The sequence below is a fragment of the Polypterus senegalus genome, chromosome 3 (assembly GCF_016835505.1).
Source record: "Polypterus senegalus isolate Bchr_013 chromosome 3, ASM1683550v1, whole genome shotgun sequence".
NCBI lineage: Eukaryota > Metazoa > Chordata > Cladistia > Polypteriformes > Polypteridae > Polypterus > Polypterus senegalus.
This window is the reverse complement of record NC_053156.1, coordinates 243,462,783-243,534,871: the sequence shown is the minus strand read 5'-3', so window position 1 is coordinate 243,534,871 and position 72,089 is coordinate 243,462,783.

The following is a 72,089-nucleotide window of genomic DNA, read 5'->3' as shown; positions in this document are numbered from 1 at the left end:
AGAAGGCCGCCTCACCACTTCTTTTAAGTTTAGTTCTTGGAATTCTAAGGAGACACTCATTTAAGGATCTAAGGTTACAATTTGAAATATAAGGTGTCAGACATTCCGATATATAAGATGGGACGAGATTATTTAAGGCTTTATAAACCATAAGCAGAATTTTAAAGTCAATCCTGAATGACACAGGTAACCAGTGTAGTGACATCAAAACTGGAGAAATGTGCTTGGATTTTCTTTTTCTAGTTAGGATTCTAGCAGCTGCATTCTCCACTTGTTGCAAATGATTTATGTCTTTTTTGGGTAGTCCTGAGAGGAGTGCGTTACAGTAATCTAGTCGACTGAAAACAAACGCATTAACTAATTTCTCAGCATCTTTCCGTGATATAAGAGGTCTAACTTTAGCTATGTTTCTTAAGTGAAAAAATGCTGTCCTAGTGATCTGATTAATATGTGATTTAAAATTCAGATTACCGTCAACAATTACCCCTAAGCTTTTTACCTCCGTCTTGACTTTTAATTCTAATGTATCCAGTTTATTTCTAATAGCCTCATTGTATCCATTATTGCCAATCACTAAGATTTCAGTTTTCTCTTAATTTAACTTGAAAAAGTTACTATTCATTCATTCTGAGATACAAGTCAGACATTGTGCTAGTGAATCAAGAGAATCGGGGTCATCAGGTGCTATTGATAAGTACAGCTGTGTGTCATCAGCATAGCTGTGGTAGCTCACGTTGTGCCCTGAGATAATCTGACCTAATGGAAGCATGTAGATTGAGAATAACAGCGGACCCAGGATAGAGCCTTGTGGAACACCATATTGGATATCATGTGTCTTCGAGTTGTAATTACCACAACTAACAAAGAATTTTCTCCCTGTCAGGTAGGATTCAAACCAATTTAAGACACTGCCAGAGAGGCCCACCCATTGACTAAGGTGATTTCTAAGAATATTATGATCAATGGTGTCAAATGCAGCACTCAGATCTAAGAGGATGAGAACAGATAAATGGCCTCTGTCTGCATTCACCCGCAAGTCATTTACTACTTTAACGAGTGCAGTTTCTGTGCTGTGATTTGTTCTAAAACCTGACTGAAATTTATCAAGAATAGCATGTTTATTTAGGTGGTCATTTAACTGCATAATGACTGCCTTCTCCAGAACTTTACTTAAGAAAGGCAGGGTAGAGATGGGTCTAAAATTTTCAAGAGCCGAGGGGTCCAGATTATGTTTCTTAAGAAGGGGTTTACAGTCTGGGAAGACCCCTGTATCTAATGACGAATTTACTATGCCAAGAACATTATCAATTAGCACGCCCGATACTTCTTTGAAATAATTTGTTGGTATTGGGTCAAGGACGCAGGTGGAGGGTTTTAATTGAGATATTATTTTTTGTAAATCAGGTAAATCTATCCTAGTGAAAGAGTTTAATATGTTTATAAAGGAATGCTGGGGTTTAGGAGAATCCTTAGTGTTGGGGAGATATACTATATTTGTAATATCATTAATTTTTTGATTGAAAAATACAGCGATAGCCTCACAGGTTTTACTGCATTCCTTTGAGTTACCTGGGATTAGCAGACGATCTATCGTAGAGAATACATTATTCACACATTATACACTTCACATCATTATTAATATAACATGGAAAACGTTTCTGCTTTAGGTATGTGTTCAGCATTTCTTGCCTCACATTTCCTTTCACCCGACACTTACACAGATCGTTGTTGACATGGAACACACATGAAGTGAATTTCAAATAATGATATATTATTTACCCTATACAACTCCAGGCACCTCACACCACTATAAAGAGATTTGAGCCCCGAGAAGTTTTCAACTGACTTCAGCTCCGTCATGGGGGGGTTGGGTATATTTGGATAGTAGGCTGCTTGCTGCTTGTGCTAATCAACACATTTGCAAAACAAAAGACGCTTATAAGGAGAGGTGCAAAGGAATTTAATGTGGCTTGGGATTGTGAGTATTTTCGTAGGCTTCTAGTGTTAAATGTGGATGCATACCAGTTTGCCTAAAGAACAAGATCAGAAGCCTGCAGCTCTGTGATACTCTTCAACATCTAGAATCACCAAGCATGCATGTTATGATCCTTTCTAATGATATCAGTTAAACACAATTATCTTTTTCCATTTTTTTACAAATGTACAGACTTAGGCATCTATCAGTTCATATAGCGCTGGATCATGGATTTTGTGAAAGGAAGAAGGTGATGACAATGAAGAACAATTTTATAGTCCTAACTTTGAATAAGAGTACCTTATAGAATCGTGTCTTATCACCATCCCTTTATTCATTGTATATGAATAGCTGCATTTCACATGTGGATCCTGCAGGTTTCATGTCAGGTTTTAAAATGGCAAATAGTCATGAGGGTCTCATATAAAAATACTTACTATGAGGGAAAGGAGCATTTAAAGAGAGTGGTATACACTGTTTGGCAGTGAAATACATGCACTTAACATTTTGACCTTAACAAACTTCAACAATATATAATAATTTAGTGGATATCTCTAAGTTTGTTTAAGTTAAATTGGTTAATTGAGAGCTACTATGCTTTGATATGACAATAAGGTAAAGCAAACATTTAAAAATGTTTTATTAATCTAATAGGAGGTGGCATTGGACTTGGCTTTGGGCTGAGATGGATGTACAGGACTATAAAATGAGTGGATCAGAGGAGACCCAAGTGGCAGTGCTCCTGGACTGGCACACCAATGAGTAAACCCACAGGGTGCGATGTAAACTGTAGTCCCATTGGGCAGTCATGCTGGGTGCCATTGGTGCTGTGAGGGGGGGTTGTAGGGGAAAACTATCCCTGCACTGAATGGCTTCCACCTGACCCGGAAGAGATTCTGCCATGCAATACTGTGGCACTGGAAGAGCCCCCATGTCTATCATAAAAAGGGCCACTTTGTCTCTGTCCGGGAGTTGGTGTTAAGAGGAGATGGTCCAGGTTTGCCTGGGAGGTGTGTAAGAAGAGGAAAGGATTATTTCATGGTGTACAGTAATTGACTGTTTTAATGAAGCCTATATAGATATTTTTGCAAATAAAATCCCTTTATTTGAGCCTGTGATCAAAGTGCTGTAGTAGTGTCTGGGGTTTAGTGTTAATATACACCACCAAGTGGTCCCAATGTGGTAAAACTATTATTTTTGTAGTCAAAATTTCTACTATTTTATGAACTATGAAATAACAAATCTATTTACCTAGTAAGAAAAAAAACTTGAAACTTTTAGAAAAAATTCATAAGTTAATCTTTTAACTAGTAGGCAAGATCCAGTATATTGGTTTCATTAGACTTATAAAATAATATCAAGCATTTACCGAATAACTAGAGTTAATGAAGTGGTTAAAGCAGGTAAGAGCAAAACAGTCTTACAGTGACATCCAAATTCTTACAAAAAGTAGGTGACAGGAACCTTTTTGTAGACAAACAGAAAATGCTCTTATGCCATGTAAAAGTGGATATATCTGCCCTTTAGGAAAGTACATGGGGATATTAAGGATTGCTTCAACTTTTTTTTATTGATATATAGCAGAGGTCACCAACCTTTTTGAAACTGAAAGCTACTTCAAGGGTACTGAGTAATATGGAGGGCTACTTGTTCAAACTTCCTGAATAACATAAAGTTGCATGGTTCACCTTTAATGATATTAATAATAATAATAATAATATGTTTGTAACATCTGTGAACAAATCATGAACCCTGACCCATGTTTGTAGAAATTATCTGCTATGTAAGGTTTAAAAAAAAAAAAAACAACTCTTTCACATTTTGAAATTAATCCTATCACATTTGTACTAATCACCAAATCTGTAACACTTTTTGAACAAATGATTTTTCACATTTCTGCACAATATTTGAGTTTAACGTTGCAATGGTGTTTCACTGAAAATGTAAATGCACAGATATAATGTTCATTTTAGCTTTAAATGCGTTTTCAGCGTTTATCATGTCTGTGACAGTTGTCAACTGCACCCGAGCACAGACAGGCAGACATCTTGTTTTTCGCAACCACCACACGTTTATTTACACTATTTACAGTTCTTTGGTCACAAAGACCCCCAAATAATGGTCACAAAGACCCCCAAATAATGGTCACAAAGACCCAGTTCAGTGCACAAACCCCAAATAACACAAAGTCCTGGCCACAATGCCTTTCTTCGGGCCGCCTCCACTCTCCACTGCTTCGTCCTCCTTCCACCCGACTCCAGCCCTGAATGAAGGGAGACGGCCCCTTTTATAGCTGACCCGGATGAGCACCTGGTGTTCCCGGCATTCCTTCGTTGGCCACGCCCCAGCGTGGCGGAAGTGCCGGCTGTCCTCCCGGCTGCTCTCCGGGCGGCGTTATAAATCTTCCCCCCAGCACTTCCTGGTGTGGCAGGAGTGCTGGGGAAACAAGTCCCCAAAGCATTGGGGCGCCTCCTGGCGGTGACCACGGGCCCCTACAGGGAAGTGCTTCCATGCCCTCGACCCGTGGCCCCAAAGCAACCCGGAAGGCAAACCCCACGTGATCCAGGCAGGGCTCTGACCCTCTTCCGGTCCCTCCTGGCGTCCCGGCCGGGTCATGGCCCCTGGCATCCCTGACACAGTCTTACCTTTGCCTTGCAGCTCACAGTTCAAATGGTTCAGCTTCCCAGTGATGTCCATTAAAAATGCAAGGTCAAGTATCCACTCAGCGTCCTTGAGCAGTGAGGTGTCTTCCCCTTTGGATTGCATGAACTCTTTGATTTCACCCAAAAGTGACAAACAACGCTGCAAAACTCGTCCCTTGCTAAGCCATCGGATTTCTGTGTGTAGTAACAGGTCCCCAAATTCAGCTGACAGCTCCTCCAATAGTACCTTGAATATCCTGTGATGTTTGGCTTGGAGTGGATACCATTTATGATCTTCACAACAAGAGTTGTCACATGATCAAAGCCGGTCACTTCTGCACATATCACCTGCTGGTGTATGATGTAGTGGTAATGGATGAATAGTAATTTTCTCAAGTTAAATAAAGAGAAAACTGAAATTTTAGTGATCAGCAATAATGGATACAATGAGGCTATTAGAAATAAACTGGATACATTAGGATTAAAAGTCAAGACGGAGGTAAAAAGCTTAGGGGTGATTGTTGACTGTAATCTGAATTTTAAATCACATATTAATCAGATCATTAGGACAGCATTTTTTCACTTAAGAAACATAAGTAAAGTTAGACCTCTTTTATCACTGAAAGATGCTGAGAAATTAGTTCACGCGTTTGTTTTCAGTCGACTAGATTACTGTAACGCACTCCTCTCAGGACTACCCAAAAAGATATAAATCGTTTGCAACTAGTGCAGAATGCAGCTGCTAGAATCCTAACTAGGAAAAGAAAATCAGAACACATTACTCCAGTTTTGATGTCACTACACTGGTTACCTGTGTCATTCAGAATTGACTTTAAAATTCTGCTTATGGTTTATAAAGCCTTAAATAATCTCGCCCCATCTTATATATCGGAATGTCTGACACCTTATATTCCAAATCGTAACCTCAGATCCTCAAATGAGTGTCTCCTTAGAATTCCAAGAACAAAACTTAAAAGAAGTGGTGAGGCGGCCTTCTGCTGTTATGCACCTAAAATCTGGAATAGCCTGCCAATAGGAATTCGCCAGGCTGATACAGTAGAGCATTTAAAAACACTGCTGAAAACACATTACTTTAACATGGCCTTTTTATAACTTCATTTTAATCGTAATTTAACTTAATCCTGATACTCTGTATGTTCAATTCATCATAACAACTATTCATGGTGGCTCTAAAATCGGTACTGACCCCTACTCTCTTTTCTGTTTCTTTTTCCGGTTTCTTTGTGGTGGTGGCCTGCGCCACCTCCACCTACTCAAAGCTTCATGATGCTCCAACAATGATGGACGGATTAAAAGGAAGAAGTCTACGTGACCATCATCATCATCAAGCCCTTCCGTGAGAACCCTAAATCCAAAGAGGACTGTTTCATTTATATTAGGTAGAATGCCCAGAGGGGACTGGGCGGTATCATGGTCTGGAATCCCTACAGATTTTATTTTTTCTCCAGCCGTCTGGAGTTTTTTTGTTTTTTCTGTCCCCCCTGGCCATTGAACCTTACTCTTATTCGATGTTAATGTTGATTTATTTTTTATAATTATGTCTTTCATTTTTCTATTCTTTAATATGTAAAGCACTTTGAGCTACTGTTTATATGAAAATGTGCTATATAAATAAATGTTGTTGTAATTACGGGATTCAGACTGTTATAAGAAGGGGATATTTCCACTTATTTGTTGTTAGTGAAAAGCTGTTGAAATGGCAGAGATTATGTAGAAAAATGAGTGTAGCAAAAACAGTACAACTGGTAATCCTATTAGTGTGTAAAAAGTAAATTCTAGCAATAAAAGTGCTGCAAACTATTTTGGCAACCATTATATTTAGAAGTTCACAGACTTTTTAGCTATGTTCCTTAAGTCTAGCGCCCATGCATCTTACTTAATCAAATTTTTCTTAAATGAGGACTTAAATTCTAATCTCTTCGATTACAAAGGAAGCAATTTTTACATAATCAAAATACTTACATTTTCATTCTGCTTGCTTTATTTACATAAATATATCAATATTCTCACTATTCTGTTTGACATCAAATCCGTTTAATGATCTTTGACTCAGTTAATAGATTTCTTTACATAACCTGTTGTGTAAGAATGTCTTGGTTGAATTTCAAATACTTGTTTTATCTATGTAAGTACCTTACATTTCTGGATATATTCTGGTTACATTTGACACTGAATTACATTATACCAAAAAGTAACACATGGAAGCAGCATTTTACTTGGATTTCACTTTGTTATAGACCCGTAGTAAAACATGTTTAAATGTTTTTTTCTGGTTTAAATAATTTCTTTTTTTCACCAATAATGAAAGGTTAAAATAAGCAGAGCTGTTAGCCCCTGGAACGCTAATCATTAACTTGCATAATTTGAAGAGATAGATATTTCAGTTGGATTAAGGTGGTTTTACTGTAGAATCAACTCTCCCAGCAGGGTGGCCATGCAGTGCATTCATATGATTGCCGTTTTTATCCCCACCACCTTCGCCATCACTTCCCCTACCTCTTCATATGAAAAATTAAGAACAACATACTAAATAATTGCAACACAAACACTGAATTAATCTGTTTTAACACGAAAGGATACCGACAAAAGAAGAGAAGAAGTGATCCACTAGAGGGAGAAAAGAAGAGCTGTTCAGGAACCAGCAAGCGCATCAACCTCTGAGCAAACGAATGCTAAATGTACAGAGAAAGAGTGTGAAAACTATGAAAGCTCAAGTCAAGTGTATTCACTGCACGTTATTATATAAATTTCCCCTTGGGATTAATAAAGTATCTATCTATCTATCTATCTATCTATCTATCTATCTATCTATCTATCTATCTATCTATCTATCTATCTATCTATCTATCATGTAGTGTGCCGATACTGGTTATTACATAGTTTAAAAAAGGTATGAATAACAGCTTTTTACACATTCTGATATACACAAATTACAGTGGTATATTATCATACATACTAGTTCATTAACTATCAAAATAATGAACATCACTTTCAAAGATTCATTATGTCATAAGTGGCATATATATAAAACCATTGTGAAGTATCCTGATTGTCCTGCATATGCAATTATTCAGAAACACCATACCCCCAGTACTGCATGACTATCGGCCTTTTACTGTACTATGTATAAACTAAAAGCAATCAATTGCGGAATCACATCAATCACAACAATAGAGTTCTGAATTAAAAGCTGCCACTTTTGCCAATCATAGCATATTTAAATACTAAGGGCAAATGATTATTCTTTTCTGGGCAGTTGGGTTTGGAAAAACATTTAGTGAAGGATTTCTGGTTTAACAATAATGCAAATGTTATATTGTGGGGTATTGATTTGTGAACTCTGCAGTAGGTCAAGTTGAACAGGGTCAGATCACAGATTACAATATAGTATTGAAAGGAGATTATGGGATAAGAGAAGATTATACAGAGCAGTACTAAGCCTTTAAAGTCAATAACTAATTACAATAAATTATAATTTTAATTAGTTTTAGAGCTTTTGCTTTATATTTTTATGATGGTTTCATAATATATCTGAAAGCAAAAATATATTTGCTTATAAGCAACACCTGTTTGTCAAGATATAGAAATAAGATATAAACGAGATATGGTGAATTTATGTACATTGAGTCTAGATAGTAATTTAAATGAAAGGATGTGAATCAGATATTTGTTCTTTGTTAAACAGAACAGTTGTCAGAGTTGAAGAGTTTTCAAGTACTCTAAAGAGTCTCTTTGCAATTTATCATGCATTGAATAACCTTATACTGTATTTGACTTTGTCTCCCTGAAATCTTTTCTGCTTTACCTTTGAAAACGTGCCCAGTGAAGAATACTATATAAAGTAAGACTGATGATACCTTTACTAGGTGACTTAAGAAACAAATTGAATTATAAAATGCCTATCTACATAGTTACATACTATATAGTTATAATTTATATTACTTTATATATGGATAGCACAAAGATTAGCACTGCTACTGAACTGGCTCATCTTTCTGTATTTCATCCAATGACTGGATGTTTTCTGTGTCAGGTGTTCACATTTTCCAGGTGTCTACATTATACTTTGATAATTTGTGTCCCTGGATACCATTTTTTTTGTTTTCAAATAACTCGTAGGCTAAATTAGCCCCATGTTGGTGTGTGCATAAATGGAACCTGCAATGAAAAGGCATTCCATCAAAGACTGGGCCCTCCTTTGTACCTAATATGTTCAGGCTCCTGTGCAACCCTGAATTGGATTAACTTGGATTGAGAATGCTATGTCATTTTCAAGATATTCTCATTCATTATATGAACACTCCTTACTAAGAAAACATGCATAAGAAATAATATATTTTCACTGTGAAATTATCAATAAATTACTAAAATACATAATAAAAAAGTAAGTTGAGCCACACCCAGTGAATGTTATCGTTTATATTTTTAATTAACACAACATATTCTTAAGCTAATATATAAAAAAAGAGAGACTAAAAAAATTAGACATTCTGTAACTAGATTTGAAGAGACACATAGAATGCAGTCAATACTTACTATCCACGGGGGTTATTTTCCTGAAAAACACCATGGATGTGGAAAATACTGACACTGATGCATTGATTCGATGGGAATAATGGAATTAGGCTATAGTGGGAGGACCAGCAGGGGGAGACAGGGTCGGGCAGATGAACCCACTCTTTGCTATAATCCCTTGAGGCTTGGTGATTATCATTCTACAGGTTCACCTATGGAAATCTTTTTATAACTTATATATCCTCTATAGTCAAGTTTGATTGCCTTCTAGGTGCTCTGCCAGAGGCCGTGAGCAACTACAGCAAGGCTGATCTAAGAACCTCGCTAAACCATCCAATTGACAGTGGTGATGGGCAGAGTTTACAAAGGGAAGGGACTTAATCAGTGTGAGCTTATGACCGGAACTTAAAGGGAATTCTTCATTCATTGGGAACAATTTCAAGTCACAGTTCCCATCACAAATGGGGCTCAATGACTTACTTTTGACTGCAGTGCCAGCCAGACACATGTTAATTGATTCATTGTAGTGCATGTGAAACCCAGGACTTCTAAAGGTATTGCAAACTTGGTATTACGCAATCTGACGTGCCACTCAGGCATGATAGGCCTCTCCAGATTTCTTTTTCTGCTAAATATGTCTATGAATACAACCCCCTTATGTCCATCACCTGCCAGATACTTTATCTGCAAATAGGTGTGATTAAACTACAGGTGTCACCAAATCAGATATATAATAAGCAAATACACATGAACAGAATCAGTAAATAATGAGGATTTACTGTATCCTACACAAAAACAAATATTAGTCAATAGGTTAACAAATGTCAGTCAAACAAAAACATTTGTCTGATGGGGCTGCAGCATTTTTGTATCCCTCATTTGGCTATACCTACGGATGCATTGTACAGTGTAAAAATGTAACATTTTTAATTTCACTAGCTTTTGCCTTGGGTAAGCTGAAGGAGAAACAGTTCAAGGGCTTAGCTTACACGGATGTGCATAAATTTGAAAATACTGTTTTCATTTCAAAAGCTTTATGTCCACATCATCATTTTCAGATTGTCACTAAACTGGTAGAAATGTATAATCTTTCCTATTATGCAAGCAGCCAAGAGCAGTGTTTGTTTATGAAACAAATATCAAGTGAATCAAAATGTGAAAGCACAAGGAGAGCATCTGGAGAAAACACTAAACCAGGATTCTTTATCTGGACAGGCAGGTTACAGAGGAATATAAGGTAGTCAAAGCCATAGAACATATTTTTCTTCATGTATTTGTCACCTCATGCTTTTGTGCTTTAGTTTTGCAATTACTATCTTTTCTATTTTAATTTTGTCTTGGAGAGGATGTGTCCTTATGTAGAACAATCCTGTTTTCAAATATTTTCTATTCAAATTAAACTGTCATCATTTGTCTATCAAATTATCCTATTCGTAATAATTTAATTGATTGAAACAAGATTGAATTTTGATTTAATACCACCATAACTATATGTGTATTTTTGAATATGTATGAATTGCGTGATTTTTTTAAATTAGTTTTAAAATTATGTCTTGTAGGGCGGCACGGTGGCGCAGTGGTAGTGCTGCTGCCTTGCAGTTAGGAGACCTGGGTTCGCCTCCTCGTGTCTGCGTGGGTTTCCTCTGGGTGCTCCGGTTTCCTCTCACAGTCCAAAGAAATGCAAGTTAGGTGGATTGGCAATTCTAAATTGGCCCGGGTGTGTTTGTGTGTCCTGTGGTGGGTTGGCACCCTGCCCAGGATTGGTTCCTCTGTTGGCTGGGATTGGCTCCAGAAGACCCCATGACCCTGTGTTTGGATTCAGTGGGTTGGAAAACGGATGGATGGATTATGTCCTGTGACGATCCGGCTTGGCAGTATGTTACCTTGTCTCTTCCTGGAACTTCTTCAACCCAAAACTATCAATATTCATAGACAGAGATGAACCAGGCGAAAGAGGACACACAAACTCAGCAAAGGGTTGGCGCAATAAGTGTCAGTGATTTTATTAAAATCAAACCAAAGACAAAGTGTCCAATAGTACAGTGCATCCAATCTTCCCAATAAATGAATAATCAATAAAAACCAAAAATAAACATCTGGATGTTAAAATATCCAATAAACAATTCCATTAAATGAGGTTACGTCACAAGGGTGGGGTGAACATTTTCTCTTTAAAAACCACAAGCCTTGATTCTTCCTTCTAAATTCCAACGTATCCCTGGCTTACCCTTTTCAGATTCCTCAGCACGAGGAGACGTCAACTAACAGCCGCAAACAACCCTTAATCCAACTCGGGCCCCTGTTGCAAGTTCATCGGCATTTACAGGGCACCACACCAACCTTTGCACCTTGATCCCTATTTTGCCACAGTCTGTTGGTTTTCCATGGGAGCTTTAGCGTTGCCCACATGCTCCTTACCCGGGGCTCACTTTCCTGTCCGCCTGCTTCCACTCAAGTTGCACCGTCTCTTGTCATGTTCCTGCCCTTTTCTCCATCCTTCTTTTCTTTAGCCTTCATTTATTCCTTATCTTTCTGTTCTTTATTTATCCTCACTTCTGCTGTGAAAGCTCCTTTTTATATGGCTTGATTGGGTATAGGTGTGATACACTGCTACCTCTGGGTTGTGAATGAGGCACCAGACTGATCTGGTCACATTTGCATGTGTATGCACCATCAGCCAAGCACCCCAATACACCCCGGAGCACACATACACACCCGTAATTGATTGGAGCCGGCACATCTCAGCGCACAATTATTTATTTAAATAAGTCACTCTTAACCTCTTATAACATGTCTGTGTTTATGTTGCATTTCTTTTTCTCATTTCTGTTAATAAGCAGAAGTGACCTTAATAAGAGTAAACTGAATTCAGATTGAATTGAATTCATAAGACAACTGCTTTATCTACACTTCATATTAGAGCCAGATGTGAACCTGAGATACCAGCTCATTTGTTCACTCTATCAGACAATTAATCACTTTTTTCCTGGCAGTCTTATTTTGTTCCAAAGATCCTTGAATGGGACTATAGTCACATGGTCTGTGTGTGCTGTTGTGGGGTTTGGTCATTATATAAAGCAGGGTCAGAGTATGGTAAGCTTGTCGATTTCTTTTTATCTTTCTAAAAAAGCCAGATTATGCCTTTTGAGGCCTTATTCTTCTACTATTGTAGGCTCTGGCATCTTTTCTTTTGCTTTTTGAATACTGTATTTTTTGGCATGTTTATTTTCTTGGATATATTATTTTGACACAGCGATATGGTAGTTTTTACCTATCTGGAATAATACATTGTCAGTTTTTCTGAAACTGAGTTACTTGAGTGAAATAAGACCCTGCAGACTCATCATAGAAATATCAAGCACCATATATCATATTAGTGCCGACGTATGTGTAATGTTTCCCAGTAACTAATTAAATCCATAGTCATTCTATGTGTTATTATGAACACACAACGTTTTCAAAATTGTTTTTCAGTGGCCAAAAATTGTGACTGGCAAATGAGGGCGGCAAAAGAAACAAGCAAATATGTAGTTTCTGAAAAGGCTAGGCTAAATAATTTTGCCAGGACCACCTGCTAACACCACAGACTTGAACCAATGTGGCGCCTTGGTGATATTACATTCATAACATTCAAAACTGTCAAAAACTACCGTAGATACTCATGTATAAGTCAAAAAATTTATGCCTTAAAATTCATTCAAAAAATACAGAGTCGACTTATCCATGGGGCAATACTAATTTCATTAAATAATTCTTTAAACTGTGAAATATCGTACTTGAATTTGAGCATTAGCTTTTGCAGGTTTTGGATAACAAACATCCGATTAGCTGCCAGTAGATGGCGGTAACCGGAAACATACAGTATTTCGGACCATAAGGTGCACCGGATTTTAAAGCGCAATATCAATGAATGAGTCTACTTTCATACATAAGGCACATCAGATTATAAAGTGCATTCAGTGAAACAATACAGAGAAGTCAAACTTTATTCAACTCATTCACAATAACTGTCAACATTGCTCAGTTGTAACATAAAATACAAAACAATACACTCACTTTTTCAGTTCATTCCTCTTCCACAAATCTATCAAATTCTTCATCCTCAGTGTCTGAGGTAAACAGTTGGGCGATTTCAGCATCAAGCATGCCCGGATCTCTCTCGTCATTATCCGAGTCAGTCTCATTGCTGTTACTTAGCTGTTTAATGATGATTCCGCCCTCCGTGAAAGCTCAACGATACTTGAGACTGATACCTTAGCCCAGGCATCAACGATCCATTGGCAGATAGTGGCGTAACTCGCCTGGCGTTGCCTTCCTGTCTTGGTGAATGTGTGTTCGCCTTCCGTCATCCAATGCTCCCACGCAGCTCGCAATTTAACTTTGAACGACCTGTTGACACCGATATCTAACGGTTGGAGTTCTTTGGTTAATCCACCCAGAATGATGGCAAGCTCCGAATTAGTTTGCTTCACTTGGATTTTGACAGTATCGTTGAGATGGGCACACATGAAGTCGCAGATAAATAGACACAGAGATTTGTGGAAAAAGCCATCCGGTCTCCTGACGTAAACTTCCTGGCTACAGTAGCTGTAATGCTCTAACAATCCATCAAGCGGTGCAGCTTCGTAGCTTACCAAAGTCATTCTAAAACATTTTGACAGATTTTTGAGCACCGTGTTCCACATAAAATCGGTTCAAGGTCAGTAAGCACAACCAGAATTAGGCGCACCGGATTACAAGGCGAACTGTCGATTTTTGATAAAATTAAAGGATTTTAAGTGCGCTTTATTGTCCGAAAAATAATCAACAAAATCCTCCCACAGTCCAAAGCCATGCAGGTTAGGTGGACTGGCGATTCTAAATTGGCCCTAGTGTGTGCTTGGTGTGTGGGTGTGTTTGTGTGTGTCTTGCGGTGGGTTGGCTCCCTGCTCGGGATTGGTTCCTGCCTTGTGCCCTGTGTTGGCTGGGATTGGCTCCAGCAGACCCCCATGACCCTGGGTTCGGATTCAGCGGGTTGGGAAATGAATGGATGGATGGATGGATGGATGGATGGATGGATGGATGGATGGATTTATTACAATCTACTCAACATTCATTTGGTGCAACGTTTTGCAGCTCTTTATTAAATTTGCATTGAATTGTTTCTGGAAGAAGCTTGAAGACCCCACATGCTCTGCATTATTAGCCTACGTATATTTAATTGTAGTTTATTAGTAAAATAGATCAATATATTAAGTTAAACTTCTTACCGGTACGATCTTGAATTCTGAAAAGAAGACAAGAGCATCATATCCCGCATCTTTCAAACTGAAAGTTATTCAGCGTGCTGAGGAAACCAATAATTGTGTGGCTGGTAGAGAGTTTTGCGTTAGCGATAAACTTGTAAGAGATTAGAGAAAAAATAAGTCTTCTCTACAAGCAATGCCAAAGTCTAAGAAAGCATTGGGTTTTAGACTTTCGCCTTTCAGTGGACTGAAAAAGGACTTGAATGACTGGATTGTGGAATGCAGGCAAAATGGATACGTTGTGACTCGTTTGAGAATTCAGTTACGGGCACTTCAATTGGCAAAAGAAGGAAAGTATTTAACGATCAATGGTAAGCCTTTGTTGAAATTTCAAGCATCGGCTGGCTGGTGTACGTGGTTTCTGAACAGATATGGGCTGTGCCTTCGTCAGCGAACAAAAATCACGCAGAAGCTGCTCTAGATCTAGAAGAAAAGGTCAGTTCCTTTCATAAATGTATTATCAAGCAAAGAAAAAGGCATGACTTTGATCTCAGTAACATTGGTAACATGGATGAAACGGCAATGACATTTGATATGCTGGGGAATGAAACTGTAGCAGGTATTTGCGAGAAGACCGTACTTATTAAGTCAACGGGCCATGAAAAAACCCATTTCACCATTGTCCTCTCTTGCTTGGCAGATAGTACAAAGCTACGCCCAACGATAATATTCAAGAGGAAGTCGTTCCCAAAGAACATAAAATTTCCTGCAGGCATTACTGTTCATGTACACCCCAAAGGCTGGATGGATGAGGCTGGAACGAAATTGTGGCTTCAAGATGTGTCGGCTAGGTGATCAGGAGTAGGGCAAAGTAAACGCCCGTCACTTTTGGTGTGGGACATGTTCCGTGCTCATACATCAGAGGATGTGAAGAATGAAGCCAGGAAAATGGCTACTACGTTAGCTGTTATTTCCGGCGGATTGACATCGATGCTCCAGCCATTAGATGTTTGTTTGAACAAGCCATTCAAGGACAGAGTACGCAGCATGTGGCAGCAGTGGATGTGTTCTGGAGAAGTAAAATTAACAAAAGGAGGGAATTTAAAGAAACCAGACATTGATTTAGTAGCTAAATGGGTAAAGGAAGCTTGGGACTCAATTCCACCAGAAATGATCAAAAAGTCGTTCTTGAAATGCGGCATCAGTAATGCTATGGATGGATCAGAAGATGATGCCATCTATGAAGACAAAGAATCAGCAGCAGATGATTCAACAGTCGGCGACAGCAAAGAGGATGATGTTTATGCTGATGACGTCATGGAAGAAAACTTTCAAGTTTTATTCGGACATTCTGATGACGATGAGTCAGACTTTGAAGGATTTGAACAAGACACTTAGGGCCACTTTATTATATGCGAGGGACTTGAATACGAATTTAATTGAAATATTCTAACTGTAAATAAATTAATAAAAATGTTTTTGGAGTTTTAATTTTGGCTTACTAAAATTCTTTTCAGATTAAAATGTTGAAAGTCTGGGCCCAGGTACATTGAGTATAATTATGAAATTCAAAGAATTTGATAGGCTGTCAAGTTTTACCCTCAACTTATACGTGGGTCATAACAAATTTCATCATTTTCGGCTTAAACAATACACTCAACTTATCTGGGAGGTCGACTAATAGGCGAGTATCTACGGTAAGTTTCATCATAATGCTGAGCATGACAAAACAGCCGACCAGCATGTCTGCACAGTACATGGTAAGAACCTTGTATTCCATTTTGTGTCCTTAAGTAAACAGTGTTTCTTTTTTTGTTAATAATTCACATTATAATTGTATTATCAAGTTTGTGAAGGCATTGTGGTTGCATTGTGAATTTACTGTACAATCTTTCCGAGGGTTCATCTGTTGCCATTCACATGATTGATGGCAACTCTGCATGTGATATTGTAATTGGAGATATTAGAATGTTGCTACAACTTTCTGGATAAGTAAAAAAAAACAATTAATGAGCCACCAATATTTATTGAGGGTAAGCATTTTCTGACAGCAAAAATCTCTGGCTTTCTTTTCCTGACCAATGAGTTTGTTTGATGTTTTTATGTTTAGGTGAAACTAGTTTTGATCTTGACCACTTTACATAACTATTATGTTTTTCTCTTTCTGTGCCTTAATTTCCTAGTTCACACAGCAAAAACTAGTCCTTTGGGATAGGCTATTATAACAGCTCACATTAGCAGGAGTATATTCTGGACAATCTAGGCTTGACTAGGACCTCTAGTGTTGCTTGGATGATATATTAGTGGCAAGGGTATTAGAACTGAGAAATTGCTCATCCCTTGCATTTGAGTGGTGATCCAGGAGCATGTAGGGCTTTCTTTCTGGAGGCCAACTAGTTGTTGATTTACAAGAATTGTGACAGTAGGAATTGTAGACCTGTGGAATGAGCAAGGGCAGTCTTCTAAGCAAGTAAATTCTAACATAATAGGGTCAACACATTTGAAGAGATAACACAATTGAGTTTGAAAGTAGATACAAGAATTTCCAACTGGTGTAGTTCAAAGAAAGTTACTATTATTTAATCTACTTCTATAGTATTTCTGCAATCAAACCAGATTTAGAAAAAAAAATGTGTCTTGGGATATCAACGGCTAAACCTCCAAGATGCAACACTTATTTTAAGTATGGCACATGTGTTAATTGTGGTAGGTCTAAGCATATGTGTATTAACTTACCTAAACTGTATGGAAAACATTTCCACTTAGCAAATAATGAGGTTGTTTTGCTAAAAGAAAGTTTAGTGCTTCACACTAACAATTCAATGCTCATCATGGGTGATGAACAAATTATTAATAATGAGTCTATTCTTGTAAAGGCTTTTATTGACTCAAGTGCAGCTGTTTCATTAATTAGTGCTAATTACCTTCAAAGTTGAACCTGAGGCTGATTAAGAAAAACTTGTTTACTGGCTTTTAATGTCAAACCTGTTGATTCTGATTCTGTCAAATATTACACTATTTTTGTCTTACTTTTCGATGGTGCATACTATAGAAAACAAATCTATTTGTTATTGATTCATCTATACAACCCTATAAATGTCATCATCTTGGGTTACACTTAGCCAAAGAAGCATAGTCCCAGAAAAAGCTGTAAAACTGGGCGCAATAAAGTCCTGCTGTGAAGATTGATTAATATCTAGTTTTTCGGCTAGTTAAAAGAACCTATTATGCGTGTACAGAAGGTACTAATTTTGCCGGAGCACAAGACTTTTAGTTTAACTGGTGTCCAGACCTGAGATCAAAGCCATGAAGGACTACATTAAGAAGAGCCTTCTTACTAGACTTATCAAGCCTGATAGCAGTTCTATTTTTACAGACTGAAAACATGGTTCCATTAGACAATATACTAAATACAGGGCTTTAAACAGAATAACTACTAAAAACAAATATTCTCTTTGATTGTTCAACACATTAATAAAAAAGGTATGTTACCAAGTTATATTATATCACATAGATAGATAGATAGATAGATAGATAGACAGACAGACAGACAGACAGACAGACAGACAGATAGATAGATAGATAGACAGATACAATACAATACAATACAGTTTATTTTTGTATAGCCCAAAATCACACAGGAAGTGCCGCAATGGGCTTTTAACAAGCCCTGCCTTTTGACAGCCCCCCAGCCTTGACTCTCTGAGAAGACAAGGAAAAACTCCCAATAAAAACCTTGTAGGGAAAAATGGAAGAAACCTCGGGAAAGGCAGTTTAGAGAGAGACCCCTTTCCAGGTAGGTTGGGCGTGCAGTGGGTGTCAAAAGTAGGGGGTTAATACAATACAATACACAGAACATAACAATTCCTTAATACAGCATAATAATAAAAATTTTAGAAGTACGGTTTAACAGTAGATGATATGACATAATTAGGTTTGGATATTTTTAGAGTCTTGGAGACCTCATCCATCTAGCTGCCTCCCCATTTGGCCCTGCCACGGCTGAAACGTTGCTCCGATGAAAGGACCCCTCTTTCCCATGATTCCTGTGATCCTCCATCAGGGATGACTTTACCATAGGCAGGCAAACAACTTGGCAGGTGGGCCGTGGCACCAATTGCCACATTTGGGTACCGAGAAAAGAAACAGAATAGGTGAGGGTTAGTATTCAAATATAATTATTCATGTTACTTATGTTATAGTGCTAATGACTAACAACAGAGATGCAGTATGTACAGTTAATCAGCAGCTCTAGTCAGGATATGCTAAACTGAAGTTGTGAGTCTTCAGCCAGGATTTAAAGGCTGAGACTGAAGGGGCATCTCTTATGGAAGCAGGAAGACCATTCCACAGTTTAGGGGCCCTGTAACTAAAAGCTCGACCTCCCACTGTTATTTTATTAATCCTTAGATAGATACTTTATTAATCCCAAGGGGAAATTCACATACTCCAGCAGCAGCATACTGATAACAAATAATATAAAAATAAAGAGTGATAAAAATGCAGGTATAACAGACAATAATTTTGTATAATGTTAATGTTTACCCCCCATGGGGTGGGATTGAAGAGTCGCATAGTGTGGGGGAGGAACAATCTCCTCAGTCTGTCAGTGGAGCAGGACAGTGACAGCAGTCTGTCTCTGAAGCTGCTCCTCTGTCTGGAGATGATACTGTTCGGTGGATGCAGTGGATTCTCCATGATTGATAGGAGCCTGCTCAGCACCCGTCGCTCTGCCACGGATGTCAAACTGTCCAGCTCCGTGCCTACAATAGAGCCTTCCTTCCTCACCTGTTTGTCCAGGCATGAGGTGTCTTTTTTTCATTATGCTGCCTCCACAGCACACCACCGCGTAGAATAGGGCGCTTGCCACAACTGTCAGATAGAACATTATGTTTATTAATGAAATTTTTAGAAATGTATTATTCATTTTTTGCCATTTTGATTTTATATTCTGATTCTGACATGCAAGGGACATATGGGCAAAAACTAGTTTAGTTCTTCCCTCCCCATTGACTTCAATGCATTTTGGAGAATTTAGTGAAATTCCATAACCTTTCCATGATTTCAGCAAAATCACACTGAAGCAGACTTCGCAGGGTTCACTCATCACTAGTCATGGCAATACCCTTCTCCCAATATTTGGACTGTAGGTGATCATTTGGCTTTTTAAAGCAAGTGCATGCTAGTTTCTATAGTAAAAAAAAAACATTTCATGGTTCTATAACCTTTCCAATTCATACTACAATAGCAGGAGTGCACTGCGCTGCCCAAACACCAACCACTGTTGCCTGGAATGGGGTCACTGACTAAATATCATAAAAAAGATGTGTTTCCCTGTACAAATGAGGAGTTTATGCAAAAGTTGGCAGAGACAAGTTCAACAATTTGGATTTACATACAAATAAACATAAATTATCACTCCCATCACTTACTCATTGCTCACTATTTGGGTAGTAGGTATCCACTAAGAAAGGACATTTCAATATATCAATATTAAGGTGTAAAAAGAACCCACAACAGAAAAACTACATAAATATTAACTAAATTTTCAAAAAAGCCCTTATGGACATTGCAGAAGAAATTAAATTAGCCAAAACATGTTTTCTGTTTGATGATATTAGTTATTAGTAATGCTCTAGTGAGTGGGACATTCTAATGCATGACTTTTGCCATTTCACCATAGTGGCAACAGTGATCTGGTTTATTTTATGCAAATGAAGGCAATCTGCAGAAGCAAAATGAAAGAAGCAAAGTTAGGTGAAGCTCAAAGAAGACATGTTTAGCAAGTGCTTGTAAGGTGCATTAGATATAATAGTTGTCAGTTTTGTACAACTGATCAAGTAAGAATGGTAATTAATATTAACTACTCCCCCAACTCCTACATCTTATCTGCAGTTTTGTGCAAAAGTAGAAGCAGGGACTACAATTCCCATTAGCCAGTGTGCTGCTCCAGACTATTTTATCAGCTCTCACAATATTTAAATAAGAGCATTGTTAAAAGTATCAAAGGCACCAATTGATGAATTTTGTTTCCTCAACCACTTTGGGATAATAATTTCCTTTTTGGCCTTGGGACTCAGTTTTACCTTGTAAAGTTCTTTGATGACTGACAGACAGTATTTGAAGGGGTGGGGTCTGCCCTTTGTCAATCAAGCACAGTTAGAACAGCATGTTCTCCTTGGTGAAGTGAGGGCAGTTAGAATAGGGGAAAAATATTGTACAATGTTATTGATTGCTTTGGTGGACCAGGATGTGTCATATATGAGGCAAACACATTAAATTACTTTTTTCATCATTTTATAGCTTTACATTTTTGAAAAAGCCAATACTGTTGTCTACCTGCATATTGTCATTAAGCTCTCAATATTAGTCAATGATCAGCATTAAGCACTTTTTGAAGTTAATAAAAAAAGAAAAAAAAAACACTACAAATGAATTGACAGAACCAATCCATGATTGAACAGAATGAAGTGTGATTTTTTTTCTATAGTTGATGGAGATGTTGTTTGTCAGAATGTGATAACAAGCAAACATGTTGGTGCTTTTGATCAAGTAAAAGTAATTAGCACCTTTTTTATTGGTAGATATGTATTTAAACCCACTGTACACTATGGCAGTTCTCATGTTAAGCATTGAGGTAGATTCAACATTTTAGCAGTTTTTAGCTTTCAAGGAATCAGCTCTAAATGACCTAGTAACATTACCAAACATCATATAAATAGGGAATTTTGCTACAATCTCTTTCACACCAACATCACCAAGGACTGTATGCAGCACATTCAATACTAAGCAACTCAAGTGAAATAATAATATTAACCCCTGGTTAAAAATGCAAAAATTGTATGCAGAAAAGTATTTAGTTAAATAGTACTTCTGATAAACTGATTGACTAATGACACTGTAACTGAGGCCCATTGACTTACACAATTTCACATGAGAAAATGGGTAACACAGCTACTTTTTATATATTCGATATAACACAGAGAGAAAGTTAATTCCATATTCTGGGAAACTGTATATTGCTAGTGGTGAGAGAAGTGGACAATGAGGCATAACATTACTTTTATAAATATGCAATAATTGTGAAACAAGGAAAGTGGATAAATACGGAATTGTACTGGCGGACCATCTTCATTAATGGCTCATGATTTTACTCTATAACATTTTGCAGTTTCAACATGAAACCTGCTAAAAATGTCCCTTTCTTTGTTAACTTAAACAGTGGCTGTCTTTATATAAGAAAAATTGTTATGGTTAGTGAAAATGAGGAAGTATATTTCATCACCTTCTAATCAGTGTTTCCAATAATCCTAGGCTGATTTAATTACTAGTAATTTTGTATTCCTACATTATTGTTTAGACATGGTTAGTATTAAAGATTTAAAAAAAACATGGAGGAAATTTGTTTGAGTTTAGATAATATTTAATGGTCCTAACACTTGGCACAATAATCTTTGAATTCAAACTAGTGGGAACAATCAGGACACCACAAAACAGGGGCAGATGCAAACAGTTATGGTGTTTCTCCTCATCTTATACTTTTTTATGCTGTACAGTATATGCATTTCAATTATTTAACTTCATAAAAAATATCTTTCCAGCATACAAAACTAACCATAAGTGGAGTTAGGTCTCCATTTTGTGTGCACACATTTATTACAAAACTTCTTTTGTCAGTGCATATTTTTCAGTGCACTTTAGTCCCATAAACATTTTGTCATACAAACAAACCAGAATGCTGCGTCCTGGCTGTTGTTTTATGTACCTCTCATTTACCATTTTACTCCCTTACTAATCTGCACTAATTTTCAATTCAATTTCAATTAATTCATATCTCATTTTATAAAGCTGAGTTGCGAGATTACATTTTTTTAAATTTGTAATTCTATTACTTAACATTCAAGCATTCCATCTGATTAAGTCAAAGATATGTTTTATGCTTAGGGATCACATCTGCTAGTAAAATAACATGATTTAAATATTTCTAATTGCATGTCACAAGAAGATAGTAATTATTTACCACCCATCATAAGGTAGCACCTTGGCCTATTTCGAACAAATGGTAATAAAAAGTTTATGTAACAGAAAATTGTACAGAACCTGTACAAGGTAGTCACATATGAAAACCTGTGTACATGGTTAGGTTTCAAAAAAGTAATCAAGGTAAAACAGATTAAAAATGAAATGTTGTAATTAGAGTTACTAATTGTAAAATGTATGTACCTTTAAATGTTTATTGTTCAATCAGAATTTGACTTGGAGACTCCGGTTCTTTTTTTTTTTTAAATCCAAAAGTACACAATTTAAGTGACGTAGCTCAGTTTGCACTGCCTTCTTTATGAAGAATGTTAGCTTGTTTTATTCTTCTTGCTCTCTGCTTTGAGCTGTTTTTATTTTTTAAATACTCCTCACTTGTTTGCCAGTTAACTTTTTATGTTGTACTTTGAACAAATCTTTAAAATATTCTTTATACTCTTAAAGCATAAAAGGTGCTGGTGATATTTCTTTCATTGAACCAGTAGAAGATGTGATGTTAAAGATGAATGAAAGGTCAACTTTCAGCTTCTCTTCTTGGCAGTGGCTGGTCTTAAAAATCGCATCCTTTGGCTTGTCAAGTCAGGCTTGTGTTCCCATGGGCTCTGTGTCTTACCTGATAGGCCATTCAATATTTATTCTAGTTTCTAGTATATAGTGTATATATTCAGAACCATACTTTGGCATTTTGGTCAGATTGGTGAGATTATCCAAGAATCCATCCATCCATTTTCTAACCTGCTGAATCCGAATACAGGGTCACGGGGGTCTGCTGGAGCCAATCCCAGCCAACACAGGGCACAAGGCAGGAACCAATCCTGGGCAGGGTGCCAACCCATTATCCAAGAATAAATAAGTTTATAAAATTAACAGTCATTACAAAAAAGAATCACCTAAGGCAGTAAAGAGAAAGTAATTCTAAATGTTACAATTCATAAAGGATATGTATAAATACTTTGGCAAATGTAAACTCTCTCAATCTGTAACTTTATTACATTAACTTCAAAAGAATCAGAGCTGGCCAGCCATGTTGTCCTTGTCACAGTAGTTCTGACACTGAAAATTTACACTTGACATCAGTATGAGTATATCCATTTTAACATTTTATTGACTCTCTATAGTATACTTTTTTCAGATTTTTATTAAGTATTTGTTTCATGCTGCTTCATTCATGACAAAAGTTCTTCTTTTAGGCTCACCAAAAAGAAAAACATACAAAGTTTTTTTAAAAATAAAGTACAGATCTTGTTTAATACCTACTGGACCTTTCTAAGCCCCTGTATTTACCATTAAATATACAAGATACAGGCGTGTATCACATGCCTTCTTCCTGCTGCTACTCACACATTTTAAGGTGCCTGCTAAATGTGTATTTATCTTGATCATACTTCCTTTTACTACTTATTGCTTCCTTAAGTATGTGTGTCTTTGTTTCTTTCTAGCGCAACACAGCTAATAATACAATAACTGCTTAAAAACAGTGAAAATACTCTTTTTATTCTCACCGGCCTCATCGTCCCAATGCTTGACAGTATGTGTGCGATGTACCTAACTTAGCATTCCTTAACCTCCTTCTTTGCTGGAAAACTCACTCACTTCATTACTATTTACAGGTAAAAAGCCTCTTCATTATTTACTTACTGTCCTATTGCTCAGCTTTGCTGTGCTACGCTCGCCACACCTGCCTCACCGGCATGTGCTGCTGAGATGTTTATAAACTCTTTGTTGCCAGCTTGCCCTTGTTCCTGGACTCCTGAAAAAGTAAAAGCTGTAAGTTCTAACGCCTGGACCCTAAGTGGCTACCAAAATTAACTTTTAGGAGCAAACACTCCTCTGTATAATAATTTCTCACACAAGCAACGTGTGACGAGGCTCTTAGTGCTTTCCTTCAGCAAGGATGGTTTCAGCAGACAACACATGCTCTTTTACACATTCTGCCGGGGCAGGGACTGGCTGTTCAGTAACCTTGCAACCAGTGGATAGAAACTGTCAATGAATTTATTAGTATGAAAGTCATTGTTCCCGCACCATCCACCAGATGAGCAAAGTAAGAAAACCGACTGTGTAGGATGACTGAGGTCTTTAACGAAGCTGTTGGCCTTTTTATTTATGTTCTGGATACTAGTAATATTCTATGCAACATTCACCACCACCTACAATGATTTACAATCTTGATCCCAGCAGGGCCTGTATCATGTTTCAAGGGTTTTCTGTGTATTACTAAAATTATTGAAAAGCTGCTTAGAATATATACTGTGCAGTGCATTGGTAGTCTTTTGTTTTGTATTCTGTTCAAATTTGTGGGATCTTGCTATACTGTTGGTGTGGAGTATGCTCTGATCTACATACTCCACAGCGCCTATTCCCACTTTGTCAAAGCTGGCACCACAGTCAGGATATTATTCTTTGATTTTTCCAGTGCCTTTAACACCATTGAGCTCAAGAGAAGCATTATGCCTACACAAATTTAATCAGGAAAGCCTGCTCCATCACAGGGACAACTCTGGACACATTGGAAGCTGTTGTGGAAAACAGGAAGGTGGCAAAATCCCCTCCATCCCCTTCAGGAGGTACTCTCTTGGAGCACTTCTAGCCATAGGTTCATTCCACTACTAAGAAATACCTGCTGGAATCTTTTCCCTTTTCCTGTCAACTATTATCAGGCAATTGAATGTTTCCTCCTAATGTACTCAAGTTTATTATGAAATATCTACACAATATTATCTATTTATTTATTTATAAATTGATTGGCTGTATTGTTTGTCCTGCAAGTCTGTATCCTTGTTTTTTATGTTTCTGCAGCTCTACTAATCTGAGTTTCCACATGGGATTAATAAAGTTTATCTAATCTAGTTTGAATTATTTACGGAACTGAATTACATAATATATTCATTATTTTTGTCTTTTGAATTTATTTAGACTTATAAAACAAAATCAGAGGTCTTAAAAAAACACTCTAGCCTTTATTTGCACTGACATTATTAAAGAATTCTGATGTTCTTTAGATTTGGGATTTGAGAAATACAGAGATACTTGTGTTGTGTGTGTGAATGTTCTCTGTAATGAACTGGCACCTGCTCCAAAGTTAGCTCATGCGTTGAAACCAGTTCTGCTAGGATAGGCTCTAGCTTCCACAAGACTGAACTGGATTAAACTGGTTCAATAATAGATGGAATTTATAGTAATAATGAAATTATTGCACCTATGAACAACACCTGTTACAGCAATCACCAAACAAGAGAAAGGAATTAGGTGTGATTTACCCTTTTTCTTTACCATATGCTGTTTTCTTTGCTATTAAACAGTTCAGTTTATTCTACTGTTCTTCTGAATTTTTACTAAAATAGCTTACACAAATGATCACAAAGTTGTAGTTCATACATTATTCATAACACATTTTAGGTAATTTCAATTTGCAATAAAGATTTAGGCTAAAATTCTATTCTTTTAAAAAGTAATTAAGTGATATTAAAAGTATGGCAGTTAGTCTAAACCAGTGGTTCCCAATTTAAGACAGAAGTTGATTGGAACAAAACCCTGCATCCCCTTGGGTTCCCAAGGACCAACTTTGCAAACCACTGGTGTAAACTGTACAAAAAAGTCCCTCAGCCACTACTGAATGCCTGATCCACCCAAGAAACCAGTAAAGCAATTCCACCTGTTTTCCATATTTTGTCTTAAACTAAAAATTGACTGTTTTTCCTAAAAGAATTAGTCAGAGCTCTGGAAAACAGAATAACAGAATCTTAAAGTACAGAAGAAAACTTAATTTGTGCAAAATCTAAGACTCTATGTGCAACAGCTTGGGTTGGCTATTTAATTTACATGTGTCCAGTAGTAAAGCATGGACAAAATAATTGTTAAAGATATACTGTATGTCTGCAAAACATGAAAAGCATAAAAAAATGAATAACTGTGTTTGAAGTCATGGAATGTAGCAACATTTTTCCATTTTTTTAAATAAATGGGAACTTTTATCAGATGCCCAATTCTAAATGATATATCTCCCCCAAAATGAAAAGAAATCGTTCTATCACCCAAAATACTAAAATTAAAAGTTTTAAAATGTTACATTATTTCAAAACACATGGCGTGATGATACAGTGGGTATGCTGTTGGTTATATATCAGTTTCAATACATGACTGACAAAAAAATTACCATTTAAAGTCATATCTGTAGAAACAAAAAAAAAAACAGATAGAAAAAATATAGCTAGACATAAGAGTAGCTAGAAAAAACAGTGAACAAAAGAGGAAAAAAAGAATCTCAAACTTTATATTTTTGTGTGTTTTTTTTAATAAATTTGGTTTACAGTTTAAAACAAAGACTTAGCAAAAGTATGAACATATCTTTTGTCTTTATTTTGGCAACACTTCCTCAAGCCATATGCAGTTTTGCTTTTTTTTTTTTTTGCTTCGCTTTATTTGGCCAGACCTTGAATGTGACCACAGTGTTTGTTATTGTTTCTTCAACCAACTGATCTACAGTATGAAGGTGGTGGCTGTTTTGTCTCTTCAGTGTGCTGACCTGTGAAGGAAGCTATGATCTGCTGTTGTCAGTGGCAACTGTATTAATGTAACCACTTTATGGTACTGGACGTTCATTTCCAAGGCTGCAGCTAGTAATTTGTAGACTGACTGCATTTATCCTAATATCAGTTCAGACTCACCTTGAGTTTCTAAATTTTTGCTTTATATTCAGTGGTTAGAGCTTAGAAAGGATTGGCATTAAAGCTTATTTTTTTTGCAATTACCCTTTTTCATAAAATAGATGTTTAACCACTACTTACCTGAATTAAACACATAATACAGTCGAATAAACAATAAAGAATTCATTTCAGTTAATTTTTGTACAGTGTTCTTCACTGAGGACAGGGTACTGTGATAAGTTCTCATGTATTATGCGAGTATGAATTTTAAAAACTGCTAATTAGAAAATCAGTACGCACAAAAACACTTGTGTAAAATGGAGAATTTTAAAATCAGTCCAAAGCGTAACTGGAGCCAGGGTAGGGACATGAGAACTGGAGTTAGGTGTCCATACATTTTAGTTCTTGTAATGATTCTTGCAGTAGCTTTGTAAATTAACTGAAAATCACCCTCTCAGTGGGACATGACTAGAGTAGCTTCAGGTGTATCCTTACAGCATATGAGGACAGGGATGTAGCTCAAGAGTTTTGTACCTCAGACCAGTAAAGTGTAAGACCAATCCTTTTTGAGAGAGAGCCATGACCTCAGACTTAGAGTCACTGATCCTTCATCCCTGCTGCTTCATACTCGGCACTGAGTTGCTTGAGTTTGTCCTGAAGGTCACATTCAGATGAGGCAAAGAAGACAACATCATCTGCAAAAAGCAACAATGCTATCCCTGGCTACCCCCATTGTACAAGCTCTCATCCTTGAGTACTACTTGATTTCCTGTTCATGAAAACCTCAAACACGGGCAGTGACAAGACACAGCCTCGACGAGTCCGACAACCACAGTGAATGAATTTGACTTAAAACCAAGTATTCAGACAAAACTCAAAGTGTTTCTTCTAAAGTCTGAACAAGGGCATCCAAGGCATCCAGGAGTTTGCCAGTTCAACAACTCCAAACTCCTTCCACACTCAACCGTTTGCTTCCACAACTACTTTTTTTAGCAGTCCTCTTAACCCATTGGTATCTCTCAACTGAGTCAGGAAAGCATTTCCCTAAAGGAAACCTTCATTCTGAAAGCTTCCCTCACCTCCAATATCCACTATTGGGTCCTCAGGTTGTCACCATGAGATGCCATAACTACCTTAAGGCTTCAGCTTTGGGTAGGCACTTCCACAACTGTGGTCTTGAACAAGTTTCATTCAAACTCAATGTCCACGACCATATTCTGCACAAGGAAGAAGTTCTCTTGCTGGTAATTGGAACCCAAGCCCACTATTCCCAGGACACCCTAACTGCTCATCTAGTCTTCCTCTGTCTAGCCAGCCTATTCCCCTCAGTTCAAATCTAACTTATTACAAAGTGGTAATCGGTTAACACCTCTGTCAATCTCTTCACCTGAGTGTTAAAAACATATGGTCTCAGGTTTGACAAAACAATCATAAAGTCTATCATTGGCTTTCTGCCCAAGGTGCTGTGGTATCAGGTACCTTGTTGTGTTCAAACAAGGAGTTTGCTATGGACAATCCCTGATTGGTACAGTAATCCAATTCCACTCATTGTTCTGATTCAGATATGACAGACTCTTTCTTCCAGTCACGCCCTTCCAGGTATCACCATCATTCTCAAAGTGAGCACTTAAGTCTCCCAGTAGTTAGTGGGCTGCACCCTTTCAAGCACTTGACCCACTTTTTGTAAGAAGGCTGAACGTTCCAAACAGCTATTGGATTCATAAACATTGTTGTGGCATACAGTATGTATTTTCATGAGTGTTGTTGTGAACTGTTGTTTATCTGACATTTCAGTCAAACAAGGGATAGCCTACCAGGAGAATAAATCTCAAAACATCCTACCTCTCAAAATCCCTAAGGTGCACAAGCCATACCACCACAACAAGATGACAGTTCAGCATGGGGACATACTGAAATTAATTTTATATATATGGACTAAACCATGCAAGTACAGTATCTGAGAGCCCAATGTAATTTTCCAGTGTTTATAACAGAATAAAATGGTCAATGTTGTCAAATGCTGCATTTGAATATAACAATGTAATTACTGTGGAATTTCCTTTATCAGAGGATACTAAAATGTTATTTAGTACATGGGTTTGTGTTGTTTCTGTACTACAACCACTGTGAAAGCCAGACTAAAATTTCTCAAATAAATTGTGATGCATAAGGTGAAACAGAATCTGCAGGACCCCTACTTTTCAAGTATAGTCATGTGGTGACTTATAGCTCCATTTGGACTTTTTCTGCATATATCAGTCACAAAGAGTACAGGTCATTGTAATTGAGGTTCTGTGGGTCTGGCATTGGTCACCGGTACACATACTTTAAATTCCAGTATGGATTAGCACATACCGATCTTCACCATCTTGGCATCTGCACCATGTAAGGCAGTATTTCTCAGGAATTAGGTTGAGCTACTAATTGGTTACGGGTAGCTGTTATTAGTTCTCCAGTTGCTGTCAATGGGTCAGGCCTGAATGCATAAGCTTTACCCACATGGAACAGCGCCAATCAGAATAAACCTTAAAGAGCTTTCTAATAGTCAGAAAACAGGCGAGACCCTGTGAAATAATAATAATAACAAACATATTTATTTCTATAGGTGGTTTTGGCAGTTTCTAGAACATTATTAGCCTGTTGTCAACTTGGTCATCATAAATCAGCACGGGACTGTTTTTTAAAAAGAACGGATACATTTTAGAAAATTCTATAATTGTTAAGCATAAGTGGGGTCCAGCTGCAAATTTTTCAGTATCTAATTATAATAACTGACAGTGTATCAGGAACTCTTCCAGTAGGCAATGAGCAATATATTGATAAATGGTAAGAACGGGTGTTCAACAGTCATTGAAAAATTCATAAATTTGTTGAGACTGTGCCTAATCGACAGGTAGTAGGTTTCATTTTGAAAATTCAAGTTATGACTTTCTGTTCTGTTATCAAATTAAAATTACTAAAGTGGTATGGAAAGTAAAATTTATTTTGTGAGGTGATGCTAAAATCTGGGAATTTATATTGTCAATTTTATCATTGATGAAGTACATAAGGCTTCCACTGCTAAAGTCTTTAGGTAGTTTACGTTCAGAACTACCATGTTAGTTGAGCAAATTTTCTTAACAGTACACAGGGATTATTTCTGATGTCAGAGTGGTCATAAGGACACCATTTTGAATATGTTTTCAAACTGTCTGTCCGTGAGGTTCAGAAGATCTTCAGCTTTGTTCCTCCCTACCTATGCATACATTTTTAGCACTGTAATTTAAGAGTGCAAGGAATCTCATTAAGCTAAGGAGAATTTATTTGTGCTTTATTCACCGCTGTTTTAAGGGAGGCACTGTATCCAAAACCTCTTTCAAAGGTGCGTAATAATTTGATGTCAGCTGATCTAAATTGTTTTCCATAACTATGAGTTGCTCAAAATGTATACAAATTCAGATGTTGTATTGTCCTTGCTTTAATCTGACACTGTATTGGTCAGGGCAAAAACAACTTAAATGTAATTAAGCAGTGATCAGATGTAATTTAATGGAGTAATATTTAAAACAGGGTCTCAACTCTGTAAGTAATGATTAGACCTAATGTGTGATTATGACAATGATATCAAAGATCTGGCAGCACCCTACTGAGTTAAACAAATGAGTAAAACATTTGCTAAAAGTGTCAACTTATAAACATGCCCTCAAAAGACAGAGAACAGATGAAGCTTACATTAAGCGGTGAGTTCATCATTATCAATGGCGGGGTGCCCAATACGTCGATCGCGATTGACCGGTAGATAGGAAAGGTAGCGCAGGTAGATCACGTTGCATTCAAAAAAACATTTTTTTAAATGTTACTCTATCATTTATCCTCCCTATGGCATTTGCCACTTAATTGACATACAGGGCGGCCAGTCTAAGATCTCTTTTCTTCTAACACGCTAGTCATCACGCACGATCAAACACGCAAGCTACTGCAAAACTCCGATTTAGTTAGCCTTCCAATTTATATCGACTAAAGAAGGGATTTAAAAAAAAAATGTTGGTTATGGGCTGGATGTGGAATTGGAAGAGGATTTATTTCTCTCACAATGTCACAATCAAAGTGCGTTTGTCTGATCTGTCAATCTATCATTGCTATTCCAAAGAAGGAACATGTGGAAAGGCACTTTTGAACTGTTCATAAAAACTACAAAACTGACTTCCTTCCGAAAAGCGATCTGAGAAAGAGAAAGGAAACTAAAATCGCAGTTAATCAGACAGCCGTCATTTTTCACTCGGCTCAATTCAAAAGCAAAGGCAGACACACAGAAGCATCGTTCCGGGTGAGTCACTCGATCATAAAGCATAAGAAATCCTTCCAAGATGGAAAGATGATAAATGATGCTTTCGTTGAGGCAGATGGCTAGGGAGAAATTCCTGCTGAAATTTCAAGACCCCTGGCCGGAGAAAAAGGAGTTTCTCCTTATCATTAAACATGCAGAATACAAGCAACTTAATAACGATCAATGGCTGCTGGACTTGGCATTTTTTTTCCCGATCTGACCAACATGTTGAATGAGCTTAATTTACAGCTGCAAGGAAAAGAGAAAACCATGGTCAATATGATTAGCTGATTAGAATGCTTTCAAATGAAAAATGCAACATCTGTCCTCAAAGCTGCAGCGCCTTGATTTGGAGAACATCCAAAACCTTGCGTCAGAACTGAAGACGCAATGGAAGGCGTGTGTGCAGCTTGACAGCAGCAGATTGAAAATTGTCTGTCAGACCTTATCTAATGGAAAAAAGTAACGATTTGAGTGTTGCCCAATGTAGCGGAGTAAGAGTAGCGTTTCTTCTTCATAAATGTACTCAAGTAAAAGTAAAAAGTATGGTAGAGTAAAACTACTTTTAGAAGTACATTTTTTTTTAAAAGTTACTCAAGTAAATGTAACAGAGTAAATGTAACATTTCTAATGTAGGTAGATCATTTTGACCTGGTCATTTTAAAAGTATCTAGCAAACCGAAAAAGTGTGGGCACCCCTGATCTATGGATTTTCAGTTACTTCTGGGCTTCGAATTTCAGCTGGTTGGCAGCATGACACTTGCATTCAGGCTTTCACCACTGGCTGGATGATTGACATTGCTCAGCTGGTTTCTTTTTCTAAATGGGTGTCAGCTTTTATTCCAACCAAAATTTTCATTTTTCAGATGGGTTCAATTACTGTGATAGGCTGTCAGCTATTCTCTATTGCTGTAAAATGCTTCATTTGTGTGTGTGTGTGTTACTCTCCTCTGCTTCTGCTTCTTACTCTGCTGTAAGATGCATGAATCATTTTCATAGTGTGATATCCAGTATTTGCAGCCATTCAGGTTTGTTTTTTAGTGTACGCCATAAAATTTGTACAGTTACCCAAAAGAAAAAGAAACAAACATATAATGAGACATTGGACATTCAATAACATTGATATAAATCAGCTTTACACGTGAGGACTTGCTTCATTGAACTTGAAACCATAAAGTTAACATTGCTGTCTGGTTATACAGTATAACTAAAACCTAATGAGTACATCAAAGCAGCAAGATGCTAAAGCTGAAGTAGCAAGATATTGAATAACACAGGCAAAATAGAGTATTTATACAAATGAAGTACCGTAAAAACTGTGTAAATAATATAGCTGAAACAACTTATTCCCTAAGCTGTCATAACGGAAAGCGTAAGAAATATGGCCTATGCCTTTCTACTAAAGACTCAAGTAAGTTGTCAGCTTATTTGATTCCTCTGTTTCTTTTATATAAAAATTGTCTCCTGTATGAATACATACTTAATAATGTTGGTACAATTGTGAGTTTCCTGTAAAGATTTTATCAACAGTGACTCATTGTTTGCTGTTGTGTGTAACAACTGTTTAACTTATTTTCTTTTCTCTGTAAGAGTTTAAGATTTAAGGTTTCTTTATTTAGTCATGTTTACACAAGAAAACATGAAACTTGCCTTCTCAGTTGCATCTAATAACAGACATAATGAAATAAAACAGACAAATAGAAACAAGAAAGGTTAAGGTAAAGCAGGTAGATAATACATAGTTACACCAAAAAAAAAAAAAAAGTTACAGGATATATGTCAAAAACCTTAATCATTACCTCCAATATTTCTTATTGGTAAGTCGTACGGCACTAGGAAGAAAGAAGTTTGTGGAGCGATTTGTGTGGGTTTTCAAAGCGACTATCCTTCCTGATTTACTGAACTTTAGTTCTACATGTAATGGATGACTGTCATCGGTTGAGATGATTTCCAGGTTCTTTAACATTGCCCTCTGACACACACTAGTAAAATCATCTGCATCAGCCCCAATAACTTTAACTGCATACTTCGTAATCTGCTGTAGCCTTTTTGAGTTTTGGTTTGTCAGACTATTAAACCAGGCAATGAAACTGAAAGTGACCACAAACTGGATCATACTGTGATGGAAGGACAACATGAGATCCTTGTCTACTTTAAATAGTTTGAGTTTATGGAGGAGACATAAGCGCTGGTTGCATTTAGATAATACTTTTTTTGTATTTGTATTCCAGTTAAGATTGTTATCTAGGTAAGTTCCTAAGTATTTATATTCAATCACTATTTCTACCTCCTCTCCCAGAACTACAATAGGTGAACATATAAAATTTAGCAAAGGGGTACACAAAGACAGGAACATGCATTTGTAAGAGAAATCTTTTTGTCATGCCTTATCAATATAAGCTCTTAATTTTCCATTGTCTATTAACTGCTTCAGGCTGGTCCATTTTGATGTGCAGCTGTTGTTCTTAAGAAAGTGGCAAAAGACTTTCATACCACTGTACCTTAGATTGCTTTCATATTTCTTAATAGTCTATATATGTGATGCATCAGTGTGATTTCTGTGTGCTTATCAGGTATATGTAATGAAGTATTTGTGTAATCCTGAGCATTTACAAATGCCTTTGTCAAAAACAGACACTTAGCATTGCTGATATTGCAGCATGAAACATTCCTCATGTGACGTGCTCGTAAGGTATTACTTAACTAAAATGTTTAGTACATTGCTGAAGTCTGAAGAGTGTTTGTATTTGAGAACTGAACCTGAAACAGGAGATTTTGCTGACATAGTTTAGGTAATATTGCAGTTAAACCGAACCCCTACTGATCCACCTGAAGCTTTATTATAACAAATAAACATTTTGTTTATAATTAAGCTGTGGAAAGCTTGAATCAATTTGGAAAGCAACTGAAAAAGATACACATAGTGAAACATTAACCTGCTGTTTCAGACACCTACCTTAAAATGCAACTATAATTAGATTTCTTGGTGATAAACAGCATGAAGTATATTTGTGAAAAAGCAAGGGATAAACCTACAATATTGGGGAAATTAGTAAATGCTATTGATATATGATTAATAAAATGAAAATGAACAACAGTTATGTCTTAACCTGGTACCTATGAAATCATCCAAGGGAGAAACAGCGAAATCTTTTAATGAAAATATTCTTTTTTGCCATGACACCTCTTTAGTATCCAATTAGTTTTGGAGACAAAGTGTAGCATATAATTAAGTGCCTCTACTATATGTTTCAATATTAATTAACCACTAGTTGCACAAATTTATGGCACGTGTTTGATATTTTTCTTCCAGTTTTATTAGCTGTAATATTTCTAGTATTAATGTAACATCATATGTTCTCAGGTTTGCAACTGTTCTATTTTTCAAGAACTTCACATATATAAGGACACTGCTGGCATTAACTTATTTTCATTAACTTACTGAATATTTCTTTATTAGGTCTCTTGTGAATATGTTTAATTGTACTTTGAAAAAGACTCCTTTTGAAGAGTATATTATACTCTCCAGATGTATCTTTTTTTTAAACATGTGCTGGGAAGAAATAAATATGCATATTATTGTAATAGTAATAAGGCCTCATGTCACTAGCATAACCTCTCCAATCTTGTACTGGAAACACTCACAATGTCTTTTAAAATAAAGAATGTTTTTACAGTTAATTACAGATTAACCAGTGAAATACAGTTGTTTATATGTTTTAACTACTTTGAATAAAACACATTACACATAAACATAGACATTAGTCATAGACATTCCATTATCTCATATAAACCAGGAAAAAAAGATTAAAAAAAACATAATAATTCAGAAATCGGTGATTAGTAAAAATTCCAGAAAATCTACAGCAAGTGACTGAGCTAAAACATTGGTTTTGGGAGTTTTCTTTATGGGCAAAATTACACAGGATCTCTAAATTGATTCCCGTTGAGCGTGTTTAGTTTGTTTCAGTTTCAGGTAATACAACATGTCTTGGTCCATTGTCATATAAATAGACTTGTTTCCTTGATCAAAGTAAGATCATGAGCTATCAGTGTTTCAAAATGATTTATGTCAATGTATTATTTGAGGAACAATGATTCCACTTCACTGCGGTGGGCTGTTGCCCTGCCTGGGGTTTGTTTCTTGCCTTGCGCCCTGTGTTGGCTGGGATTGGCTCCAGCAGACCCTTGTGACCCTGTAGTTAGGATATAGTGGGTTGGATAATCGATGGACGGATGTTTCCACTTCATATAATTCAGATAGATATTTGAAGATGGTCATGTCTATGAGACACAATTGTCTCCAATAGTTAAACAAAAATAGTAGTTTGATAGTAAATAAGTGGTAGACTAAGCTGGCACATATGAGTAAAGTCCACTCAGGATTAGAACCCCAGACAAGAGAAATGTATGCCATGCACAATGTTGAACTGATTTAGCCCATAACCACCATTGTATATGGCTGTTTTTAAATGGTACCAACAGCAGAATATATTTTTGACTGAAGAAGTGGTTTAACTGCAATTCTAGACACCCATAGAATTAATATTTATCATTAATATATATGTTTATTATTGCTATTTTTATCATTATGATGGTGACATCAGCACACATGCAGATTCATGGACACTGGCATTTGTTTGTGTCACTGCCAGCCATGTGATGCAGATATTATATGACAAACTATGTCATTGTGTTTGACCTATATAAAATAGTGGCACACAGTTATCTGCTCAATGAACCACTTTCAAAAGAAACTAAAAAAGACAACTACAGCTTTTGTGAGCTTCTTTTGTTAAGGTTTACTTACTGTTATAGTTTTCTGAGTCACTAATTCTTGCATTTATTTTTAGCTAGGATTATTGATTAGAATATTTGACAATACATTATGTCTTTCCTGGTGTTATTCTGTCTAATTTAGGGTACTGCTGTTTGAAGAGAAGTAGAGAGCTATAGTGTTTCTAGGCATGTTTAACTGCAAGTTTGTCATGCTGACATCACTGATGCAATAGTATAAAGATCAAGTGTCATGCACACCTTGGCTTTCCACGTTTGGAGAAAACAATTAAAGCAGTAATCTTTCTCAATCGGGGAAAGTTTTCTTTACGGAAATACATGTTATACCAATCAATTTTCTGAAAAATAACACTAACAGTTTTTAAAGGTATAACATTACTGGAACAGTTTGTGTTCTGATTACATTGACTCAATGTGAGTGAACATGTGGTGTGTGTTCCTTGTGTTGGACTGATTCCCTTAAGAGGGCTGGTTGCTGCCTTGCTCCTGATGTTAATGATAAAGGCTTTGGCACTCTCACCCCATGAATTAGAGTAAGCAGTTTAGAGATGGTTATGCTATGATCCTCCCAACTAATGAAAAGTAAATATTAGATAGATAGATAGATAGATAGATAGATAGATAGATAGATAGATAGATAGATAGATGTTAGGGCCTTTTTGTAACTACTAAATGGCCCATTTGTAACCTACAGGGAACATTTGTACCTCTAGTAGGGACATTTTGTAACTTTAAGGCACATTTGTACCACAACACAGGGAACATTTGTAACTTGCAGGGCCTTTTTGTAACACAAGTCAGGCTCTTAAGTAACAAGCCAAAAAAAGGTAATTTTGTAACACAATTGGCACTTTTGTAACACAAAAAGGTGACTTTTTAAAAAATATTTTTATATTTATATTTGTTTTAAGCATTAATCTTAACCTTAGTAGGTTCCTGGTTTTAGCACATTGTTTGTTGAAAGGCTATAGTACCATAATACTTCATGCTGGATACACTACAGTATTAATACACAGATAGATGTGAATTTTTTTAGCTATACAGACATATTTAACTTTTATATTGAGTCATTAATTGTCACTCCTGCACCCTCTCCTTCTTTCCTATTCTCTTCACTGCCAAGATAAGATGAGGTGGACTGTTAGGCCGAGCTCTAATCCTGATGGATTGTTGTTCAGGTCTTGATGTCTGATACATGAGCTAAGATGTGAGGCTTCAAGTTTTAAAAGTCAGTGTGTTGTGCTGGTAAATTCCATGTTGTATTTGTGTATTTTTGTGATCGAAGGCACACCTGCAAACATCCTAAAGTCTCACAAAGACAGGCTGGTTAGGCTGAATTGGTGTATTTCTGCTTTTTAAAAATGTTGTTGCTTAAGTAATTTCAATTTGAACTAAAGGTAAATTTTGCTTCCCCTCTGAGGCTTGCAGGAAGATGCAATTTCAAGAAAGAGAAATTTGTCAGGAGGATTAGGTCACTACAGAAAATATTAATAATGATTAACAATATTGTAGTTTTATATGAAAAAAAGGAAATCAAAGGCCTAGTAAATTAATGTGAGTTTTATAAAAAGTAAAATAATTAATATAAGGAATCCTAGCAATAACGATTGATTGCTAACAAAGTATGAAGGTTTTCTTATTAAGGCACAGTGACGTGTCAGAGGCCTAACACAATTCTGATTTGTGTCTCGAGTTGTTTCTGCTCCTCTCTAAGGCCCACCACACGACCACTGAGACTGCTTTATCTATGTAACACTCCACTGGAACTCAGACTAAATAGTTTTAAATGCAAAAAAGTGAATTAAAACTTTAATGGAGACAAGCCTTGTGCAAATGTGGCCAGCACCTGGTTATATGAAGTTATTGATTAATACAACTTACTGAAAACTAGTGGGATTTTTGAATTTCTTTTATTCTTCCCTGTAATGTATGGTCACTTTAATCAGGGTACCTTGAGTTACAAAGTTTCTGTTCCTTGTGCTTTGACTGGTGCTGTACACCCAAAACATATAGAAGTGCAATCACAGAATGTCAGGCAATGACTATTCTGTTTAAAAATGCAGAATAGTATTTCTAAGTTTTAAAATCCTTAAAATATTATATTTAAACTTAAATAAACTATGTTTAAAAATGGCAACATAAGGGAGAATAGTAACTGTATTATTACAGTATAAGACAAAGACCACCATGTCGCCATCCAAACTTAATTTTCACAAAGTAGTTTCTTAAGTCAAATTTGTAAAACTGAAATTTCAAATAAAACTCTACATTCACAACAACCCTCCTCCATTCACTAAACATATTTGTTTTTTTTGTAAAATAATGTATATTTTATAATGAAATAGTCCATACCAGACTAAAGTAAATGCTTTATACACTCCATCAAACAATGTAATCACAAACAAAATAACAGAGAACAAATAATACAAAAACATAATTCAGGAAAAAATATTTTTATTGAACCAAATATTACAAGTACAAATGTCAGTGTAGTTTTTTATATTAAACAAAACAATTGTCATAATAATTAAACATCTCATTCAAAATGCAATAATGAGTCAGTGAAATAAACATTTCAAACTCACAGTAACAGACTCTGACCGGATGTTAAAGCCACACATTCAGCTGACATCTTGTAATCCTGAGGTACTTCACGTTTGTTTTTCTGCGTTCAGATTTCATTCTTGTCAGACTGTGAGTGATCTGAACGTCTCTGCCATCTCCCTCCTTCAGGGCAGCTGCCTAAAGCTTTCTTCACCCTCTCTTCTACTGTTGGGCCTGATGCCATGATGTGGTGGCACTTCTCCATTATCACACTGCCCCCTGAAGAACTGAAGTTCCCCTTTATGGTGTTGTACAAGAATACAGCAGCTGAAAAAATCAATGAGATATATTGTTAATTTTCTGTTCTTTCCATTTCCTGACAAATTAAAGAATATGTGAAATTTAAATTATTTTATTTGTTCATTCGCTCATTTACAAAACCTGCTTATTCAAGTTTACAATCACAGTCATTTTAACTTGTACAATGTGATATTTAAGCATTTTTCTTAAGGCAATGTAAGAAATGTGATTTGTTTTAAAGATCGATTTCTCTCTTCCATTAAAAAGGGTACAGAATCAGCCCGTCTTGGCCCTGCTCTTCTACAAGGCCAGCACGCTCTCTAATCAGATGGTCATCTTTACATCGTCTGACCTCTGAATTTCATGATTTTACAGTCATATGTTCTCAGTTCAGAATGAACCTGTCATCTTTAAAGTTTGTATTTGAACACGTTAACTCATTAACATACATGTGTGACATTGTTTGTACTCACTGTACTTTCAGTAGTTGTTTTGGATTGAAAGGCTTCAGGCCTAACTAAGATATTGTATTCTTGTGGGTTACTTCATTGATTGTTTATCTGAATTTGACAGACCCTACTTGTGATAACATTCAGACCCCACTGCTGTATAAATCTCACAAAGCAATCATGTCATCCATCCATTTAACCATCCACTTTCTAAACCAGGACAAGGTTGCAGGTAGCAGGAGCCTATCCCAGCAAGCAAGGACTAGAGGCAGGAACAGCATCTGTTCAGTTCAGTTTACATGGTGAACACACACACACACACACACCAGGACCAGTCTAGTACTGGCAAATACACATAACCTGCATGTCTTTGGATTGTGGGGGAGAAGCACCTGGGGAAACCCATGCAGACACAGGAGAACATGGAGACTCCACACAGGGAGGACCTGCAATGAGAATTCTGGTCTCCTAACTGCAAGAGAGCCGCACTGCCACTGTGGCACCGAGCTGAACAATCATGCCATCCAGAAGGGTTAGTTAAAGAAAATGCACAAAATATGTTAGCGTGGAAAAGCATGAATTACAATTAAGTAGAATCCTCAAATTAAATGCATATTTTAGAAAAATTGTTTAACTATGGAAAGAAAAAGAAAAAAAACTTCTGATTGTTTCTATGCTCAAGATTTATATCAGAAGCTTTTTCATATTTCACTGGTGTGTCGTATTCCTTTTCTATAAGGCTATATTAGCTGCAATTCCTCAGCACCACTAAGCTATTTAATTAGAGAATTCATTTTTCTATAAGGTGGCACAGTAGTGCAGTGGTAGCGCTGCTGCCTCTCAGTTAGGAGACCCGGGTTCGCTTCTTGGGTCCTCCCTGCGTGGAGTTTGCATGTTCTCCCCGTGTCTGTGTGGGCGCTCCAAAGACATGCAGGTTAGGTGGATTGGCAATTCTAACTTGGCCCTAGTGTGTGTTTGTGTGTGTCCTGTGGTGGGTTGGCACTCTGCCTGGGATTAGTTCCTGCCTTGTGCCCTGTGTTGGCTGGGATTGGCTCCAGCAGGCCCCTGTGACCCTGTGTTTGGATTCAGCAGGTTGGAAAATGGATGGATGGATTTTTCTATAATGAATATCATCAGATGGCAGAGTAACTCAGTGGTGCTGCTCCTGCCTCATAACAAGGAGACCAAGGTTTATGTCCCAAGTGGTCCTGCACAGAGTTTTCATGTTCTCTCCATGTTCATGTGGATTTACTCTCACAGTCTAAAGACATGCAGGTTAGGTGGGTGGGTAACACTAAACTGGCCCTGATGTGTGTGTGTGTGTGTGTGTGTGTTCACCCTGTGAAGGACTGGCATAGGCTTCAGCTGTCCCCTGCCCTATAAGTCGGTTAGGAAGGTGGCTGGATGGAAAAATTGATTAGTATTGGATTTTGTTACAGCTTTACCTTATGCTTCAAATGCATATATTTATGCATTTTTAAGCAGTGCACTGTTATTAATGAGACCATAGGAAGCAGGTTAAGTAAAAGAATGAAAGGACAAATTTGATTAATTAGTTCACATCACAATGCATCTTAATTATATAATACATTACATGCACAAGTTAAATATGTACAAAAAAAAAACACTTAAGCAATGTACAGAAAGCACAAAACATGAAAAATCTTACCTTATATATGATGTCAAAGATCAGTGAAGCTTCCAAGTTTTCGCAGGTCTTCATCCAGTGTGCTTGAAAACTCGCAGCAGCTGTCATTTCATTCACTTCCGGATAGTAAGATTAACACGCTCAGCTTTATTTTATAAGATGCTAACGGAAAAAATCACGTTTGTTATTATATATATATATATATATAGGTATATTATTTATAGTGAAAAAGCTCCATTTCTCGATTTCCAAGCAAGACTCTTCATACCTGAAATCCATTTTCTGCGTATCAGTACTATCAGTTTATATTGCATATAGCGACTTATATTTATTATTAAAATAAAATAAAAAATATATATATTCGTGCATGACCATTACGTAAAAACATATTGCTTCTGTAAAACAAAGCAGTAAAAATAAAAGACATTTAAAATCAATAGGCAAAAATACCCACTCATTACACATATCACACAATATTCTGAAAAGGGTTAAATATTAAAATCATGTACAGTATAGTACAACGGTGACGGAAAAAAATAGAACCATCTAGCGGGTGCTACATCGGGCGCTGAGCGCTTAAAAAGACGTCCCAACGTGTTTATCTCTTGCGAGTTTTTGAAGTAGTGCCGCTAGAAAAAAAAAATAGAACCATCTAGGGCGCTCCACCGAAATGAGCGCTCATAAAGACGTCTCAACATGCATTATCTCTTGCGAGTTTTTGATGAAGTGCCGCTACTTGAATGGATTGTTTTCTGCTCACCACGGACCATCAAAACGATCAGGACGTTCAGAGACATTCATGTACTAATACATAAACGACACACAGCTGTTAAAAACTGATCAGTTATTCCAAAATATGCTTAATTAAGAATAAAAGATACAAATGCTCCCAAAATTATTTTTTTGCTTTCTGAGCAGATAAAAGAAGATAATTATGATTTAAAAAGGAAAGATAGTACATCAAAACACCCTTTTTCAATTACTAAAGGTTATTAAGTGTCACCATTAATTAAAATCACGATTTATTATAGATTTAAAATATGGAACATTAGTAACTGGGGCAGTTAAAATTGAAAAAATATTAATAACTTTAAAAATATAAAACCAAATTACACAATACTTTGCACATGTCTTGATGCAAGTATTTAACACATTTTTTGAAAAAATCAGCACAATCGGTCATGTGGATCAAGAGTAAAATAAAATCTAAATTCAAACACCTTTTCCACTTCACGCTGGGTGACAGGTCGACCTGATGGCTAATACCCTTCAGGGCATTTTTTGGACGATCATGATCGGCAATTTGGGAGGTTGTTACAGACTTAGATAATTATGTGTCATTAATAAAACGTGTGTCTTCCGCGAGATAACTGAAACTTTTTTACTTTTATCTTTTTTTCTGACAGAATCAACGGGTAGGGCTACTTTGTACCAGGAGGGAGAAAAACATGCAGTTTAAAAAAAAACAAACAAACTGTTCAAGAAAAAAATATGGGAAGATTGAAAAGCAGAGATGAATTAATACAAATGGCACAAAATCCATCATAAAACATCATTTTTGTTTTTTTAGGAGCCCAAAAGAGAGATCGGTACAAATGTTCCTGACGAAGCATCTAAAGATAGATAGATAGATAGATAGATAGAAATATTAGACCACCTTATGAAATATATTGTTTGAAACAGTCCAAAAAATTGGCCAGAGACAACAGAGGAAACATAACCATCTTAAACCTGTGTTGCACACTAGAAGCAGAATGTTCAAATTACGCTTGCATATGGCAGCATTAATTGGACTATTAATGTGCCACATTCTACTGTAAGCAAACTGCAGTTTATATACTTAAAGGCATTGAGGCTTGAGACTCAAGCATAGTTGATTATTTAGGTAATAATATTAGATCTGAACCAAAAATTATGCAGTGTATAAAAAGTAATGTAATTTAATTGTGTCTAATGTGTTTAGTGCATCTACAAACAGCAGTACCTTGGGGTTCTTGCACATAAGTATGCATTATGATGAAGTCTTAGACATTAAAAAGTGATTGTCTGTCTGTGATAAACCAAGTAGTGAATAGGTGAGGAAATTAATGACAATATATGTTAAAACATAATAGCAAAACATTTTGTTAATCCTATCATCTATTTTTAAAAATGAAATTGGTCTGTACAATTTGTATGTCAAGTGATTATTGTTCTTAAAATGTGATATATGTGAACTCTGGGCATACAGGACCATTACTCTAAAACACTCGCTTCATTGTACCTCAACTGTTTTAACATTCTACCCTTTGCACTATTTGACAGTTTACTGCTTATATAATTGAAAATGTCATATTTCCCACATGAACCACTAAATTTGTTTTGCAACTGAATCATTTAAAAAAAAAGATTAATTTGCCTCATAAAGTATAAAAATGTATGTGAAGTAACATTAAATTTTAATTTAAGAAGGCAGAAAGAATTGGTGCTGATGACACCAGTTTTGTTGGTGATTTAAATTTCTGTATCTCGTAATAGCTACAGCTAGAACGTACATAAGCCTTGGTGTCTTAATACTATTTTTGACAGTGAACACTCTATAACAGTTGAGACATATGTAATAATTGAGAAATATGAGGTGAGACACAAAAATAACAGGACTGGGCTTGGGGCTTTCATGGAAAACTGTCTGGATGTTGGCTGGACGTGAATCACAGAACTATATCCCCTCCTACACGCCCTCTCAAACCGCTAACCGGCTAGGTATATCCTGTGAATAGCCCAGTAAGTATTTGCACAACAATTGTTACACGAGTTGCTACGACAATGTCGGGTAAAAAAAGTGAACAGTGAGACAAGACAAGACAATGCTCCCGCACTATGCTTTTTCCGTAAAGCAGATTTTGACTGACAAAAACATTCCTGTCCTTGATCATCCACACTATTCACCTGATTTAGCTCCCTGTGATTTTTACTTGTTCACGAAAATCAAAAGTGACAGAAACGGCAAGCCTGTTGAAGAGCCTCAAGCAAGAAGTCTTCCAGCAGTGTTTCAATCAATGGAAGATACGCATGGAGTGGTGTAGAGATTGGAAGGGGAAGTATATAGAAGGTGAAAATGTTTAGAATGCTGTAATTCATCAATAAATATTTTTTATTTTTTACCAGTCCGGTTATTTTTGTGTCTCACCTTGTAGTGTTTTGGTTTGTGTGACCTCTTGAACTCTGTCTTTCACTTTCTAAAGCACCATTAAACTACAAAATGATTTTTACTTTCTTTTGATTTAGTAAACATAATTAATTTCATGTTCCCTAATTCACTGATTATTTAAGGTTCCTAGATTTGAACTACTTAACGAATGTGCATTTTTACACTGCATTGTCACAGGCAGCAGAATTCTACAGTATGTCAGAAACATCAGATGCAATGCATAAACACCGTGAATGGGATACAAGTCTGTCATTGGATATACTTACAGAAACACTAGCTCAGTTCAAATTCGAACCATATTGTTGAGCTTTCAAAGAAAAGTGGAGAAAGTTCACCCTTACTTGGGGAGAACTGGCACACTAAGCAGTCAGTAGCGGCACTAGGTGCTATGAATACATACTGCGCTATTGTAATGTCATGGTAGTTAGAATAAAAACAAGCAGTAATTACCCGTGACGCATACTCATTTACAAGTATATTTGTGTATGACAAGTATATTTTAATGTCTTAAGCACAAATTTCAAAAATGTGTGTTCCATATCATTGATAAATTCAGCCATGAATACCATTCTTACTTTATTCCAAATGCATAGTTTCAGTGTCACATGCTCTGGTTTCAGTTGATAAAAATACCAACTTTGCATAGTTTTATTAATTTGTTTATTTATAAAAGCTGTTTATTTGCATTATATCATCTGAGTCACCCAGCATTGCCCAAGTGAAAAAATGGAAAGAAAGAAAGTAATGTACAAAGTAATTGCAAATTGTATACAGGCAAACTTTATTACTATTAAACCTATTGTTTTTAGTACATAACTATTGTTAGTATTGGAAAGCTTCTTTGTAAATTATCTTCTTGTTTTTTTTCCTTCAGGTACAAAGAACTCCAAATTGAAATAAATAACTCTGGAGACAATGTAGTGTACATCCTCCATTACAGGCCTGTGATGTCTCAAAATCTGTACAGAGCCATTAAGTACCTTATTGCGACTTTTGTTTTGGGGGGATTTAAATCTCTTCTTTGTAAGTGCTTCTTGTGTATCTTTTGCTTGTGAACATTGGTTTTGTTTTAAACCCAATTACCGGCTTATGGACTTGGGTTTGTTAATCTTTGGCTTGTCTCATTAAATTAGGCTTTTTGCTCTTTTTTTTAAATGTTGTTAACAAATTCTCAACAAATAACTGTTTATATGTTTTTTTATGGTTCTTCTCTCTCTGTGTAGAGCATTGTGGAGTTCTGCTTAAACGTTTTCACTTTATAGTCTGCATAGACTTAAAAAAACCTTCTTCTAGAGTTAGAACACACATTTTTCACTGGGTTTTTAAGCCTCAGTGTTGTTTTTGGAGAAAACTTCTCAGCCTTGAGCTTCAGGATCCTGGAAATTCATAACATACATCACTGTCTTACTTGGTGATGGTTGCCCTTTCAGTAGATCACATTGTAGTATTTCATAGCACTGGTTGTTTGAAGCTCAATTTTGCTTCCTTGCTTGCCTGGGTATTATTATTTCCAAACTTCACTGTAAATGTAAAGTTTACACTTAATACAAATGGTGATTCTACTTCATTATGAGATTTGAATTATCTGCAGACTCACATAAACTCATTCCAACCCCACAAAGAAACAATATGTGGCAGGTTTTAATGGAGGTATAATGATGAGTGGTTACACTTGCAACCCCAAAATTCCAATAATATAAATATGGCCCAACTTAGGGTGGTTGTGGCCATTGAAAAAGGAGTGAGGAAAATACTTGTTTAAAGAAAAAGCTAAATGTAATGGGTGGGAATTTTATGTGGATTGCTTGGTTGAATGGCAGCATGCTAAACATAATATCCTGAATGGACATGTCAACTGATAACATTGAAGTATTTCTTGCTACTCAGTCTGGCTCTTAGCGATGACCATAAGGCCAAAACTTGTATGTAAAAACCCGTTAACAAAGAAACAAAGAAAGATTTCACCTTATAGATCTTGAGATGTTCAACAGACCTTTGAGTTTTTTATTTGGATAGTTATGAAAGAAAAGTGGGTTGTTCAGTTATGAAAATACTCAATAGATAAAAATAGTACAATAGCATTATAATATGTTAACTGCATTTTTCAAGGTACTGTATTATGTTTCTAAGACGAAGACCATATATCAGTTGAAGAGAGCCTAACAGATACATTTTAACATTTTAAGCTTTTTAACATTTCATGTTATTACCAGAGTGGAGGCAATCTAATCACATTTTCCAGTAATAAGGTTGTGTAGCATATTATAGTTCAGATTCTTGTAATTGCATTTATTTATCTAGAATTTTGATATTTGCATTACATTTATGTTTCTAAGCAAATAATATGTGAATGCTGTTAATGCCTTGAAGGGAAAGTATTCCTTCTCACAAAACATTCAAGGAGATGAATGAATGATGCTATCTGATCTGTGTTTCCTACCTGATTTGTCCTGCACTGCACATGTGTATTATTTCCATGCAGATGTAGAACACAATGAATTTTGCAATTACAATATTACAATCATGTGGACAAAAGGCAGTTTACTTGTAGAATGTAATAGTTGATACTGAGCTAATTCTTTCAACATGTACTCAAGAATGGGCCAGAATAATACCTGCAATTACAAATAGTCTTTTGCAATATTCAAATATGAACCTGCATTTTACATTTCAGGATGGAGGGTTGAGTGCTGGGCAGGGGGGAGATGTAGCTGTGTCTCAGTGGCTTCTGCGCAAAATAGGATTATACAGTAAATGGGCCATGTGACAGACTTAAAAAAATTACTACCATGCTTTGGATGAGACATAAAACTGAGGTCCTGACTTCAGTGGTCATAAATCATCCCTGGGCTTCTTTCAAAAAGAGTAAGGTGTTTCCCAATGTCCTGGTTAAATCGCATACTTTAGCCCGTTCATTCTGGCCCCCTCATCACCCCCTGTCCCTTACTGACTTCTATTTTTATCACTCCTTTACTACGTAATTGCTGATTTGTGTTGAGTGTACTGGGGCAACATTGGCTGCACACTGCACCATCCAAGTGGACAGACATTACATGTTGGTGGTGGCTGAAGTGGTATATAAATAGCATTACATACTTTTATCATAAATGCACCTGCACTTGTGAGCACCAGGCCAAATAGTTTTGACATGCTATAACACTCACTCACAGCCATTAAATCCTGCGAAAAACTTCCAAAGACTTGTGAGAGAATGTGCCTGCTGAGCAAAAACTTTGACTGGGCTACTAATACACTCTGAATCACTGCAGTTGTAAGGAATCACTACTAACCACTGTGCTACTGCAATATCTATAAAATAACTGATATTATATTTTATATTATTGTAGTTTAAGTGTTAGAATGAGGCATTTGATTTACAGGTAAAAATGTTCACTCAATGTAATTAAAGAGTGAAAAGAACTTGCAAAAGAAAGTATTAGATATAGGATAAGGTAAAAAAAAACTGAAAATACTATTTGTTTTTTATTAAAATGTAAAAAAAGGCTCATAATATAAATATATATACTGTCATGATTGCTGAAGCAATCCTTAGTCTGCTGGTGATGTGATTATCATAATTCCTAACATCTATTAACACCGAATTGTAGTTGTAGATTCAGTATACAATAAATTGTATGTCAAAAAATAATATGAACTTTTGAAATAAAGGCACAAATCTGCTTTAACATTAGCTGTTTTATTACTGATAAAGTGTTAGTTTCATTAAACATTGTCAGTCAGTCATTGTCCATCCCGCTATATTCTAACACAAGGTCACGGGGGTCTGCTGGAGCCAATCCCAGCCAACACAGGGCGCAAGGCAGGAATAAACCCCAGGCAGGGCGCCAGCCCACCACAGGGTGCGCAGACACACACACACACACACACATACAGTACACACCTAGCACACACTAGGGACAATTTAGGATCACCAATGCACCTAATCTGTATATCTTTGGACTGTGGGAGGAAACCCATGTACATGCATGAGAACATGCAAACTCCACGCAGGGAGGACCTAAGAAGTGAACCCACTGTGCCTCCCCATTAAACAATGTGTTTATTATTAAGTTTATTTAGAAATTTTTTAACTTTTGATAAGCTTTTTGCTGATGCTTTACAAAACAGCTATTTGTTATATGGTATGCAGTAAGCATTAGTGATAAAATTTATGATTTTAAAATCTATTTAATCAATTAAACAATTTTTTTATCTGGCATTTTAAATGGTGAAAGTTTAAGACAATTCAGAATAGTGAGAGGTTAAAAATAAAATGTTTTAACAGTTTTAGTCCTGGAGTACAAGTATTCATTTCCAGAGCAGCTTGTATTTAAAACCTGGACACTCTTAAATATATGCATGTTGAAATCATTTAGGCTAAAAGTTAGAACAGCTCTGCTGTGAACGAGGCCAGCTTTATTGAAGAAAAATAGATCATATATATGTTTTCAGAAAGTAAATAAAGTCTTTTTCCCCCTGAAATATTATGTAATTTCCTCTGGCTGCCGGCTTTGTAGATGTCAGTCATTTATTTATGGTCTCCTGTTGTACACTAAGCAAGCAATCAATAGCATTTTAAAATCGCCTCAGATTTTGCGAGTGGCCTTAAATCAGGTGAACAGTACAGAAAGTCCTCCATCTCCAGTTTATTGCTGAAAACATTTATTTTTTGCAGTCTGTGATAAATCAAGCATAGTACAGATTGCCACTAATGCTTTGGACAAATCTAATGCCAAGTGCACATCTTGATTCCCCAAAAATGAATTTCTGTTTTATGAAGGAAGGCTTCTTTGGGTACTATGCTGTCTGTCACAAGTTATAGCCTGCAAACACATCACTTGTCACTGCCTCTTTCTGTTGGGTTTGTGATCACAGATGGTGCTATTGACCACCCTAGTGCTCAGCTATTATTGTTCCCATGTTGTTTGCTTTTCTGTCTTGGATATTGAAACACCTGCCAAATGAATCCTTATTGTCGGCTCTCAATCAATGTCTGTTCAGATCTGCTGTCTTGCCAATCTACAATGCAAATTACTTTCAAATAAGCAAGAACAGCCATCACACATTCCAAATTATTGTGTAAAGAGTATTTTTTATCAGATATCTCTTTTACTAATGTACAGTTTAGAATATGTGAAGAAAATGTATTAAGTGTGTGCAACAACTGACAAGGCTTTAAAATTACTAGCTTACACATGTAAAACACACATCACCATACATAACAATTTTAGAAAAATTGTGGCTAGAATAATGTTTTCCATATAGAAAACATTCCATAATGAAAGAATGCATTTTAGTTAAATTAGCCTTTTATGATTGGCATTCTTTTAAAATATTTACAGACTTGTTTTCCTCACATACAGTTGATAGATAGATAGATAGATAGATAGATAGATAGATAGATAGATAGATAGATAGATATGAATGTCACTATATAATAGATAGATAGATAGATAGATAGATAGATAGATAGATATGAATGTCACTATATAATAGATAGATAGATAGATAGATAGATAGATAGATAGATAGATAGATAGATAGATAGATAGATAGATAGATATGAATGTCACTATATAATAGATAGATAGATAGACAGATAGATAGATAAATAGATAGATAGATAGATAGTTTATTAATCCCAAGGGGAAATTCACATACTCCATACAGCAGCAGCATAATGATAAAAAACAATATTAAATTAAAGAGTGATAAAAATGCAGGTAAAACAGACAATAACTTTGTATAGTGTTAATGTTTACCCCCCCCCAGGGGGAAGAGTTGCATAGTCCTCATTATGTCAGTGGAGCAGGACGGTGACAGCAGTTTGTCGCTGAAGCTGCTCCTCTGTCTGGAGATGATCCTGTTCAGTGGATGCTTTGGATTTGTATAAAAGGTTTTCGTATAAATAAAGTCTAAGGAATTACAATGCATAAAGATTCTACTTTAATAAATGAAATATCAGTTGTTCAAACTAATATGAACATTTAGAAGACGCTGTTACGCCTTAGTGACTTTTGCAAGAGAAGGACATCTCACACATTTTGCACAAACTGCTGCTTTGGTGTCAGTTTATTTAGCAGAAAGTCACTTCAAAATGTTTTTCAAATTCAATTTTTTTAAAAGTTATATTTTTGTATGGTTTTGTGCTGTCTTTCATGTTTAAGCACATCGGACTCAATGCATGGTGACTGTCAAACTAAGACTACTACATATGATGTTGAATTCATTACCTCATTTTCAACTGTTCTTAAGTCATTTTTGCAGGTGTACTTTTACTGTCAGTACACCTGAATTATACTAGAATTGGATTTAATTTTTAAACTGCCTGAAAGACTGACAACACTCAATTGGTAATTGTACTTCAGAACTTCGAATTTCTATTTTTGGGCAATTCATTTTCTACAGCATGACAATTAAAGTATAATCCAAAGTCTTTAGTGGCACAAGCAAGACACAGTACACTCTATATAAAATCATAAGATTTGGTCACAAATGCAAGCACTTTTACCAAGCAGGTAATGTAGTGAGCTTTAAGCACAAGCGGTCCAATTCAGCTATACAGTTATCCTAGGCAATTTTACTTATCTAGCTTGAGCGCAAAAAAAAAAAAAAGTCTAGTTAAGTATTTATAAAGTGCCTTGAAATGTTGTTGACCATGGTAAAGTACTATATAAAATAACATATGCTTATTTAATCAAAATCCTAAAATGTGTCTCTCTTTTTAAGAAAATTTGAATTCACACACGATGCATTTCTGGATGCAGAGAAAAAATTGACTTTTTCTATAAATAAGTACTACTTACTTAAAATGTACTCTGAGTAGAAGTAATTCACTTTGGTGCAGTAAAATGCAATATAAAACAAATGATAAGAAGGAAATGCATGAAAACATTTCTCTTGAACTGTGCACAGCATAACTATACATCATACTCTATCTAATTTTAAACTCACCTTTTCAAAAAAAGTGTGAGAAATTTTGCATATTTCACTTTTTCGTTTTAGAAATCCTGCACCTTTCTTTGTGTGAATACAAAATGTTTAAAATGTAATATGAGTTATATGAATCTTACAAAGCAACATTAAAGGTGAGAATGTAGTCCTGTACAATTGGAGATAATCCCATGTATTATATGTTGTGTGTTGCATTGTGAGTTTTACTGTGGTTGGCTATACACTTTATCATTGTTTTCTTATTCTAAATTAACAGCTTGATTTGTGTTTTTTTCTCAATTTAAATAACATTTAGTAATTCAAAAAACTGAAAAATGTTTACATTCTGTACTTAGTTAGTTTACCAGTACTGATCATCCCCGTCTGCCAATGGGATTCAAAAGTTGCACACTTCATCAAGTATACAATCAGCCAGCTGTCTTCTTTTTAAGTGAGAAATTTAAGCAGCAGATGCTAAAAGGCTGATCTGCTCTTCAGGCCAAAGGTTAAACTGGATGGTCTCTACCATCCTGCATGCTGTTTGTTTTGTAATACTTAAAAGAGTTTCAATGTACTTAAACTACAGTATGTCTCAGAATATGCAATACCTGGTGGTTGGTACGGCTGCCATGACACTTAAGGCACACAATGGTGTGCAGTCTCTATAATGTCAGTAGTATATAAGCTATTAAACCGATTCATTAATTTCTGTAGTAAAATAAATATGGATATGGTGGTATCCGGAGAGCAGTAGGCAAATCTTATCCTGTAAATGCATTCTACATATAACTCTACACCATAAGAGGGACCTAGAAAACACCTTTACCAAGATGAATTAACACTAATAGAAAATCTAACAGTATATCTGTAGCAGTGGTGGACCTACAATTTTGGGGCACTGAAGCTTGAACTGTTATGGGGCCCTTTTTTGCCCCCTTATATTTAAAATGTAATTATAATGAAAGATCCATAATATGAACATTTTTTTCATTTGTAGCTAGCCTACATGATACTTTTCCTCAGTGATGAAGTAATTTTTGAAATTATATAAAATTTGTTACGAAAATGTAATCACATTAATATAAATATGCATATATGGTGCTAAATAAAGAAAATATCAGTATTGAAAAAGAACATATCAAAGAGAGAATGTTTGTTCATAATTTACTCTCATAACGTACTCTTCCAGGTATGATACATCTATGAAGAAATAAATTACAATGTCAGCATTTAAGTATTCTTCATTCTATACTTTTTTAATAATTTCAAGTTGTTATAGTGGTAAGCACTGTTTCTTAAACAGCTTTGTTATCAAGGATGAAAAACTCAGAATGTGTGTGCTGCAAATTAAGAAGATTACGTTAAAAAATGTATACAGTATTGTACATTTCCATGCATACAAAGTGCGAATAATGAGTTAGGATTTTCACTGATGATAAGCCTGAAATAACTCAACAAGAGAAAAATGGGGCAGGAGTCTCTTCCTGTATGTCTGTCTATCAGAGGACTCACTCACTCATGCTAGGCTGACGTTTTTCTAATTTAAAAATGCCATTTTTTATCTTCCTTTTTTGGCATTTGAGAATATCATTTATCTATCTGTCATTTTGCATAATGACCAATGATCTTAGATTGGGGGTCATGGAAAGATTTTTGGCTTTGTGATTATTAGTAGGCTATGTGACACCAGTCTGCTACAGCTAGGTGACAGAATTGCAGTAGCCACTGCAATGTTTCCAGGACTTGACTGAGGATTTTGTGTGTTGGGATCCAGTTGACAAGTGAAGAATCCAAACAGTGATAGTTAGGAGATGGTACCTATGTTATCCATAGACAGAAGCTGTGCACGCTGCAGAATTTTACAGTCAGAACAACTAAAAGAGAAGCCTATTTTAACATTACAAGGCTTCTAAGCGTTTCAGTTTTGATGTGTTCTAAGTCTCAAAACAGGCCTCAACCTCTTCTCCATTATGCATGACTTAAGGTGACACATTCATTCTATTTATGTGGTGGGTGTGGCAATGCACTGTACCAGTGCCTGCTCCCTAACCTGACCTGACATACTGTAGTTCATTCAGCTTAACTTGAGCTAAAACAAACAAATGATATGCTGAAGATGACTTCTGCTTCATTATAAATGACACTGGTCTTCTCTGGAACAAGTCATGTACAGAATGAGTGGTCAGAGTAACAATGATCCACATTAGGTGTTATGCAGAGCTTGAAATGCCATTGACCTTGCTTGGACCAATGGTGCAATATTCCCTACAAATCAGTAATAATATTGCTCTACATGACTTAAATGAAGGTGGCATGGTATCAGAGTGATTACTGCTTTTGCTTCACCATTTAAGAAATTCAAATTCTGGTGTAGTCACCATCTACATGAAGTTAGCATATTCTTCTTATGTCAGAAGTTTATTCATTTTAAACTGATACTGTATAAATTATTTTGATTGCATGCCGCAATTGTAACCTTCAGTGGTATAAAATTCCATCTATGACTGGTGCTTGCCTTACACCCAGTACTGCCCAGATTTATTCTGTGTCCCTGCAGCACCAAATTGGTTTATGGAGTCCTAGAGGAATGAATGAATGAATGAATTGTTCCAATATGAATGTGTGAGGAGGAAGTTAACAAGATGTGCTGTCATCAGAAAGGAAATTCATTAGATTATTATACAGTTTAATAAATAGCAGACATGTTTTGCAAAGATATACTTAGAAATCATCTATCTATGTTAATTATGCACTATACTGCACACACACAAATCATCTTCACATATTCATGAGCTTATTTACATTTTTATGATTTACAAACTTGTCAGAGAAAGAATTCAATAAAGAGGGAAAAAAACTATTACAAGAGAAAAGATAAAAAGAGCACATGCCCAAGTTTTAATTAAAAATTAGCATAGAAACTTTTCCTTACATTGTAGTTCTTCTCATGGATCCAGATTTTCTCTCCAAGTACAGACCATCAGTTCTCTACAAGCCATGTACAGAAACAAACATGAACCAGCTGCCTTTGTAATAGTAGAAACTAGGAAGAAAATTATAAAATAAATAAAATGTAATGACATATTAAATATTAAAATAAAACAGAATAAAGTAAACCATATTTAAGGATATTCTTCTACCCTGACACTGATTAGCATGCCAGCAGACGTGTTAGTATACTAATGTTTCACCAATTACATTCTTTGCTGGTGCTATGTCCATCACAAGCTTCAATAAAGGCAATTTTAAATGGTTTTGTTTAATGGTACTGAGATAGTGTTCCTTAGTATTTTTGTCTTGGGTTGTTTCTTGCATTGGTGCTAATCCTGTCAAAGTAGGTGCTGGTCCCTATGATTCTGAAGTGGAGTAAAATGAATTCAATAATGAAAGTGTAGGTGGATAACATTATTTATAAAAACAGAAATGTGTCTGCATTAGTAGTCATTTTAGCAGGTACAGTATGTGATGAGAGTTTCACATTATAATGTCAAAAGAAGGCTATAATTGTCCTTTTTTCAATTATCAAATTTCTACTGAAGCTAACAAATGCCAAAAGTGAAAAATTATAACTAATTTTAGATCCAAAAAAGCATAACTCTTCTCCTACTCTGTCTCTTGCCCTATAACAAGATATCTAGAGAAAAGATTAAAACAATAATGCCAGAGCAGCCATGTACGCTGGCAGGAGCCTAAGCACAGGACCATTAACCAATAAATTAGCAGGAAAGACCAAAATAGTTTAGAGAATCTGGCTTCACTCAACACCAGCCACTAAGCACCCAACCAACAGATCAGTTGACAGACATTATCTGATGTTGGTTCACTAGTCTTTGATTAATCTCTTTATGGAATCTCGGTTTGGGATCTTCTTAAGCTCCACACTCCTCCATGCAACCTAAATTACAGTATGTTAATTTTATGAAGCCTATATATTTCTGCACTTTCAAATGATGTAATATATTTCTGTTTTTGCAATATATTAATATCACTACTGCTGGACATCATTTTGTTAGTGCCATATATTCTATATTGTACTGTAAATTACATTAACTTTTATTAGATGTAACCTTAGAAGAAATTCCTTGCAACTTTATTACCTGATAACAAAGATCAGCCCAAAATGCCAAGGACCATTGTTATTCAACATACTCATTGATCACAAACTTTAGTACAACATCCTCCAGTAGTAGGCACTACATCATCTGCAATACCTTCTGTCAAGTCTCTGGGTGTCAATGTTGTTTTCAACAAATATAGTTTTAGCCAATTCAAGGAAGTTTTGATGATCATAATGATGAAAGAAATAACAAAACTGAAAATAACAGAAATGTTGTGTATCGGATCTTATATTTTTGCTTTCACAATAACTATATTCAAGTAATTTTAGATTTTGTTTAAATTTTGGATAGGAAAATGAAGGGTATGGCTGTCACTTCTATTCAGGACATTTGCTTTTTTTGTTAATCTCTCATTTAAGGTAGCAATTTTATTTTATAGTATTTTATACTTTTTATATGTGACATGTCAATCAGTTAATTAAAATACCTAAATGATACTATAACATATATTATTTACTTACATTTTAAGAAATGTTGAAGTCCTCTACAGCACAAAATCTAATTGCAGGCTGCACCGTAATGGCAGTTTTAACAAAATTCCTGAACAGAGGAATGACATTAAACCTGGTGTCTGTAGCAAGGTGTTTAAGCAGGATGTCAAATGATGCAAGGGCCTGAAATACCAGATGGTAGTTCCATTACATTTTTTGCAAGTCTTCTGATTGAGTGTATTTACTTATGCTAGCCTGTGGCTCTTCTGTCCAGATTCAAGCAGCAATATTCTCTACAGAAAATTCTTCTGTAGTCCTGCTTTGTCTGTCTTTGTGCATAGTCTTCATTCTTTTGCCTATCCATCCCTGGTTGGGAGGGGGAATATTAGCATGCTGACAGTGATAAGAAGATGAAAATTAAAAATTTATGTGATAAAATAAGCTATAAAATGCTAAAGAACAAATGTACTCCGGCAAAATATCTAGTAACAGAAAAAAAACACTGACTAACAGGTAATTGGGAAACTGAATTTTTACTTTGTATTTTCTTTCAAATCTTTCAAAACTGTAATTTACTACACATACAGCTGAGCTTTGATATAAGTTTCTGCACAGACCCAAATGTTCATACGTATATAATGACTATTTTTAATTTATATTTTGCGGCATTTAACATATTCTCCACTCCCAGTAAGCTTTTCTTGGACAAGATAAGAGAGATTGGAAAATGGATGGATGGATGCATTTCATTATTTAAGATCTATGTTTCTTATCTTTGCCAGTGACTTTCAGTGAAAAAGATTATGCAAACTGGACATCTATTGATCTGTCTTCAGGTGGGGGTTGGGGGGGGGTTGCAGTGTGAACATTGGTCTTTGAACAGATGTCTAATACTGTTTAGTGAGCTATACTTTATCAAGCTGGCCCAGCACTGACAGTTAGTTGCTGGAGGGCAATTAAAATTAAAGCATGCCTGATTAGAATATCATATTCATCTAGATGGTAATTACTGTGTCTGGCTTGGTATAAATAATTAATTATGCAAAACCCACGCAGCTGCTACCGGCTAGAGTTAACTGACTTTCTGTCAACATCTAGCTGTTCTAGGAGGGATAAAGAGATTTAGAAAATAAGCTCTTTAACTGCTGTCTGACAGACCTCTGGGGTGAGCAGCTCCATTGAAACAGAGGCTGCCCCCTGCTTTTGCAGGTGGTGTCAGGGTTTCAAACTATGATTCCTTGTAAGGATCATTTTTATCAAGCAGATTTCAACTTTTTTGCAAAAACAAACATTCATGAAATCATTGAAGCAATAAGAACTTTCTTCTTGTGTTGCTCAGATTTCCTCACTTTTGGTTAAAAATTCTTTAGCAAATGACAGCACTATTGTTTGATTTGATCTGGTTACATTGATTGAATATGCTTCCTTGATTTCTAATTTATAAAACAAAGTTTAATATTTAAAATAATTAATATTTTAAGTGCATTAAAATGCAATACTGGTCTTTCATTAGTTCTGCCATTTTTTTCCCATCCAAGGTATAGTCCCATTTTAAAACCGATATGAGTTACTCGATAACAGCAACATAAAGATTGCAGCATAAATAAGACAGCACTATTGAACTGTATAGAAATGTTCTAAATAAAACAAAATGAACAACCACACCAGGACAAGCCTTCGTTTAAATTTTGAAATCAAAGTGGCATCTCTTATAGTAGTAGTAGTACTGGCAGAAATGTTCTTCCGCCATTATGGAAGCCCTCTAGTTTAATTCTATACTACTTGCAGTAACTCCGTTTATGCTATAACCTACAAGAACTCCTGCACCTTCTGATCTTTCCAGAGTAATAATACTTCTTGAATGTTTGGTGCAGGCAAACTATTTGCAGTTATGTCAAAAGGAGAAGTTTGATAGTGACTGTAAACTTAAATCTAATGTTAAGAATTAAGAAGTGAAGATATATTGTACTTACGAATGAGGTGGTCATTGAGGTTTCGATGGCCTTTTTCTACCATAAATGGGGCACTGAAACATAAACTTAGAAAGCCATGACCCACCATTGTGTCATTTCTCCAGAATGTTTATTTTGCTATGTGTTTTGCATATTATTTTGATCTACTGTTATTTTCGTAAGCTATTGTTCAAGCAAATAAGATAAATATTTTGTGCATTATGAATTTTGGCATCACACAGTAAAATATGTTAAACACATAAAGCATTTGAGTTTGTGAAAGAGGGTGGGGCTCTACAACTCTACTAAAGCCCATGCAACAGATTTTTCAGGTACACAAGACAGATGTTTGATGTAAGGTAGCTTTACTCACTGATCATGGCATAAGAGAGTGTTGATTAGCACATGCAAGTAAGAATTTCACTGTACTCTGTACGTGTAACAGTACTGATTTTATAAACCATATTTCAGCATCTACACCATAAATATACTGGTTCATATACGATACTGACATAGGTTTAACTATTTATTTATAGGCTAAATTTTATTTTGCATCTTTAAATTAATATTTTTTTTTCATGTGATATTTAAAAACAGTGGTAACTTATATTTTTAACAAATCATTCTGTCTCAGCCTCCATTATGATTGATTGCTCACCGAAATATGAACCCCTGAATTTCTGGATTTAAATTTATTCCTACTGTATATCATGAGCAAAAGTCAATACCAGTTTAAGATACAATAAAATCAGAAGATGACAAAGAGAGCTCGGAATACATTCTGGTGTCATAACCGTGATGACAATAAGTAAGTAACAATGCTCAGAACTTGTAGCCCGAATCACAGTGAAAGAATAGAGCAGATAGGTTATAAGCCAAATAGGCCACAAGTTACTAGAACCAAGAAGCAAGATATAAATCGTAATCAGAGAAGATAAAAAATGGTTGTAACCAGTGAATTTGTAACAATATGAAATAATAAAAAGGATTTTTCTTTCATGAAGTCGTTACCACTGTCGTTTAAAATACTATATGACCTCTGGGAACTGCATGATCACAACAAGGAGACGTATCCAGCACTCAGTCTCCAACATGACAATGTCTATAAGGAAAACAAGATGGTGCAGCAGGAGAACGTGAATTATTTTAACAATGTCAAAAATAAAGCAAAAAATGTATATAACCACTAGATCTCTTGGTGTCAGAAACCATGAAAACCAAACTCAAATAATTTTTTTATAGTACAAGGAATAGTTGGAAAAATTGCATTTATAAGCCAGATCATGACAATTTGGCTTAGTTGTACTGCATTTTCTACTTTGCCAATATCATATCTCAGGGACTGTTTTTTAACATCTTAATTAAGTGTAATGTTTAAATCAAGAGATGCTTTATGGACCAGTGTATTGACCATTTTTTAGATCTAACAGAGTGTGACCACTATATTGTGTATTTTTGTTTTCATGCTTCAAAATTATTTAAAATTGTATTTATGTTTCACATTTTCAAAGTCAAATGTTAATGATATCATGACTCAATATTATTGACATATGCTGATGCTGTGCTTCATATTTCATTGCTATGCACATAGGTGCCTAACAATAGCTACATGTATATTGTTTTTGAACTGTTTTTTAAAATGAGAAGGTGAATATTAGTTTCAGACTAAGATTATACATAAAAACAAAACACTTTAGATTTAAGGAGGTTAAGAGGTTTTGTTGTGCGTGTGCCCTTTTTTTTTTGGTATTTTGGTTCATTATGAAACTCATTTCAGCTGACTCCAGCTGTTACTTTAGGTAAAAATATGTTTATTATTATGGGTGTTCCTGACCCTGTAGTACAGGTTCACAGTGCTTTATTTGCAATTCAGAAATCTGATTTTTTTTTTTTGCCAAACTTGACCCAAAGGGCACTGAACATGACCTGATATAAATGGTGTCAGATGGTGTACAAACAGTCTTAGCATGATTTAAGATGTATGCAGAAAAATAATACACTTTTTAGGTCATAATTTCACTTCTGAACAGAAGTCCAAGTTGTTTTAGGACTACTTTAGATCAGGTCTTTTTAAAAAGTGAAAAAATGTAATTAAAATCAAAATGATTACAGATCTGTTGGATATTTTGCCATTTCCCTATTATGATATATACTGTTTATTACACTGAAATATACCAGATTTCACACAATTGCAAAAAAAAAAAAACGTTTCTGAGGTACTATCTTTTAAGACATCAATATCTGTGAGAGCGTCTTTGAGTAATATTGTCCTTTGATTTTTACTCTGTGCATTGCTACTCTTTAGATAATGAATGGCACACTTCAAGAGGGCAATTATATGTGTCATGGTAAAACGTAGAAAGTTTGTGTGCATAGCACTTTGGATAAACAGTGGACTGGGCACCAAATAATTAATTACAGAATTTATTTTATGAATGAACCATATTCACACCAGATTGCATTTGTATACTGTTAAGTATGCTTGGCTGGTGAGTCTTTTATCTCAACTAATTTTAAGGGAACTTTAGATATAATAAGGGGTTGTAATGTCTTTGCTCACAATATCATTTTCCCTCGCTTGATTGGAGGAACACCAACCAGAAAAGGGTTGTCATCACCTCCTGTGAACTCCCAGCTCCATCTTCAGCTCCTCCCCTTCTGGCTAGCCAAAAAACAAATAAACAAGCCGTCCTTGAACTGAGACCATAAAGGCGTTAGAAAACAAAAACTGAGGAGCTATTCTCAATCTGACTACCAGAGGGTGTAATATTTTGCCATTTTGTAATAAACATCTTTTTACTTAAACTGCAAGCACACTGGTTGGATTTCCAGATCTTTCTGTGCCTAACATTTCACTTGTTTTACAATAATTAAATCATTACATTCTACTTGTGTGCAATTAATCAGATCGTAAGCTGCAGTATTATTTTACTTATTCTTTCTTTTTTACTCTTAAATTTCCCACAGAAGCAATAAAGCATCTATCTATCTATCTATCTTATGACAATGCTTAAGTCTTTTGACACACCTTTAGTCATAAACTTTTTGTCTGTGGGTATATTGTTACCTGTTTCTGCCAGCTGTACCTATAGCCACAAGGTTCTAACTATTCCAGAATCTGAAACATCTGGCCCCATTGTTTGAAAATTTATAACAAAATAAATCTATACAACACTCTAAATAAAAAAGTAACATGTTTATATTTATAAAATAAAACTATATTGCAATGTGGGTCTTGCTTTGGCTACATTTTGGACTATTTTAAACCAGATAAATGTCATTGATGAAAGACCTTTAGTTGAATTATGGAATGCCTGGCACATATAGAACTGAAGTATATTTCATGTATGGCTGAGTTCCACATTTTTTCAGAGATATCAATGGAATAGGATGTTTGAAGGGTAGATTGTTTGAAATATTTTTACATATTATTATTTTATATATTATCTTCATTAACACTAACCATTATGGTCTCTTCAATAGATATGGGTGCAAGATGAGGAATACTGGGTGGATTTCTTTTAGCAAAATTTCTAATTTGCATATAGGAAAAAAGTGTGTGCTGGAAAGTTGCATTTTTAAAGATAATTGTTCATAAAATGCAAATACATTATTGATATAAAGATCTCCTAGTGCCTTAATCCTAAACACTGAGTAGATCTGAGAAGGTAGAAAAAGGCAATAATCATGTATAGGAGCAATAGATAAGAGATTATTTACCTTGAAATGTATCCTACATCTACCCTGAATTAATAAATTAATAAATATATTTGAACATTCTTTTTAATAAACTCTGCTTTACTTCATGGCCATAATTTATCTCTAGTGCTTGGGTACTTAAAATTTGCTACCTAATACCCTTTTTTGTCTGGTTAACTGGATTGTAAACAAAAGATGTAAGTTTTAAGATGAGAGTAAAGCAATGCTAACATGAGAAAAATTAATTTGTTATTGGCTTATTCTCCAAAAATCCCTGACACTTTACAAAATTCAAGGAAATATCTCTCTCTGTCTATGTATCCTTGTAAAAACTAATAAATGATTCAAGTTAAGTCTGTCTGAAATGTTCATTCTATACTTAATGCTATTATACAGTTAACACAATGTTCAGTTTTTCTCTTGGTTTCTAAAAGACCAATCTTACCTGAAGTATTTTAATATACAATTCAAGATTTATTATAATTGAATCCAAATTTCTAAGGTATGACTAGCGTGTGTACACCACTCGTGTAGCATTCAAATGTATTCACTAGAAGTCTTGCCCATTTAGCTGGTCAGTAAAGTTCGGCTATGCATTTTGGTATACTGGTCAGAAACACAATCAGGACAATTCTGAATGAAGCCCTGATTATTGAGTGATTGTTCATTCATGGCTTTGTGACAAGAGTAGACAAAAGGTGGGTGTTTTAATGAAAGCAATAAGGATGATACTCAGCCCAATGTCTCAATAATTCTGTTATAAGCAAAAGCATGGGCATCAAGTCTATTTGCCAGGTATAATCCATCTTCCAAGATTGCCATTAAATCTGTAGAATCTAATATGCCTTAAAGTCTGGAACTTAACGACATTCATGTTGAAAGGTGTTTAAGAGAATGACAAAGAATAAAAATCCCTGAATTGGAATCTAGCATTTTAACTCACTCAAACTTTATAGTTTTCAGTGAGAAAATAAAATCTTTAAAGGCAAAAATGATAAAGCTTCTTTTAGATTCAGAGAATGAATTAAATTTAGAAACTCCAAAGCTGTGAGTTTTTATTGATAGAATAATTTAATTCTAACTCTCAAAGAAATTGAACAGATTAGAAGTGAAAGATACTTTTTTATCAAATAGGAAAGTTTTTTTAAGATCAATTGATAATTGCAAAAGTCTGTGCCCTTTAATGTCTGTTAGTTTGAAATTGTAGTTTTAGATGCAATTTTTTATTAGACTAATATTTCAGACTTGTATGTTTATGTTAATCTGTCCCTACTAAAAGTTGAATGTAATATCTATATATATAATTCACTGAGGCAAGACAACCATGAAAAGCGCCGTGGATTCACTAAGCCGCCGACAAGTGAGACACCTATGGCGCACACAGGAAGGAGCTACGCCCACCAAGTCCAAGACCATTGGATACGACGACAAGTCGCAGGGCCACGCCCACCAACTCAGACGTGACGACACAGAAAAAATGCCGTCATTTATGTTCGTCTGTCGTAGAGGCCACATGCAGTGCAGGTCAGGTTAATGTCATGTATCTCCGAGCTACGTTGACTGTTCATAGAGGCATGTTTCTCGCGGAGGTGAATCGCCATATGCAGCGTGTGAAACGGTTTGCGAGGGGTATCTCATGGGATCCTTAAAACAATCCTTTAAAACTGAGGTTAAAGCACAATGAAGGAATCAGTCTTTAAAAACCAATAAGCCCTGTGCCTCTGTTTCATTACTGTCTCACCTGCTTCACCAATGCAGGCCCTGCAACAGTCGAGACGCTCTGTCAGCAGCTGACCTTCTCTGTGCCTGACCGGTTCACACAGAGGCAGCGCAAGAGAAAGCCGCCAGAGACAGACAGAGGCACACACACACAGCTGGTGGGCGGCTCTCCGTGAGTTTCTCTTGCGAGCGGACACATGACCAGGCGGTGTGTATGCTTCGAGAATGAGGCTGGACGCGGCTTGCGACCGGGCACATGAGCAGGCAGTGTGTATGCTTCGAGTGTGAGGGTGGACGCGACAGGACCACCTAGGAAAAATCATGTTGCGGATGTGATTCGCTGTATGCAGTGTGTAAAACAGTTTGTTTGCCGCAGATGTGAATCGCTGTATGTAGAACAGTTTGCGAGGGGTGTCCCTGTGTCTTTCCAGAAGTGTTCAACCATCAATAAATAATTATGCGGCGTTTGTTATGCCGCGGGTTCACTATTGTGTTGTATTTTGCTCTCTCCAGAGTTCCATCATTTCATTCACTTACTGTTGTATTCTCACACTAACCTGTTTTAGACAACCGTGTCTTTCCAGAAGTGTTTACCATTCAATAAATAATTATGCATGCGATTGAGTTTGTGTCTAGGCGTGGGTAAGCCGTTGAACCCCATTCGGGCTGTAAACCGTGGAATTGCCACTAAGTGCGACTCATATGCTCCCACTGTTTTCGTCCCTACCCTTTGTACACACCCCCCTCCCACACGTTGACTGTTAATAGAGGCATGTTTCTCGCGGAGGTGAATCGCCATATGCAGCGTGTAAAACTGTTTGCGAGGGGTATCCCATGGGATCATTAAAACATTCCTTTACAACTGAGGTTAAAACACAATGAAGTGAGCAGTCTTTAAAAAATGAGTTTTCGGTTACGACGCATGACCGTGTGCAGCATAGCAAAGTGTTGTACACGCTACATACAGCAATTTGCATCCGCGACAAACATGCGTCTTCTTAGATGCTCCTGCACTTTGTACACACCCCCCTCCCACCTCGCTACGCCACACGGACGATTGTGTGTTGGTTCGTTCCGTGCATTGTTGCAATGTTGCTTTTCTTGCTGATTTATTACATTACCGATTTTGCAAATGTTAAATTTTCTCCCTGTGCTTAAAAATTATTAAAAAACCGGCCTGATTATGCGGCGTATGGTACGCTGCGGGTTGGCTAGTACAATATATTTCATTACAATGGAAACTTTAATTCTAGCTTAACAAGTGCACCAGCTATACTTCAGCAATAGTTTCATATAAGTTGCCACACACATGCGCTTGGGAGAGAATTTAAAGGCTTATCTAGTGGTAATTCAACCCCAAGCTGATGGTTGTCGCTTTGCCTAATGCTTCTCCTCCTTTCTCCCCTACAGATCAGATGACCCACAGTCCCAGTGAAGTCACTTCTGGGTCACGGTTTCTTGGCCCCACCACCTAGCTTTCTCTTAAGGGACTAAGGCATCATTTTTGATTCAGTTTCTATTTTGACTCCCTTTTTTGCATCAGTTACACAGCTTTTGCCTTTGAGGTGCCCCCCACACTTTATCTTTGTCTTACGTTATCTTGGATATGTCAACCATACAAAGCACAATATAATTTTTAATAATATTGCTCACATTTTTTCAGTGTATTGAGAAGCAGATTGTAAAAGGCACAAGAGAAGGGCCCTGTCAGTATGTACTATAGTATTTACTGCCATTATTGTGTGCAGAGCACAATTCAGTCTTCTTTGGTATATTTCCAGGATAAGTCTGTATTAATATTTGCATTTTGTATCCAACAATTCATACATATTTCTAATCTTCGTCATTGATAACAGGACTGGCTAAAACAAAATGCATAGTTTGTCACTCCACAGCATTGTGTAGATTTAATGAACTACCCCTGATGGGGATGGCCAAAACTGTAAACACACCTTATTCAACATCCAATCTCCAATATTTAGTTTGTGAACTAAGTAAAGAATCCAAAAATTCAATCTTAATTCAAAAACTCAGAACTCAGCAAAAATCAATAATAACGAAATACGTTTTTTTGCAAAACTTTCAAAAAAAAATGGAATAAATAGACAAAATGGCTATCAAATTAAGTACAAATTAATAATCCAGTAATCCGGTAACCAATGTTCAAACTTGTAACAAATAAAAAAAAGCACAAAATGGAAGATGAAGAACAAAAGCTCCTAAAGCAAGCAAATAAGACCAAAGTGTACATGGTGGCAAGTTGTATTAAAAAACCTCTGGTAAATGCACTCCTAATGGCTACGGCAAATGAGTTTTACATCCTAATTAGAGGCCTTACCCCAGCATACAAGAGACACAACAAAGTGTAAAGTATGCTTATGATAATCTGTTGCACTGAATAGTACAACCATAACCTTGTGATATGTTATGTTTCATCCGGGGTCTCTCCTCTAGCTTGTGTTTGAATTCCTTTTTTTTATTTATTTTTTTATTCTCTTTTGAGTCTTGAGTTTATGTGAAAATTGATATTTCCATCCATCCATTTTTTTAACCTGCTGTGGTTATTATAACTATGTGTTTATCAGTTTTGTGTATTATATAGTTTCAGTTTGTCTCTATTTCTCCTGCAGTGTTCCATAGGTTTTTTGGGTGTATTCCCAAAAGACGGGGCCACCTGACTGTTATTGCAGAGGGCTGGGAAAACAAGCAGTCCTTTGCGGTTCATGAAATACACTCTTTCTTTTCAAATTATTTATTGTGTTCCTGGATTTTTTTAACCTTTTGCTCTGTTTGTGTTGATTCTTTCAGATTTGGTATTGGGATTTATTGACTACTGAATTATCTGTTTCAGGCAACTTTTCTGTGCCTTTTGCTCCACTGAGGATACTTTATTTCAGGGTATTTTTGCAAAATAAAGCTTTTAATTTATAAAGATTATTTGTTTGCCCTTTGTGCTTCACACCAAAGGTTAATAAATCCTTTCTCTTTTGTGGCTATTTGTTATAGTTTTTGGAACATTTAACTTTATGGTCATTCTCCCTTTCTAAGGGCCTACTCCATGGCTACCTTGAGAGATCTCATTGGGATTTCATTAAGAAGCTCTACTTAATTCATGATAGTTGTGAACTTAACGGTGCCACTTTCACATAATAGATACGACCTTGGCTTTGAGTCCACTGAGCAATAGTGTTACCTTGTGTTGTGTAGGTTGACATTCTGTTTTTTACAGTTTGTTGTGTATGAACTTTCAAGTATTTTTGTTGTACATCAAAATTACTGTGGTTTGTATTTATTTTGTAATCACGCATTTGCTGCACTGTAAAAACCTAATATTCCCTGCAAAATGTTTTTCTGCCTCCCCTACTGGTGTTTCAGATATTTTCAGTTTGCAGACTTAGTGTTATGAGGGTTGGTGGTGTCAGCAAACTGTATTATTTACTTTTATCAATTAAATTACCTATTGGTTGTTAATTATTGTTCACTGCTGGCCTTGCTGCCTCCTGTATTGCTGCAAAAATGCACTGATTGTCAGACAGGAGCTAAAAGGTACTTGATGTTAATACTCCATATGACATAAGCAGAGAATAATGTTTGAAACAGGTGATTTGCAGAAGGTGACTTTTAACGTTTTTTATGGAATTTTTAAATTTTAATTGCAATGTCTTGATGAAACCTCTGTCACATTCTTTGCTATGAGTTTCTGAAAGTTATTTTTACTTGTACTCCTTCTTGTCATTTGCCTTCTACTTTGTCATATTTTTCTCATAAGTAAGTCCTTACATTTTTTTCTTTTTTTTGTATGTAGTGTTTGTTTCTTCTTTGAATTATGGTAGGGTCAGGGCTAACTTTAGCTTTGAGGTAAAGTTACTTCATAAGACTCTTCTTAGCTTTCCCCAGTAGGCTTAGAACAGGGCTTGTTAAAGAATCACCACATATTATTGGACTCTGCTATCACTACAAATAGAAAAGATACAGCAGTGAGTTTCAAACCTTTGATTTACATATTGTTGCTTGAACATAGAAAAAAATGAAAACGCTTTTACAAACATCTAGAAATTCTTGTAATTTTTTCATCCTTTAGTTTTCTTTCTTTTCAAAACAATTTTTGTCATTTGATATTGTTTTAGTAGTTAATATACTTTTTAGGAGTTTTAGATGCTGAAAATGACACTAGTATTAAAAAATATTGGTAAGTGTACTAGTGTGACCAGTAATAGCACCTTTTCATGTAATAAAAATCTAAATTGTTACTTTTTTTTCAGAGGTTACAGATTTGAAAAGGATAAATATAATTTTAGCCTTGAAACAAGTGAGGGAAAAATGATCATTAAGAGTAGTAAACAAATAAATTGCAGTTTTTGTTTGTTTAAGGGTTACATGAGAGGCTTTAGCTTAGTCTTACTAACCCTTAGTTCATACCTGTGATATATTTATCAAAAAGTGACCTATGAGACTTAAATGTCTGCAAAATGTTCAACCTAGACATAATATTATTAATAGCAAAAAAGGCACTTAAAGAGACTTATTTCAACATAACAATGACATAACATACCCCTCCCTTAAGGTGCATAAACCCCCTCTCCTGGTTATAATTCTCTCCTGCACTTCAAATTCTTGCTCACCATCTGCACTCACTAATTGAGGTGGTGCTGGTTTGGCTATGTACTTAGAACTGAAAACCAGCTTCAAGCACGACTCATGGAAAGAAGAATGAATCTTGACATGATAAGGTAATGGCAAATGATAAGTCATAGTGTCATACTCCTTAGTGTTAGACCTGAGTGTCAATTTGGCTGTAAAAACAGTTCTAATAGCGATAGTCTTGAGAGTTAATTAGGCAACATTATAGACGCATCTCACGTAAGTTGTAGGCCGAGGATTACTCGGGCTGTAAAAGTGCCAACAGGGTTAGTGCCAAGTGTTATTCAGGCAACAGTATAGGCATCTGGCCTGAGTGTTACCTGGGCTTTGGCGTAGACGCATCTTCTCCAAGCCTCATAATGGCATCTTATAAGTAACGCCTCAGAGGTGAGTCTTCAGGAAGTGAAATTGAAATAGACAGTGAAACCGAATGTATTTCTGATGAGTCTGTAAGTGATGCTCATGTCACTCACATACAGTATGTGCGGTGTGCTGTTCATATTATTATTATTATTATTATTGTTAATTGTATCAATATTATACTTTCTACAATTATGATTGTGTTGTGTTTTGCACATTTTACAGTAGAAAGACAAAGTTTAATAAAAATGTAATTTTTATTTTGAGAAAAAACATAATGCAAAGGAGGTTAATGATGTTGTAAAGCCCCTTAAATATTGGACTTAGCTTCTTGTATACCCTGAAGTGTATTCCTGAATGGTGAGACAAACCATCTGCCCAAATCTAAATTTAGGGTTTTTTTGGTATTCTTTTATCAGCCCTAATTTGGCAGAGGCTCTGGTTGTCGACAACAATTGCATATATTTTTTCACAATATGTAGCTCAAAGTGTTTTACAGCATGTCAAAAAATAGTTAAACGCAAAGGAAAAACAAATAAAAATTGGATTAAGAATAACACCTAAATAAATGACATACAAAATATAAATAATACAGAATTACTTAAAAAGATATACTGTATAATTAAGAGAGGTTTAGCATACTGTATTTATATATAGAATCAGTTTTTAAGTCTCTGATGATGAGGTCAGATTTAAAAAAAAAAGCTGGAGGGGAAATAATAAAACCCACAGTGGTTCAAAGACCTAAAGACCGCCAAGCTGCAACTGGCCATTCTACCAAACATGAATATTCTTAAGTAGTTCCTAATTGTTTTTAGGCTTCATCTAGAATTTGACACAGTGGTTCTCATGGGAAGCTATTTATTTTCATTCAACATCACAGGTGGCTGCACAGTACTTTGACCTGGTGGCGGAGCTGCTGAATGTCACCACAGGCGAATTGGTAAAGTATTACAGATGTTTGGTGCATGACAGCAAAGGGACACCTCGCCACCTCTTTTGTGCTGTGCTTTTGGGTCAGTTAGGAATGCTTTACAGTAATCTAGTTAACTAAAAAAAAAGTATAAATTAATTTCTCAGAATCCTGCAATTTTATAAGAGGTCGAATTATTGCAATGTTCCTTAAATGGAAAAATGCAGTTCTAGGAATAACGTTAATATGCAGAGTCCATGATTACATCTGAATTCTTTATTTCCACCTTGACTTTTAGTGCTAAGGGATCAAGTTTATTTCTTATACCCTGATTATTGCCATTTTTACCAACTACTAAGATTTCAGTTTTTTGGTCATTTACCTTGAGGAAGTAGCTACACATCCATTCAGAGAACCCAGAGTGTGTCAGGATTATCAGGTGCTAGAGATGGCATAACTGTGGTAGTTCACCTTTTGTTTTGAGAAAATCTGGCCTAAAGGGAGCATATATATTAAAAATAACAGCAGACCCAGAATGGATCCTTGTGGGGCACCTTGAGCATGGAAAAGGCAATATACAAATATAATGTATGATTATTATTATACCATATACCTACCTGTTAAATAAGACTAAAACCAATTTAAGACACTAAAAGATAGGCCCAACCATTGACTAAGGTGACTTACAAGATACTGTAGTCTATGATTTGAAATGTTGCACTATCAAAACAAAAACAGATTCGTGGCTTCTCTCAGAATTAACCCACAGGTCATTTACTACTTTAAATCATACAGTTTCTGTTCTATGACTTGTTGCAAAACCTGAATGAAGTTTATCAAGAATAGAATGTTTATTTAAATAGTCATTTAACTGCTGAAAAAGTGCTTTTTCTAGTACTTTATTTTAAAAATGCAGGTTAGAAATAGGTCTAAAGTTGTCAAAGACAGGAGTCTAGATTATTTTCCTTGAGCAGGGTTTTAATTTACTACAGTGTTTAGACAATATGGGAAGACCCCAGTATCTAATGACTAGTTAACAATTACCTCATGGGAGACATACCTGTTGAGACTGGGTTCTCTAAAAAGTCCATGCTGAGGTTCAACAGGATTAATTTTGGAGTGAGGAATTATATTGCATCTAAAGTAATTTATTTTATGTTTGAAAAATTGTGGCAAGTCTTCAGGAGGCATTTTATTGACTGAAATAAGTTTAGAGGACGTTCAATACTTGTAAATAAAACTCTTGAATTTCCTGCATAATCATTTATAATTTTAGCAAAATAGTACTATCTCTCAAGATGGACTGGTTTGTTGTACTCTGCTGCAAATACAGTGTAAGAGCCAATCTTAAAAAGTTAAAGTTTTGAGTTAAACACATGTTAATGTTTGCTTAATTTGAATACAAATTTCTTTCATAGTCATAACCTATGGTATATTCCTTTCCCCCTATAGGTTAGTGGGAAATAGAATCTTCTTACTATAACTGAGAAACAGTGTGATAATAAGCTTAGTTGTGGTAAGAACAGGTTCCAGTAAAGAGGGACTTGAAAGACCCATTTTCAAGTTAGAAATGGGATAAGCATACAGTTTTCTGACCGTTTTGAAATGGTTCAGAAATGTTAAGTAAATAGTAACGATTTGAGATGTAACAAGATTAAGCTTAGAACTGAACTTTTCTTAATATTAATTTTTTCTTTTTTGCTATTTTAATTTTCCTTTTTTTGTGTGAACTGTTTTACTTCAAAACTTAACTAAACTTTCAAAAACGAAGATATTTTGTCTGTGGAATCATTTCTGCATGTCAGGCTTTTGTTGAATCCCAATTTTTGAGTTGAAGCTGCTGAACTTTAGTAATTTTGGGAAAACGCAGCTACATACAGTAATAACTCAAGTTTACGTGTTATTATCGCGTTAATGCATTAATTAATTAACTCCGACAATTATTTTATCGTGCACACATTTTGTTATTATTTTGAAAGCCTCAGTCTCACTAGTGATCGGTAGAGATCAGTGATCGTCTTGTTACAGCTTTTTTTGATATGCTTTTGCTAGAATCAAAGTTAACTTTGTTGATTTGCCATTCGATTCCCTGTTCGTGCTTGAGTAGCAAAGAGCAAACAGCTTCTAAAATGGCACGTGTAGAGATACCAAAGTAAATGCTCAAAGCAAAATAATCCGTGGGTGATTTTTTTGTATTATCGCTGAATCGGACTCTGATTTGTTGGACTCTGATTTTGAAGCTAGTGATCTGGAGAAAGTGAGGTACCGGCATCAGCTGATCATGGTGCTGAACACGTTCGCTTGGGAGGACAGACACAATGACAGGAGGTACAAACCATGTTGTATCCTACTGCAACTGGCACCTCAGCGCACCAGTCTCACAAAGACAGCCAGGCAGCCAGCCCACCGTGCATTCCTGCTGGCCAAGGAGCCGCTCCCAGTGCAACCACTGCTGCCACAAACTGCAAACTACAAACAGACAAAGACAGCAGGCACAACAGGCAGCAACAGACGTTTTATGTTGATTTATGTGTGAAACCATTGCTTTTCAGAAAACTGAGATTTTTGGAAAAAATATTAGCCCTGAATGAATTGCTACTGAACATAGACTGTTTATGCTGTTCCCTGATAAAAGAAACTGTTTCTGCTGGTATCTTTTCAGATAAAAAAGAAAACAGATTTAGAAATTTTAACTTGCTGTTGCTTGGATAATAAATGTTATAATGTTATGATCGAGGTTCTGGACTCTGAGAGTAACTTGTTTTTCTATAACAAACTAGATAAAACGTTAATGCCTTGGCAGTCCCAAATAGCTTTGGTTTTACAGTTGATTTGATTACATTAATGTTCAAGTTGAGATTTGCAAGAAATATTTTAACTGCTACTATGTAAAGGGAATACTGCTGTTAAAAAGCACCTTATTTGTTTAAAGGTTTTGCAAAATAAATACACACAATACACTACTTTTGAGTTCTTTATTGAATTTTGCGCATAACAATGTGATTGTTATGATTGTCTGCGATTATTC